Source organism: Chanos chanos, chromosome 2 (genome assembly GCF_902362185.1).
Source record: "Chanos chanos chromosome 2, fChaCha1.1, whole genome shotgun sequence".
In the NCBI taxonomy this organism is placed as follows: domain Eukaryota; kingdom Metazoa; phylum Chordata; class Actinopteri; order Gonorynchiformes; family Chanidae; genus Chanos; species Chanos chanos.
The window spans coordinates 42,698,440-42,759,387 of record NC_044496.1 but is presented as its reverse complement, the minus strand read 5'-3'; the positions used below and the strand labels follow the sequence as shown (position 1 = coordinate 42,759,387).

Here is a 60,948-nt window from a genome sequence, read left to right as displayed (position 1 = left end):
CAATTATAGGTTTGACTTAGCCCCCTAATTCTACACACCCCATAAAAACATACATACATACATACATACATACATTCATATGTACATATGTACATACATACATAAGTAATCCCACAGAAAACAAAATAAACTTGGAGAGGACATTTGCTCTGTGCATTTTATGTGAATCATGTTTAACAGAATACTACCTAAAATAAAAAACAACATAAAATAAATTTAAAAAAATAAATAAAGTGAAAAGGGGAATAATCCTGGCATACACTTTTGGTCCACATATCAACATTATCTTAGTCTCTGTTAGATCAGTTGGTTCATTACTATAATGACTAATGTATCATTTGCCTATGAAGTCAGTGCAGTGCCTGGTTTATCAGTCTCCCTCAACATTTTATCAGATAACTTCATACTTAGCAGTTTGAGCTGAGATATTCGTTATGTGTGTGTGTGTGTGTGTGTGTGTGTGTGTGTGTATTTGAACTAATTTAATATTCATTTAAACACACTTAATCCCAATCTTACCGATTTATCTCTGTGTTTAGACATCACCACCTGGGCACATAACGCCCCCCTCTGAGATACCTGAAACATGGCGCAGTAAGTAACATTAGCATCTAGTTTCTATTTTCTGTTTACATCAGAATAATCAACATATCAGAATTTTCTTAGAGTCCTTAAAGTTGTCTTGCAGGATTTTAGGATACACCAAAAAATACCAGTGTTTGAATTAATATTACAGCACACATACATACATGAGCACACATACATAATCTACCAAACATAATCTACCATACATGAAATCTATCAAAATGTCATAATAAATTTTTATTAAGGCCTAAGTATGTTGTTTTAATTTAACTTTACAATGTCTTACTGAGACTAACAAAGGCCGAGAGTCTGTTTCACATTCTTACAAAAAACTTCAGCAAATATCCTATCACTTCCTGATAATTTTGCAGTGAACTGCAAACCCCTTATTTTTCAGGGTCCAGAAGAAGACTGCCACTATGTCCCTGACCATCTCCTCGTGCTCCAGAGAGACCTACTCCTCGTCCTCGTCCTCCTCCTCCGCCACTGTGGTCCAGCAGAGGCACTCCACTCTGGTCCAGCCCCTCTGCATCAGTCCACAGAGAGTATGTACCATTAACAAACATACCCACAGAGAGACAGTGAGCACACACAGCAGTCAAGTGCCCTTTCTTCTAAAGCACACACAGGATAACATCTACAGACACACAAATCCCAAATATAATCTGTAATATAAATGTTAATTAATCAGAATCAGAATCAGATTTATTACACAAGGAATTTGGTTCCGGCCACTGGTGTCTCTCTAGTACTACAGGCAATATACAGACAATGTACATATTATTTACAGACCAGAGTACACACGGGTATGTAATTAGCAAAAATGTCCAAATACATTGGATTGCTGCAAAATCCATATATGCATATTCACATGAAGCAACATGAGGTTACATCAAATTTAGTTACAGTGTTATATGGCACATTGAGATTCAGCGGGCCTTTTTGTTTATTTAAAGTTAAATTGTCCAAAAGAATTCAAGGTCCATTGTTTATAAGTACAATACTATTTAATGACCCATCACCAACATTTCCTAAATGGACATATTAAATGAAACTAATGTTCACTGGTATGCTTTATTCGATTTATGGATCTTTTGTTTCTAGACACAGAGCCCATCACAGTACTCTGGGAGTGGAGTGGCCCCGACATTTGTCAAGGTAATCGGAGAAGTGATATTCCTTTAGCGCCACCCAGTGGCACAATATGGATCTGCAAAGTGAAAGCTTTAACTCTCTGTCTGTACCAATAGCCTGTATCTACCTGTACATCATATGACATATCAATGTTTATTCAGTAAATCTCTTTTAATTACCCTGAACAGCAATCAATGGTTGAGGGCCAACCTGAATTTCACATTCTTGTTCGGTAAAATAGCAGTTTTCTTAAAATATAATTTGATTTGATCAAGGCCTGAGAATGTTTGGGGGAATATAAAGAATTACAGTTTCATCAGCAAATATTTTCCAGAGGATACTGCCATTTTATGAATAAAGCTAACTTTCCCAGATTTCATAACACTATGATGTCAGTGCAACTATATGCATTGATGTGAGGAGTCAGTTTTAAGCGGTCTTTCTGTGTTACAAAAAAAAAGTTCCCTTTTTTAGCCTAATATTATTTTCAAATTGTGAGTCTTTCCCATTTTTCCAAAACAGTGAGTGTGTGTGACCTTGCACAAATGCAGGATCAGTAAAGTTTTTTATGGTCTGTCACCCATCAGCATGGTTTTTAAGTAGAATAAAAGACGGTGAGAACCAAGATAAAGTTTGAATTCATTTGTCTGAGATCCTGTTTTGTTGGGACAGAGTCTTCATGACGTCTGTACGGTGAAAGGGCAGCTGGTGGTCCTGGAGTGTCGTATCAGGGGGACACCACCACTGCAGGTGACGTGGTACCGTGAGAACGAGCAGATTGTGGACTCGGCCGATTTTCGAATCCTTAGAAAGAGTGAGTAAGAGCTCATTCCACAAGATACATTATAGATTCCCATACTTTCGTAATGGTACATGAAAGCATACAACAAAACTGAAACTAAGAGAGATACTTACAGTATATCCCAAATTGTATCTAAGGCTTTGACTTTTTACTCTTTCAGAGGCTAGTTCTACATCTGTTCCTGGTAAGTGGATTTTGGTTTTACAGAGATAGCTTTAAAAATCGTTCCACGAAGAAAAATGGAGAACATTAAGCGAACCGAATTATGTTGGTGGGTTTTCAGGGTTTTAACAGTCAGTCAACCCATGATTTTGTCTCTCATCTGTATTTCTTCTCTTCATTTCACTGTAGAGGAGTTGTGCACCTTGGTCATCACAGAGGCCTACCCTGAGGATTCTGGAATCTTTAAATGCATAGCTTCAAACCAGTTTGGGACAGTGTCTTGCAGTGCTTTATTGGAGGTGTACACAGGTTAGCCCTAACTGCTCAGTCACACTCTTTTTCACCTTCTCTTTTTATTCATGGCCAATGCACTAAAACTACATGAAGGTGTTTGGGGGATATGAGCAGGGAAGCTTGTAGTTCATCCATCGTGTTCAGTCAAGTTTTCTATGCACAACACAGATTCAACAAACTTACGTATCTTTAGCATTTAAAAATTATATTTATCTTATTATGCATTTAGCTTGAGTGAGATCAGCTGTGATTGTCTTATCAGCATATTTATAGATTCCATCTGAAACAGGCAAAAACACCTAATTAAAAAAAGATGTTTAGTACTTGCCAGAAGCAGCGTGACACACTACCATTAACTGACAAATATCCACTGCTAAATGTCAAGGTTACATAGAACAGTTTTAGACATAAACATTGTCTATTTGCCCAGATATTGATGAAGTTTTGGGAGATGATGACATATCTGCCTCTGCTTCGGCCTCTGGAGGGTCAACAGAGCCAGGGCAGGATGATTTCCCATCTCTGCTGCAGGATGCAGCTGGGATTCCCCCTCCAGAGTGGCCAGACAGTCCTGAGGAGGAGACATCACCCACCTTGGAGGAGTGAGTTTCTCTTAGATAGATCAACTTTGTTCCAAGGTTTTGAGAGTACACTTAACCAGGCAACCAATGGCCACAAAAGAGAAATATCCTACTATACCAAAATCAGTAGAGATATGTTATCAAACAAAGTACACAGGTGCAACATATGTCATACAGTACTGTTTATCGTGCTATAATAGTGCTTCTAGCTCTACAGTACCACTAGAGGGAGTAATATTGACAACCTCATAAGAAGTTAATTTAGGAGAAAGTACCTTTTGTTAAGATTTTTGTTAAGATTAGGGTATTAATATTTGCATACTGAAAGTGAAGTCACAATATCCAGAAGAAGAAATGACCTTCTTTGCAAACTATCCTGGCTGAATGAATTGGAAGTTATGAGAAGTTACGTTTGAGAATGAGCATATGATCGTGCTTTCCACTACTGTAACGTCAACCAAGTATACTTAGCACCGGAACATAAGCGGTACGGACAGACAGCGTAATATGAATGAAAATAAAGGTTTCTCAAGTTACAGTTTCGGAATTAACTCTCTGAAGAGCAGAGCCCTTAGATCAGCTGGGACTCCCGGTCGCGTCATATTGCGACGTTCAGGAGGAATAAAGAGGCGTGGACGAGTTTATCAGTGTTCATTAGCAGTCAGTCGGTTTGACACGCGTATTGTGTACCGTTTAGGCTCGTATTTTAATTAAACACTATAACACGCCTAAACGAACGACACAGGAACGCAAGACAAGAGCAAGTGAACACAGGTGAGAGATATTAATATTAATGACTGATAATAACTGCCTCTTTCATTAATTGATTAGTAGTGTTTAATATTTAAAATAACGCGCAGAGCAAAAATGTGGGCTGTGGATGCACCTGTTAAATCGTTTTATACTCTTTGGTTGGTTGGCTGATGAATGTTTACAACTGTAGTTATTATATTTGTCGATGAGACTGATATTGGTTTAGAAAGTTTGTTTTGATTGCGTACAGCTTATATTTAAAGCCCTATCGTATGTTACCACTAGTGAAACTTTGAGGTCCTCCAAAGATGTTACCTCGCTATGGCACAAGTAAATGTTTCTCTAAACCAGAAAGTTTTAGACAGTATTGTCCTCTGAATATGACCTTCCCGCGTTTCTTTTCCGACGCCTGGCTATATCAGTCCTGTGGTGCAATGTTACTGGGGTCTGGAATGCGTGATGTCAGTGAAGTCTCATACACTGGTTTCTATATGCTGTGTGGATAAGAGTCGCAAAGGACTTTCTTTTTTTTTTTTTACCTGTTACCTCGAAACACTGGAGAAAAAAAAAGTTTCCATGGAGCAAGTCTTGCTGCAATGTTTTCTGTTTCTTTGAATTAATATTCAACCAGCAAGACGAGTTCTTTGGTTTCATTTTGGTCGTCGATTGGGGAATTCCTGTGTTTTAAATGTAAATTCCAGATCCATTCCTTGCCGTTGTGAATTGTAGGTACGCTACATGAATTATCCCTAGGTCTTCAGTTCTTAACGTAGTACACCTGGTATGCCATTTTCTGTGTGTGCGTGTATGCACGCGCATGAATTTATGTGTGTCTCGCTGAGAGACAGTGAAGCCCCCTTTCCATCTGTCACAGTAATGGAATGTTGGACACAAGACCTGGAGTGAAGAGATCATGTTCCATCCCCTTTTACCATTTCTCTGTCGCTGTTTTGTTGTATCAGAATTTAGGTAGTTAAGTGTTAGCAGGTGTGTCAATGGGTTTTATGTAGATGGACAGACTGCCTGTCCCCAGTGCCCCATTTTTAGAAATGTCAATACATCTTACTTTGTTGAGGCCCAGTTTTTCTTAGGGCTTGTAATGCTTTTGTGGGTTATCTGAAAGACTGAGGGCCCTTTAGTGGCGAGAGAGCCTTTAGCCATAACGCACTTCAAACAGTGTATGAGTTTCAGAGGAGCTGTAAATGAACTGCACCTGCCAACTGATGTCAGCCATTACTTCAAGCTCTGGTTTTAGCTGCTTGGACATTTAAAGGAAGCATGCATAAGTGTTCACTGACTGTTGTACACATTCTCTCCTTTACCCTTCATCATTTAAATGAAGTCTGTTTACTTTTTAAGTGTGAAGATAGTTAATAAAGTAACTATTTGAGGAAGCTCATCAATGCACCCTAGTAGCATGAATAATCCCCGTGTGCTGATAAGTAATGTTCAACACTTTTCGATCACATTGGATTGCACAGTTGACTTTTAGTAACACTCATTTCAGCATTACTTGTTTCTTTTGGAAGCTGACTCTATCTTTTCACCTTTGCTGTATAAAGTTGTTTACACTCATTTTTTAAAAAGAATGTAGCGAACTAGCCTCTGGATGTATCAAAAATATTATCTCCAGCAGTAAGTAAGCAGTTATCTTGAACAACTTTGACCCTTATCTCTACAAGTACTCTCAGTGGGTTGGTATTGACCATCATTTCATTTATTAATTGATTTCAGAGCTTGGCAAACCCTGACTGTTATCAAAGTATGAATTCAACCATATAATCATGTTTCCACAGCTCTCCTAAATTGGCACCAACCAGTGAAAAAGAGGAGAAACCAGAAAACGCTGCTATTGAGAGCAACTTCAGTTCTGAGCGTCAAAAGTCTCCAGAAGCCCCTCGCACCCCTCCTCTAAAGGAGATCAAAAACAGTGTGCCTAAACCGTTCACCCTCGCCAGCAAGCTGAGTAACCTAACACAACCCAGCAGCAGCAGCAGCATGAGTGTTGCTGACCTCCCCACCTTCTCGCCCTCACTCTACCCACCCAGTGCCTTCAACTACGAACGCCCCCGCCATTTCATCCAGTCCCAGCCCCACTTCAAGGCCCCAAGTTATGACAGTGTGCAGTCCAATGGAAACAGCAAACCCTCTTCCACCTCCTCCAACCTGAGCTCTCCCCTTTCTACCCCAGCGTCATCTGTGAGCCCATCTCAGCCAGTGCCCCCTCGTGCCCCTATGCGTTCCAGCGTCACTCTTATCCCCAGGGTTCCCAGTGCACAGTCCAATGACAAGCGATCATCGCCAGCAGCTTTTCTCTGTTCCGTCCTACCTTCACAACCAAGCTCCCAGGCTAAATGTATCTCTGTTCCTCTACCCCGGTCCCCGTCCCCTAGGTGCTCCCCAACACCCCCCAGCCCTTTGCCCAAGCCCTCAGAACCAGCTGTGCTACCAGCTCTGCTACCAACTATTCAGCCAGCAAATCATGCACCACCATCCCCAACTCCACCTCAGATGTCACCAAGGTCCCCGAAGACTCCGGTTCCCCCTCCACAGACCTCATTTGTCTCCATGCCTGTGAACTATAAGGGGGCTCCCAACACGTGAGTCCCGCTTTCATACAGTTTAAATGGCAATTAATGTTGTTTTGTATTGTTTCTTACTTGTCAGTGTCAGTAGTATGATTATATGGAAAATTAGAACAGACTTCATCAGTCTCTTGCCTATTAAGAAGCGTGAAGTTCAGAAATGTGACTAAAATACTGAAGTGTTACTAGCCACATGCTTATGGCATTTCCATATTACACAGCTTGCCAAAACCAATCTTGAAGAAGACTGTGTCCCGGCCAGTCTCACGCTCCACAGATGAGGAGATTCAGGGCTCAAAAGATGCCCTAATACAAGACCTCGAGAAGAAGCTACGCAGCAAAGAGGCTCGGCGGAGGAGTAGTCAGGTATTGTGTCTGTTTTTCTTTCCAGACTGTCAAAGATGTCTTTCCCTACAACGTTACCCAGATGTATTGCCTCTATTCTTTGATTTTAATTGTGCACCCTAAAGAATTTTGATGTAGAATGCTGAATTGAGTGTAGTTTGTACCATTATCATGATTTCTGCGAACACAGGGCTCTTATGACAATAGAACATGTGTGCTGTCACAGCAAGTTCCCGTCACTATTTGTCCTGTCAGAAAAAAAATTGTGTTGAGTTTTTGACTGTGGAATGTTGCATGCTCCTTTTTGAGTGCAATGTGCTCTAGCATGCTCTTGCAAGATCAAAATAGCTATGTTCATTTCCAAGCTCCTAAAATTCCTTTGTTGCCGTGGAGACCAGTGTCTCTTCACTGAGAGATTGTCCAGTTCAGAGTAGGTGGCACCAGTTAATGCAGGGTCTCGATCAGCTGTGGATTAACCACTCAGTACATGCAAAATGGACCATGCCCACAGGAGACTCATGAATGACAGCTGTTACCTTATCTCCTGTGACAGATGAACTTTCAGTTGTTCATTTGGCATTCAAAAACATGACAAGGAGAAGTTGCACCATAATGATGACCTAGGCTCAGGTTGCCCTCAACTGATCCTAATCTCATTCATCATGACATATGATGAAACTGACCGTAGAGCCTGTATCCTCACCCCTCTATACCTTACTCTAAGGCTGTATCTTCATCCCCCCGTAACTGACTCTAAGGCTGGTTCCCTGTCCCCTGACAGAAGCTGTCCTATGAGGAACGCATGGCTCGGAGGTTGCTGGGTCCAGATAATGCTGCCTCGGTCTTTGATCTTGAGAGTTCCTCCGACTCACAACCTGAGCAGGTATCACATATTTAAAAAAGCCTTCAAAATGATGTCAAGTATCTAAGTGGGGGCTTTATCTTTTGAGAAGAGCGAAGCATCATTTTTTCAGTTTAGATATATTTCCTTTGCTGATGATCAGAATGGTGTTAAATGTCAGTCAGGAGCAAAAAGCTAAAATGTCCCAGAGCGTCATTCTCCAAACGCCATGAGATCACTGATGAAGCTGGTTTTGTGAAGCTTTAAACTTGTGTTTGTGGCTGTGCTAAGATTTGTGTCCTTTGTACTGCATGTTCTGTGCCTAAGCCCCTGTCTTCACTTGTCAGTCTATCTTTGTACAACTGGAATTGTGTAAGAGATGCAGCCTCTCACAAAAGATACCAGCCAGTCCATGGGCCAGAAATAGCAAGCGTGAAGCCTGTGTGTGCTTGTGCTATTCTGATGCGGATCCGTCATGTGGGATGCCAAATTGTACACGTGTCCATTGTGGACTACACAAGTAAACAGTGACATTTTAACAATATGTCATTTTTAACATTCAGACACAATTCTGCAGGAAAAGCAATGAGATCTTCACAAAACTAGTCCATGTTAAGAACCTCAGAGACTTTACTAAATAGTTAGAGATTACTCATTTTAGACATGATGGCATACACAGATATCAGGCAACGGACAAACACAATTAAATGAAATCCGAGGGAAACCTATGCTTTAATTTGAATTGTTTGGTAATACGTGCATTGTTTTCTCTACTGTTTTAACAGCCAGATTCTCCTGAGGGACGCCACACAGGAGGAATATGGTAAATTCAAAAGAATTAAAATAAACTCCTCATTCAAAATCCTTTTCAAGTGTATCACATTTTACACATACCACATAATAATGGCTGTAGAGATGCCTTACGAGGCCTCCGGACCTCACCCGGGGGTACACGTGAGAAGGCTGGCATATGTGAATGAGCCAGGCAAAGGCTACATTGTCCTGTACAAGATTAGCTTCTTGGCATCAAAATTTGTTTGTTCATTGTTTATGGAGGGTTCTCCCGGGCACCATTTCCATACTGCTACCCCTTAACAGGGATAATTTTAGAAACAATACTTAGTAAGATTTTTATCATTGTAATGTCATTCCTCATTAGATGGATATCCCATTTGTTGCTGCTTGTTGCATATCCCAAGCAGGAATGTGAAACCCATTAGGTTACTCATTTTATTCAAGCATGTAATCAAATGGTTTAAAGGATTTAAGAAATCTTAATTATTTAACTGAAGGAAAGACTATGCTGAATACTTGCAGACTCTCCCTCCCTTTAACAACTATGTTAAATTGACCACTTCTGCCCCAGGAGTGTACTAGAGATGAATGATTCAGTGAGTAAACTCACCTTAAGTGCTCAGCCACTACCTCTGCATGTGAATGTCCCTGGTCTAATACTGTCTGATAGTAAATTGTGTACAGAGCAGTGTTTCAGTCATCAGTGAGATTTTGCCCGGTTCCTGAGTTTGAATAGGGTGCCTCTGAAAGCAGATGGAAGGGACCCCTATTTGCCTGTGTTTGCACTCAGTCATGTTAATGAGGAGAGAGGAGGGTTATTGAAGGGTGGGCTTTGTTCCATCCCTCTCTCTCTCACACGCTCACACAAACACACGCGCACACACACACACACACTCCTCTCATCCCCTCATGTCCGTTTCAAACTTTCTCTAAGGAGCAGCAAACATCTCTCTGGAGGAGACAGTAGTGAAGCGTCAACCATTCAGGAAAAGTGCTATGCCCCTCGGTTCCTCCAGGTGCCTGAGGATCTTACTGTGGAGGAGGGCCGTTTCTGCAGGATTGACTTTAAGGCATGTTGATCTCAGACTTACTAGGCAAATCAGTTAGACAGGAACTTCAGTTGTGCTGTATTGATTGCATATTGGGTTTTGTATTATTTTAAACTGTCCCTGGATTTTCCCAGGTTGGAGGTTTACCAACCCCAGATGTGTCCTGGTACCTGGATGGGAAAGCCATTCGCCCAGATGACTACCATAAGATGCTGGTGTCTGAGAAGGGTGTTCACTCTTTCATTATAGAGATTGTGACAGTGCACCATGCAGGCGTGTACGAGTGTGTAGCAAAGAACCGCGCTGGCGAGAGTCGATTCTCCTTGCGTCTGGATGTAATTGGTGAGTGCATTGTACATCATGTCCAGTCCATTCTGCAAGTCTCTAATGGTTTAATTGAGGAATTTAATAATATGCCTATGTAATGTTTGTTTACTATTTTGTGTAGTTCTAAAACAACTATTTAAATATTGTTCTCTAAGAGTGTGTTTCTGTGTGTGTGTGTGTGTGTGTGTTTCTGTGTGTGTGTGTGTGTGTGTGTGTGTGTGTGTGTGTGTGTGTGCTTGCGTTTGCACTCCCCCTTACTCAGCTCAGGAAGTGCTGCGTCCTCCTACCTTTGTGGTGAAGATGCAGAACTGTCGTGTGCTTGAGGGCGACACAGTGAGGTTAGAGTGTAAGGTGGCAGCGTCCCCACCTCCTCAACTCTACTGGAAGAAAGACAAGGAAATGCTGCGCATTGATCCTACCAGAATGAGGTCTGCTATTCATTATCATATTTGCTGTCAACAGGATTGGAGTCAAATATGAAATATTTTTTCTGCTGCGTTAGTATTAAATGATAAATATCAGTTCTATAGAGGATGTGATGTAATGCTTTGAGAGTTAGCTTATGAATTTAATATCCAAAATGCCATGCTCCATTTAAATGTGTTCACCCTTTGAAATCAGGTATACATAACACAAGCCAGATGACTTTCATATTTGGAATTCAGTCCTGTCACAAGGAATTATTTAAGTATATTTCACTTTAAGCTCTGTACATATTAATAGTAACAATGGATATTTAATGACTTTTGGGGGATGTTTGACTTCAAACACTCTTAGCCAAGCTTAGAAACTATATTGTTTGCATAGAGTAGATTGGTACATTTTTGTATGTTTAGCTTTCTTAAACTAATTCAACTCTATAACTCAAGTGAAAAACAAATTCCATTGTTATATGTGGATAAACTTACCTAATAGTCAGAAGTGAGTGCAGTAGGTACAACAGAAACAGTGGCTCTAATGGCTAAAGAACTGACTAAATAGTTTATGGTGCTGTTAATTCATTCCTCCTTTCTTGTACATAATTGTCTTGCTGTTCAGTCAGATTTGAACTGTAAAAAAAGAAAAATATATTCTTACTCCTTTTTTTTTTTTTAATTCAGGAATTTTACATTCTTTGACTTGTTTGGCCTCTCTCAGTCTGACACAGGATAGCTCTGGACGCCAGTGTCTGTTGATTGAAAGGGTGGTGAAATCAGACGCAGGCTGGTACACTGTGTCTGCCATCAATGAGGCTGGTATGTCCACCTGCAATGCCAGATTGGATGTCGGAAGTAAGTGAACATATTTTATATGTCAAAGCTTAATTATTATGTGTTTCCACTGTATGTGTAAATTGTGTTATGTCCAGAGATGAAAAGGATTTACACTGAAGAGTGTATGTCTATGTGAATGAGATATAGAGACAGAGCGAATGAAACTTTACTAAGATTCGCAGGTAACAGTCAGTCTAAAGCTGCATTTTATATTATACTGTCCCTTTTCCAAGTCTATAAATATTTTCCTTAACATGTCATTGAAAAGACATCTGGTAATAGTGTCAGGCATAGCAATAGCAATGGTTTAAATGGTTTATGTGTACCTAGACACTATATCAAAACACCGGTTATTTATAGCACTTTGGGGTCAATAAAAGGGGGCAATATCTTGTAATTTCCCCCCTTTCTCTGTGTTACCATGACAACAAGGCACTTAGGAGCTGTCAACTAGGCCTTATCAACTAGCACTCAAAAGACCTTACTTTGTTCTCAGCTAGCTTAAATATTTTCCCTCGATCGCATAACGTGCCATCTGGCTACCGGACCACGTACAAGGGTATTGAATTATACTCCTCCAGTTCTAAGCACTGAATACAAGCAGTCTGCAATGGACTGTTTAAGAGGAGTGTTGGTGAGTAACAGAAGGACAGTGGAGCAGACTTGCTCTCTCACGGAGCACGACCCTCCTCCTCCTTTCCCTGCCAGTTTTAGACTGTAACTTAATACAGCAGAGCTTAATACAGCACAAGTGGCAAGCAGCGCCGCTACAGTTTTTGACTGTTCCTACAAGTCATTTAGACAAAAGCGTTTTCACTTTACAAAGTTATATGATGTTGTTGTTTCCTTTTGAATTTTTTTGGTCATTCTAAAGTTCTTTGGGTGACTCGTACACAGTTTAGCTTTTCCATTTTAGATTCGGTGAAAGCTATTGTTATGTGATTAACAATAATAACCTTTCCAAATAGTCAACAAAAATAGTTTGACTTTTCATCACTGGGTATCTTATTTATCATCTGATCTTAAAGTCTTAGGCAAGTCCAAACATTATTGTGGGGTCATATTACGGGCAGTTTACATATAATCCATGTGTAGCCAAGAATTATCTCTACTATGACTGCATTAGCTGCTCTGTTCAGGCTCTAAATATAACCCTTCCTGATCCTCAGCTCGTTTGAACAAGACTACCCCTGCTGCCAAGCCACTGAAAATGCTGCCCATCATTAACCAGTTCTCTGCCCTTGGCTCTGACAGCAGTCCACGACACACTGCCCCTCTCTACGAGAGTGAAGAGTTATAGACTCAAACACCAACCATAGGTATATATCATTTATCTACAGACTAATCTGGTCTCTCTTCTGTTTTTTCTCTTTTCTTTTCTTTTTTTTTTTGTGAGGAATTGTGGGAGGGCTAAAGCTTGCTCTTTTCACTCCCACTGTTCTTCTTGGTCTTCCTGGACTTCTCTCTGTTCCCCTAGCTATTGTCATATGCACTTTATGTTGTGCCTTTTAATAGTTTTGGTTTCCCAAGGAATGTTTCGTGATGTGTTTACCATTCCGACGGAATCACCTGCCTCCCCACAAAGATGCCCCATGGCACGTTACACTGTCATAAAATAAAAGGGGTCCTGTTGGTTTGCTGTTGTAGTTAGAGAATGAACTGTGTATCTTTTGAGTACTGTGATATGAAAATTGAGAGAAAATGTTTTTATGATGAAACATAAAAGTGGGGATGTATGTCATAATATTTCTGATCATTCAGATTTACAGCTAATATATATATTATTATTTATTTGGGGATTTTAAAATTTATGACATCAAATTGCCATGACATTGTTGGTCAAAATCTGAAATGGCTGAGGACATACATAACACTGTTTTTATGTACTGTATATGATGTGAAATTGAATGAATGAGCAATAAAGTTTTTGTGACCATTCATTTTTTTCAGTTTTGTGAACTGTGAGTGATCTTTACTGTAGGCTTTTAAGATGTTGATTGAAATAATTTTACAGGTAATAAGACAAATTTGTAATTAGTGTTTAAAACATATGATTTTGCCAGGGTCATTACATTACATGGATTTTTTTTTTTTATTATCACAAAACAGCAACCCAAAGCAGAAGTGCAACATTGTGACATACCATCTGATACCAGTTCTGAAAGTGCACAGAGGAAAAAGCAAGGAAAAGACAAGATTTGAATATGATAGTCCATTATCTTCTACACCACAAGGCAACTGCATTATGTGTACATTAGAGATCAATACCAATATCTCAAATGACAATTTACTGACAGGTTGATATGTCCTTGTGTATGAAAAAAATAGGAAGGTCTCAGCCATTCAGATCGCACAATCATTCTTGATAAAGTAACTGCCCTCCCTGTCGCATCTCATCATTTATCTGCCAATACATGATTACGACGAGATTCACTGATCATCCAAAACATTCGAGTCTGTTGAGTTATATGTAATTGCCTCATTTAAGATGGAACACTATTAAGGCTAATGGCTGGGCTTCCACTGTGGAAAAAAACAGTATAATATGGAAATCCAACAGGGAGCTATTTTTTTTGTTTGTTTGGGAACAGTAGGTTTTCTTTAAAACTATAGACTAATACAGGTTGAGATGTATAGGAATACATAAAAAATTCAACATTAAGAAACTTAAATTTCCTGCTAATATTGTGTCAACAGAAAGATTTTACAGAATGCTGAGAAAGGAACCTTTCCTGTGAATTGTCAAATAATGACTCAAAAAACACAAAAACTCCAACAATTATAAATGTATTTAATTTCATATAAAAACAGCATGGTCAATATTGTCATTAGAAATAGACTGAACACAAACATACATTTGTACTTGATACATAAAGCTAGAACTTCAACTGAGCCTGCACCATGGGGGGTGAACACTGGCATTTCATGGCCAACAAAGATCTAAAGTCAAAAAGGGTTTATTTGAAGTGTTAAAATATGTCTGCCACCTTTCAAGATAAATTCTTAAGCTGCGTTTGCTAAGTGGTGCAACCAGAATCTGGTGTTAGAAATACACAAACTTCCCTGCCTGTTATCCTACACACAGGGTACACCCTGGTTTTGAGAATTAAAGGCAAAGTTGCTATTGAAAGTATTTCACCGAGGACCACTCTGAGATTCTTTATATTCATCTCAAACACCACAACCATATTGAAATTTCAGCCTGCAGATAATGGACGGGACGCACGGATCTACAATCACATTTCACTGACAATCCATACTCAGTACATGATTTTGTAGGGGGATCTGGCTTTGGAACCTCCGTTGAGATGAGGCATTGTTTGACCTGTCGACGCAAGACAAGTGCTTGGCAAATAATTACTCATTTAGGGGATGTCCTAAATATTAAAAACTATACATTTACAGTACAAGCAAAACGAACAAAAAACAGAGGATTTAAGTTGGTTGTTGCCCACTAAATACAATGAACTCAAATCCAAATGATCAAGAGAATTCTGAATTTCATTCTGAAGGGTAATGGACTCCTTCCATCTCAGATACCAAAAAGCTGCAAGCAGCTTTCAGAAAATGGTCATCCAGTTTCAAGATGCAACTAGAACAAGGACGCTTTTGGCAGGACTTGCCGTCAAATCTCTACATCACTCTCTTTGTCGTTGTCATGGTCACCATCATAAAATTCATTGGCAGCCTCTGGCCTGTTAAATCACATAGAGCACACTGATGTCAAAGAGGTATTCTTATAAATATTATGTCACATAGTAAGAGACAGCATTCATTCATTCTTCAGCCATTTCTGCCACTAAGTCAGCAAAATTTCTGTTTCTGATTTGTTTACTAAATTTTGGTTTATTTGTCAGGCTATCCTGTGAAACCCTGGCATAAGTCTGAAAGACCTACATTGATACAACCATACTAATAAATATCTAGAAAATCACACAGTGGCATATGTTTCTCAAAATCATCCAAACTGCTTTGTTTTGTATTACAAGTCAGGTAACACAGTACGTCAAACTTCAGTACAGGGCAGTAAAATCTCTGACCTGGAATAGTTGTCCTCAGAGCCTCTTTCGTCAGGGTCAGCCTCATCTGTTCGCTCGTAAGTCAACAAGTCGGAGGGGACGTCGTGGATCTGAACGCTCGGTGCATGATTCAGCATCTTCAAGTTCTCAAACACAGTCTGACGGATCTGCTCCAGATACTGTACCACAGGGCCAGAGGCAGGGAATGAGTGTCCAAATAATGCTAACCAACATTTCCAACTCAAACAAAGCACAAAAAAGCCACTCATGTCAAAATAAGCTTTACCTGTCTGGAGTTTTGGTTCTCTATCCTTGTGCTGACATCTGGGTGAAGTGTGAAATCGGGAGCAAAGTACTCAAAGTATTCTGTGAGAATAAACAGTAGACAAATATTCTACAACTGTATTGAAAAAGCAGATAAAGCTAATAGAATGCTAAAGATGAAAGACACACATAGAAAGGGTATGAGGTTGGAACATCTGCAAAGTATCCAATGCAGAGAAGAAATTTTCAATTCTTCAATGCTATTTATACGACCATAAATGTCTAATTATGACCACTTTTTACTGTTAGTAGTACAACTGCTTGTAGAGCTCTCTGTCAGATGCTATGTTTGTCCATTAGTTTGATACTACCAAGAAAAGACTTACCACTATAGGGCAGCTCATCACTAATGGACTCTTCAACTAGTAAAGATGTCTCATATGTCCTGAAATGAAATAAACATAATCTGTTTGAGGAGACACAGTCTGATAATCAGTCTTACAGTTTTTCATTTATCCCCAGTCATACTAGGAAAAAAAATAAATAAATAACCAGCTAAAAGTAATCAGACACTGTAGTGAAATGGCATTACCACTCACTCACTCCATAAGCCACTTATCCTAATTAGGGTCGCAGGGGGTGCTAGAGACTATCCCAGCATTCATTGGGCAAAAGGTGAGAAAACACCTTGGACAGGTCACCAGTTCATCACAGGGCAGACACACAGACAAACACATTTATGCACTCATTCACACCAAGTGGCAATTTAGTATCTCCAATTCACCTGACCTACATGTCTTTGGACTGTGGGAGGAAACAGGAGCTCCCAGAGGAAACCCACACAGTCATGGGAAGAACACGCAAACTCCATGTTACTATCAATATATTAAAAAATATTTTGATAACCAACGCACCAGCATCTAGCGACATTGCGCACAGTGTAGCCTCCTCCTCCCAACACCAGCAGAGGGATCTTGAAGCTCTTCACAAACTCCACACACTCACTAAAAAAAGGAATTTGTAACCAGTTTGTAAATGAAAACTGCTGTAAGGGTTACGGGATAATGTTTTGGAGTGGATTACCGTAACAAGTTAAATAAACTTTTCTTTTTTTGCCAAGGTCTCACCCATGGCCTCGTATGCTGAGGTTGAAGCATCCCAGTCTATCACAGCCCAGGGAATCTGCTCCACACTGCACAAACACAGCATGAATAAACATCAGGACTTTTGTCACATTACAAGATACCAATATTCACCAAGAAAAAAAAATGTTTTCACCTGAAGAACAATACAGGTTGGCTGATAGAAGTCAACTACTTGTTTGATCACTGGCTGAAACAGTTGCCTGTAGCCTAAGAACACAAACACATGCAGAGATCTTAGTATTTCCCCAAGAGCAACAACTCAGTATAAAACGTGAAAAAGTCTAAAAAAAAAGGTATAATATGACTGGAACTGAGTAGCAATGTAAAAGACATCACAGTCAAGGAAAAAATCACTCACTCTGGTCATCAATTCCATCACGCAATGGCACATTTAGACAGTAATAGCGGCCACTTTCTGCCCCAACTTCATACATGTCACCTGAGAGACAAAGAACACAACACTGCTGAGACAGCCCCCACACCACTCTGAGTTACAGAGTTCTCTGTCACTAAATCCTACCACCAACAGGTCATTTACAAAGGTGCAGTAGGCACAGGATTCAGATGAGCCGGTACTTGAAGATGTAGAAGATAACCTTCTGTAAAAAGCTTTTTATCTGTACTATTATGTGTTAGTCAAATTTTCTTTTGATTATCTTGATTACCTGTTCCAGGGAAAAAGTAGTTCCCGTATTTGTGGAAGGACACAGTCATGACCCGATCTGTGAGATAGAATGCTTCCTGTACTCCATCACCATGGTGAATGTCAATGTCAATATACAGTACCCGTGGATGGTACCTACAAGGTAGATATTGTATCACGAGTCAGCATATGTCCTCTAATTACATATCAATTACGCATCTACAACTACGTATCTGAGAGAGCATGTGTACAAAAGACGCTATGCCTTGGAAAGCTCATCTGAGACAATTCAGCACTCTCCAAATAGCATGAAAAAACTTTTCTTTCTACTCAAAGGGTGAAAGACAAAAAGGAAAACTGTGGATCACACAAGCTAGAAGGCCACATATAAAACAATGTAAAGAACTGGTTTTATACAGTGATTCTTTTTCCAGAAGATGTCCAAACATAATGGATGTTTGGCTGAAAATGGAGATATTATCTCCCTTATATTATGAAGGAGACATCTGGGCTCATTTAATGTGCCAAACACTGATGCACTGAAGAACTACTTCTGCAAGGACAATCTAGATAGATAACAATAATGATTTCTTACTTCAGTAGTTCGAGTATGCTGATGACAATGTCATTCACATAGCAAAATCCAGACGCCTGAAAACAATGCAAGTGAAAAAGATTAAAATATTGCTCACATCAACATTCAAAACAGTAAGACAAATGGAAATGTTTCCCTAGAATCCGGTAAAACTATCATTTATGTGAAATAAATAAAATCATTTAGGCTGTAATAAAAACAAGTACATTATAAAATGTTCAAATACAGATATATCAAATCAACATACAGCGTACGTCATCGGGTACTCACTTCAAATTTCTTGGCATGGTGCAGACCTCCAGCCCAGTTAATAGCAATGTCACAGATCTGAAGTGATGCAGACAAAAGCATAACATGTTAGAAAATAAGCCCCAAACAGAATGGTGCTAAGATGATTTATCAAAATGCATGCAGCAATCATAATACTCTCACAGGAAAACACAGCAGAGTCGGCTTTTTCATTGATAGGGACATTAAGCCGCTCTTCTCTATTTGACCTTTACAGTCTCCTCTGCCACAAGTGTCTGAATATTACCCATATATGATGTCAATGTAGACACACATGATTACGAATATGTGGTAACACTGCATATATTTGGCAACTATGTAAAATGGTACTGAATACAAACCAATAAAGCTTACCTTGTGATTAAGCTGTGTGGCTCCCTGTAAAGACGCCCCAGTGTATCTTGAGCAAAATTCAAACAGACCTGGAAAAACAGGGCTGACATACAAAAAAAAATTGGTTACATAAAGCCCTTAAACCAACTTCATTATATAAAAGTGCCAGACTATTTAACCACTGAGTGTTTTACAGATTACAAATTTAGTGAATGAGAGCTGTTTACCAATCATCTCCTACGTTGAAAGCATTAAGACTCTTGGTAAAGCCCTGCATATTGTTAGGGCTGACTTTTTGCAGAAAGTCAATGTAGTCCTCTGAATGGAATCTACACATATCATGTTGGGATGCCTTGTATGGTTTGAATACCTGCCAATGAATGTATTGTGTAATTAGTTAATTGTGTCTATTGACTTCAAAAATAAAAAACAACATAAAATACATGCCATTGAATTTAAAAAAAAACAGGTATATCATACCATCATCTTTTTATAAAGGCCGTAATGCAAAACAAGGCTGTGCGTGAGAGACAATCTGTGAGGTTTCATTGGATGACCCGCACCTCAAAAGTAAAACAAAGGGAGGACAGACAGCGAGAGAGAGAGAGAGAGAGAGAGAGAGAGAGAGAGAGAGAGAGAGAGAATAAAATGAAACCTCGCATGTAATATATCTTACGATGGCAACACTTCTTGAGTCTAAACTGAAATACATACTGTCGATTCATGTATTGCACGAGTTGTTAATCAGGTCACATTTTTAAGTTACCTCATAATGTCAGCATACTTTCCTGCTCTCTAATTTCTCGTGCATCTTAACAAATGTGGAGGTTAAAACTGAGCAGATGCATGCAGTAGGTGGGTAACCTGACTGAAAATTCACGGAAACTAAGCTTTATTACTAAGCCTGGAAGGAATGCTCCTCGACCATTCGTGATAAACCTGTCTTCTCTCAAAACTGCCTGTGAGAGTGAACGTGCTAGCTAACCAGAGGAGCTTGCTAGACTCTTACATTAAAGACCTAGCTAACCTAATAGCTAACCCGATGTCCCTGCTAACTGCTCTGAAACGTCGTCTGGGTGGATGATATACACTTTGATATATGGTCAAATGTAGCCAATGTGCTGATGATGAGATGGTATTCCATAAATTTGCAAGTGATCGTAGCTGCTTCAAAGATTGAACACCAAGCTAGCATCAAACCTTATAATCTATTTGAAATCAACTAACTTTAGCACTACAACCAGTTAGCTAGCTAGCTAACTGCGTTTTACAAGCTTCACATCTTACCATAATGAAAATTCCCAACATCTGGGTCGTAGAAATATGCCGTTCTGTTCGTCATCATAGCAAAGACTGTAGCTGATTTGATGCAGTTAAAAGATAATTTCACTTCAAGAATATAATTTTTAATGATTTTGCTTCATTCACTAAACCGTCGCCATTGTAAACACGAAATGAGAAATACGTCATCAGTTGGGGACTCGAGAAGCTGCGATGAAGGCGTGGCACATACGCTGTGATGTATATGTCATGAGTACTAGTAATTCCTTGTTGATAAATTGTTTAAAGATCTACAAATTTTCGCAGTTCTGCAGCAAATTTGTTTAACAATAAGGTATTCAATCCACAATCAATATCGGTTATCTCAGTGTGAAAGCAACTGGGGGGATTTTTCTTTCGGAAAATAAGTGGATAAAAATGTTCCCAATAGCACACGACAGTTAATATTAACATTTCTAGGAGTTATTGTATTTTTGGTATCGGAAAATAATTCAACAACTCAGTACAGGCTTATTGTTTAAATTATGGGATTTGGAACTGTGGATGTTTTACGGTTGTAAGTAGTGGGCTACATATGGTTCCATAAGCATTAAAGTTTAAAGATATTATAGATTAATAAAAATATATATATTTGCAGAGATTATTAGGCTACAGAATCGCTATAGAAACACAGACCATCCAAAGTGGAAAATTAAATGTACCCCGACTTTCAGTATACCGCAGTTTAATGATTACGAACTTATAGGTTACACCTTTAAACTCTGTGGTATTCCAGTTCAGGAAAGCTAGGTGGACAGATTATGAACTACATTGCAGAAAAAGATAGGACAAGACATGATTATAAAACTATAACAAGAAATAACATAGACCCAATTTATAGCCTACAGTAGGCCAATATATCAGTGCAAAAGCTTAATAGAATAATAATATAATTTAAAGTTGATATCATGATATAAATCGCGTCAATTTACCATATTAGCGTAAAACTGGCCTCTAGGGCCCTCAAGACTTTCAGAACTGTCATTTCTAAAGGATTAACTAAAGCCTTTAAAGTAAAAGTTCACTGAAGTCCGTGCCGGCGTAATGGGGAATCATAACTACATGGCAGACATGTGGACGCATGCACGCAGTCAGAGAGAGAGAGAGAGAGGGGGGGAGTAGAATGAAACCACACATCCGAAAAATTAAAGCCCTCTGGATCAGATCCCTTAAAAACAAGCCAGTTGTCGCTTACATCCCAAATCATCTTTGTTAATGCATGTGGTTATTTTCCCTTTAAGTGAGTTGCAGGATGCATCATACGGCCTCGGTTGACTTCAGTACAATCCCTGTTTAGGATTCAGAGATCAAGTGCATCTCAGTGGTTCGTCGAGGATCGGAGGAGAGGTTGGGGACACAACTTCCATGGTACAGAAATGTTACGGCAAAAACGTGAGTTGCAGCGAGGTCATTAACTGGCCGTTAAGACAGACGGGTGGTCCGTAGGTCCTGGCAATGTCTGAATTCTCCGTACAATTAAAACAATGCGGTACTGATGCAGGGCTGCGGAGTATATATTGACGTGATGGAATTGCATGATAACTATCGAAGAGTAAGATTTTGCTTTAAGGTTACAGATTAGACGGTTTGGCTGTTTGGTCAATGTGAAGCGCGCATATCGTAAATTTGCAATATTGAAAAATGTCCATCACTAAATCAACTTCCGAATGTACTCGCGCAATTATTTAATTATTTTAGGTGTGGTCGATAGCCTAATATATAAATGTCATTTTGTGCTGGTAAAGTAAATGAAATTAGCCGTGCAATGTACCAATGCTGCAGTGACAGTCAAGGACAGACGTGTCACGTATGGCTGACGCGACCACACTGATGAAAACTTAAGACATCATCAGATTGTTCAATACCGTGTGGTGTTATTACAGCACTGGGCTGGTTATGGCGACCACAGTAATTTTATACTGGTACGCAAGGGTTGGATGTGAACTGATTAAGATGTCAACAAGAGGCTGGTCTTTTCGTAATGTCGATTGTGACTGCGTAGAGACTAGAATATTATTAATTAACTTCATATCATTAAATGATGTAAGCTGGAGTGAACTATGTGTGTGAATTGTCATGGGGATTTGAGCCAGTTCAAAATGAAATATACCAGACTGATTTTTTGAAAATAGAAAATGGTAAGAAATTAAACAAAGCAGAATTCTGGTATGGTTAGCACAATATTTCACATTAATCAGAGCCAGTGAGCTTTGGTAAAATTTCCAGTATATAAAAATGCTGTGCCGAATCGGATTTCCTCGCGTGCTATTCGTCAGGCCACCACCCACCCACCTGAGGAGGTTTAATCCGTCCCGGTGGAGATGGTTTCCAAGGAATATGTAGTGCTGAGCTTGCTGTAAACAGTGAAGGGTGATATTTGGTCAACATTTGAACCATATTTGCGTACAAAAGGTTGCCTATTAGAACGTTAATTATATCAGATGCAGATATTAATTAATTTGGTTACAATGTTCAATCAGATGACCCCTCTGTTCTTAGAAATGTATCTTAAGCCCCTTGCTGGAGTCCTGTGGCTCAGAGTTGGGCTGGAGACTGAATAAGCTTTAGTGATGTGTGGGCTCTGAATGACAGTGACATCAAAGTCAGTGTCTGTGTGTGGTAGGCAACATAATTCTGCTGAGTCATTTGTCAAGACACTCTCTTTAGTTTGATCTCTATACTGAAAGATCAGTGCTCTTTCCTGTTTTTCTTGCGCAGTTTCTCTTTGTTAAAGTATTCGACAGTTTGACAATGCGTAGCTTGCTGACCTCTCAGTATAAGCCGAATACGTGGTCTAAGTATTGTTGCTCCTGTGTTGTACCACAGAAATATCTATTCATTGTTGGTGATACTCATTTTAAGCCTTTGTTGATCACATGTTCATGGCACATGCTTCTGTAGAAAGAATTTCAAATGTTTTTGTAATTAGGCTTTAAAACAACATGATTTATATGTTGTAGGTTAAAATTAGGGTTCTGCAAATTGAAATAGATGTCTTTCATCACAGCAGTAAATTATAACATTAGTCTGACACCTCAGCCATATATCAGTTGGCTTCCTTTGCTGAAGATCAACACAGAAAAAGTCAGTTTAACTAAGAATAAAACCAGGCCAATTATGTCTGTCTCTTCTACATAAACATGATAGCATTCAGGACTGGGAAGAGCAGCTTATTGGAGAGCATGGGAATCAAGCTGTTATTTACTTAAGGGGTCTTGCTGGAGATCACGTTTCCACATCCACTTTTCTCCTCTGGGCTGAAGATACAGGAAATGTAATTGTTCCATCACTGAGACCACAGGGCTGGGAATTTTTCAGAAGTCCACAGGGATAAATTAGCGGTTTGCGTTCATCAGGTTAGACCTTAGCCTTCTGGATTGCATCAGCATACCTTTTATTTAATTGTTTTTGTGCTAATACATATGTCTTATAGGATAGCTGCCGTTGTCAGTAGTTGTTTTTCTGCACTTCCAGAGGTCACTGTTGACATAACACAGAGTTATTTGGAATGTAGAACTATGAGTGTTCCTACGTGACCCAAAGTACAGTTAAATATGGTCAGAGAATAAGCAAAAAAAAACTGTGCAGCAGGCCCACTGTGCGATACGGATGTGGGTTTAGCTAAGGCACCCCAGTGAAAAACAGTACAGGGTGTGTACTGAGCTCTACCCTCCACTTGCCTGTATTGCAAGATAAACCAGGCTGATAGAAAGCAGCGTATACCGTAAGAGCTGGAAGGGAGGGTTATCTCTTTGAGCCAAGACATTCGGAGGGTCTGACAAGGAGGCACTTGCTCATCAACAGGGCGGAAAAGCTTGAGGGTTGACGTCAACCTCAAAGACGTTGCTACCTAAACTCAAGACAAAAGTACGATTACCCCAACTGACGAGTTAAGTTAGTCTCTCTGCTCTCTTCACAGGGTAGTGAAAGAGTGAGAAAGGAGACAAGGGGATGACTGACCAGGAAGTCACTGTGGGGGAGCCCCCTCCCCCATATATGATCTTCATCCTGGTCTTTTTCTTCTTCATCACCGGCCTGTTTGGATTCCTTGTCTGCCACACGCTTAAGAAGAGGGGATACCGCTGTCGAACAGGAGAGCCTGAGGATGACGATGACTGTGAGGACAAACTGGATCCAGAGAATGATGGTGGGTTCCAGAGTTAAAAACTATATCTGAGAAGCAGTAGCTCACAGCTCTACAGAGGGAGAGCCAGAGTTTTAAATCAAAATGTAAACATGTTATCCTCACTGACTGAAGGAATTAGTCAAATTTGGAGACTTTGCATCTTACTCACCAAGCCTATATTGCTGGATAGCTGCATGCATCAGTTTGAAATACTAACTCAACAGGACTAGTTTGCTACAACTCTGTTTCTGTGTCTGTGAATGTATTCGTTTTACAGATGGGTCAGAAGAAAATCAAGACACAGTTGAACAAATTCTGAAATGTATAATTGAGAATGAAGGTAAAATCTTCCCATTAAATATTACCTGCTTCAGAAAATTCATTGAAAATTATTGTTGTTATTGAGATTTTATAGTTATTGTCATCATTACATAATATTTCTGCCACAAAACATAAACATTCAACGTTTTCTTCCTTTGCTTTTATTTTTCTAGCTAATATGGAGGCATTCAAAGAGATGTTAGGAAACCAGAGTGTATGTGAACATCATGATCCAAGGTATAGTTTGGGAGTACACAGCAGCAGCTGTGTAACAGAATTTGTGTACGTAGTTTAGTAAATTAGTAAAAAAAAAAAAATCTTAGTAAACTTAGTATACTTAGTATGCTTAGTAAAAAGTTTGATATTGTAGTAAGTTCTTCAATTAAAAATGTGAAATATTTAGAACACATTTCATTCCAACCTTAAGCTTCTTCGAGCAATAGAAAAGTGATTTTGTGGTTCACCATTAATCTTGCTGGCAAAACTCCAAGGCAGTATTTTCTCACTGGGTGAGTATGCAAGGGCTTTTGTTCTTATCCCAAAGAGGCACTTTTCCCCACAGAACATGATTTTGTGTCTGTAAGGTTCGCTGCCTTATTATCCTCACTTCTGATAGTAACACTCTGAAGGAAAGATGCTGTAATATGTGGATGTATCAGTTCACATATTAGATGTTGTACTGCAGTTTTTCTTTGCTGACCAATGAAAAACAAAACAATAACTGATTTTGTTTTTTATTTAACCTGGGCTTCAGAGTTATAAAGTAAAACCCAAGGAATGCAGTTTATTAAACCCACAGATACAGTGAGAGAGATTTCAAAATTATCACCATGCTCAAATGATTAGTATCAGCATGCTTTGATACAAAAACTGTCTTCATTCTCTGTTTGAGTATTATGACATGTTCATTTTATGGAGAGAATTCCATGAGGTTTTAGGTTTTTTGTTTTATCACACAGGGAGAAGTCCACTTCTGCTTTGCACATACTATCAGCATACAGAGCATGAAGCTGTGACTGTCCTGACTCTTTATTTGTGTATTCCTTCCTTAATGAACTTTCTAGAGGCCTCCATGTTTTAATTCTGTCCTGCCTGTCAGTGATGAGATTCTCCCCCTTTTTTTTTTGCATCTGCAAAAATAAAAATCTTCCTGACAGGTCTTTTGAAAAAGAATGACTATATTTTGATCCTGTACATTATCTGAATTCTGTCCTCTTAAGAAAGACTTTTCCAAAAAAAAAAGTCACCGAACTGCCATAGTGATTTTGAAATGTTCAGTACTATACAACTGCACCCTGAAGAGGCAAACAGCTTTAGTTTCATTTATTTATTTTCGAATGACCAAGTATACAGACAATGCCGGTATAATTCCACATTTGCGACTGAACTGCAGGAACAGAATGATATTTTAAATGCTTGCCTGCCTTGCCCAGAGGTTTTCTGATTTTGTCTTTTTTTCATGACTGTAATAGTTGGTGCTTAAATAACTCATTGGCGGCAAAGCTTTGGCCTAATTCACATTCTACATATGCTTCCTCCACTCTGTAATTGTAGTGACTCCACACAGGATTCAGCCTTGGTGGGAGGTCTCAGGAAGAGGCTGCGCAAGTGACAACTAGATTAATAGATGATGCAAGCGACCGCTGTTTCAGATAGGACACAGCATGCAAGATGACTTGCAAGTCCCATGATTTTCAGTAATTGTCAGTTTAGAGGAAAGGAAAAGATTTCATTTTTAACTCACGCTGACCATTTCCAGTCATAGTACTACTTTAACTCTATCAGGTTTTCACAGTGAAAGAGCCAGCATATTAAAATATTTTTTTTGTTGTAGTTTTTGGTGTCATTTTATATTTAGGTTTGGCCAGTTAGATTACATCACCTTTTGAGGGTTGAAGAATGCTTTTATTAAGAAGTGTCTGAATGCGTCTTTTGTTCTTTTCTGAACAGATTGCTCCGCAAAGAGAGTTTGGGGGGCATTCCCCCTCATCACCACACTGTCCATTCTGGAATTGACCAGAACACTTGCCATCTCTGTGTCCAATCACGCTCCAAGAAAGGCAGGCGTAGGAGTCGTGTTGCTCGAGGCAAAACCAGGGCAGGCGAGCAGACGGTGTTTTCTGTTGGCAGGTGGGATGTCTTAGTGCAGCAAACATATCATACTGTTTTCAGATCAGTTATCCACACAATACATGTGCTATATTCCATGTCTATCAAGAATTAATGACTAGATTGAACTCTCTACAGCATTAATATGCAGATGCAAACCAAGAGGATGTATATTTTACATACAAGTTCCAATGCTTATTATTTGGCCGACAGGTTCAGAGTCACCCACATGGACAAGAAGAACAGTCTTCAGGGGTCCACTAATCTGCCAGTTGCAGAGTCAGCAGACCAATCAGAGCATACAGAACCACTAAACAGTGAGAAAGAGAATGAAGAGAACTCCCAAAAGCCTCGGGAAGGGTACGACATCCGCAACATGTTCAAAGATGTCACTCCGCAGGCAACCAATGGAATGGCCCCAAATGCAACCAAACGTAAGAAGAGTGTCACTCTCCTAGGATTTCGAAGATGCAGTGATCCAATAGGAACTAAGGGGAACTCACAAAAAGTCATTTTTAAGGAGGACGAGGCCTGTGAGACTCATGATCAGCTCCCTGAACCTCCTGAGGAGTCCTTAGCCACAGATGCTACTTGCCCCCCCAAAGAAACTGAGGTAGCTCCAGACATAAAGTCTCCAAAGACGGGGTCACTGAACAAGTTAGAGCTGGTAGAAACGCTTAACTTCCAGACCAGCCCAGACAATAAACAAGCTACCAAAGTGTTTTCAAGGGCCGGATCTCCAGACAGCAAGTTAGACATAGCAGATGTTCGAATAGTCAAGGCCAGCCCAGACAGCGTACGGGAGTTTGCTGTGGTACGTGCAGAGGAGATAGCCGACGTGACCACCACAGCCCCTACAGATGAAGGGAAAGATGACATGGTGGAGATGGAGGACATTAAGGACTGTAGAGTTAGTCAGGAGGAGGATGGTCTCTCTCTAGAAGAAAAGAGAAGGTCAGGGCACAACAAGCACAAATGGTGAAAAGCCCTGTTGGGTTTATTCTAGGGGACTGAAGCTCTATTGTGACACGATGAAACAGCTAGCAATACAAAATAATTGAGTTGCATTAATACTATGCCAGATGATGTTGCTTTCAGTTGTGTATGCCATGAGTGGTGTCATGGTTAATTCAGGACACGATTGTTCAACAGTGATGTCAAAAAGTTGTACTGGCCAAAGTAAGCCATAGCCCCTAACATCCACACATATTCACCTGATGCTTGCATTGACGCTTGCACAGCAGCTAGTCTCAGTGTGCAATAATAGTTGTGGAGAGCCCAAGTGTTTCTGAAAACAACATTCTGAAAACAATGCATGCTGATTGCATTGAGTATATATAAACCAGACTGATCAATTAATAACCAAATACCGCTGAGCTTTATGAATACTGTGGTCAGATTAGTCTACAACACTATTTATGTTTATATTCATATGTATCTGCGATGACACCAAACGTCTTCTGAAACTTTATTGAAATCAGATTAATGCAATCTGAGCAAATGGAATTTCAAGGAAAATAGACTGGGCCAAATCCAAAAGCAAAATATTGAGCTCCAATTGCAATCAAATGTTCCTTTGCATGACAGCATATGGAATCAGTCATTTAAATTAATAACATGTCCTTCGACATGAAAAAAGCTTTTTATTAAAAAAAACTATTTACAGTGCTGTTCCATGATGTTAATGAAGTACTTAATACTTTTTTAGTATTTAGAGACTTAGTACATGAATCACAATACAATATTGGAAAATTAAGTTCATCTAAAATGTTAAATCTTTGGCTAACAACATACTAGTCATAAATATATCCAAAACATTTAAACATAATAGCGCTAAATCTAAATTAATACATATATCATAGACGTGGCCAGATATTTGCCAAAAATGACATTTGTCCCCAGTTTTCTTTTTTGTTTTACAACCACTTTCTCTAAACAGACTGCAAATTACTGCTGTCTGAAGTACAAAATCACAAACTGAGAATATTTCCTGATTGCTTGTCACAGGATATAGTCTGATCACAAGCAGCATCTGTAAACCTTTGGCAAATAATCATGACAAGGCAGAAAGGTTATTACTGTGATATGTTATAAATATAAACTACCGTCCTGACTCATTTTGTGAAATATATGGAATGCATTTCTCAGTCATTCTTGGCTCAAGTCTTTTAGTGCTGTATGTCCACATTTCTACACATTACGGGGCTCAAAAAAGTGCTTTCATAGTTAATGTGGCCCAGGAGAAACAGCCAGTATAACTGTTCAAAGGACTAAGCATAGTCCCTTCACTGTGGATCTTTCTATATATAAATACACATACATACAGCTTATAAGAGGATAAATTTCAATATTTCTTGTAAAACATCAAAATTCATTTATTAAATGTTGCAGATGAGTTCCATCTTTAATGATGTATATGACAGTCGAAAATTTAGGAGAATTTCATGATATCATCAATGAGGCACAATTTCAATCCCTCTTCTGTTGATGGTCTGATTTTTCTCACGAATCCCCAAATAATTATGGCATTAATAATCATACGGTGTAGTGTATGTATTTTAAAGCAGGATGTATATGTAAGCAAGACGAGAAACCAAGAGCAGAACATAAACATTCCAAAGCCATATAGGAATCATGCTGCTAGCTTGAAATAGGATTGAATAAGGTTATAGGAGGAAGCCTGAGTGATCACTTGGACTCACACTTCAGTCTTTTATGCTTGTGTTTGAATGACATTCTCATGGAAGGTCGTGAGGGGACATAATTTATGTTTATAAATAGTATAATTATTTCATACGGTTGCATTATAATCTGGACTTAGGCAGAAATAAACAAGTTCAAATGTAGAAAAATGAGATTCACAGTCTTTGTATTGTCACAATCATATTTTAATTCACCAGCAGATATTTATTAACAGAACATAATGAATAGTGCCTGACTGCATTTTCACCTTAAAGCACATCTTCTTCTTCCTCAGTATAAAATGTTCACTATTCAATCATTTATTCAAAAGGAAAAAAAGTCAAGCACGTGAGGTGTATTTTTTACAAATGCAGTTTTATTATCATGGGATAATGAAAAATATTGTTGTGTAAAAAACAATTATCTTGATAGTCCTGTTGGAGCAATGGTAATGAATGGAACCTGCTAACAGCAGGGCTAAGCCTTTCTGCAGGGGTGTCCCGATATCTGTGTATTTTCATACTAAATATATATGTACATAGCATATATCTACATTTAGGCCTGTACTTCCTTGGTGTAGAATGCTGAATGATCATTCTTTACGGAGTTTGCAAGGATGGAACCACTTTGATGTAGTGTTACTTTGGCCCCTTCCACTATATAAAAAAGAACTGCACAGAGATTTTGAATGATTAGTTAAACACTGAATGATTTACTAATTATATGAGGTCTTTCTCTATGGGTGTATGATATTGCCATGTTTGCACGCTAAAAAAGTCAAGCCTACAAAAGCCAAGAGATCCCAGTCTCTTTAAATCCTAAAGCAATGGTTTTAAATCCTTGAGTTCATTGTGTCATTCCCTGTCAATTCAGTGTTATGTATTACTCAGATATGTTGGTTGGTATAGTGGCCTTAACAAATACTGCATGTTTTAGACTAAAATAGAAATGACTGTATAACCTTATATTTACTCAGTTGTTGAAATCACATCTGGACATTACTCTGGAGGAGACAAAAATAAAGCTATATATTTAACATTTTACTCATTCAAATTTATTTGTGTAGCTGATGTTCCATGTATTGTTCAACATTCACTTGAATGCCAACAATCAGTGCTATACTATTAAAAATATGTTCACTCAATCATCCAGTCAGTCATTGCTAAAATCATTCAGTCATCACTAAAACATGCTTTGGCAAGAAGGCTACACTGTCTGTGTCACAGTAATGAAAAGTATTACTGTGGGGCAAACAATGCTGAGCCCTGCACTCTAGGGGGCCCCCTGCTGATCTTGACTATTTTTTTTTTTAATATTTATATATTTTTTTTGTAACAAAACACATAGATCAAATGTCCATTCCAAACAATTTTACAACAAATTTGGTTAAAATGTTCTAATATCATTGTAAACTTTTCACTAAACGCGGGGGTATTCCAGAAAGCGGGGTATTTTTTTAGTTATCTATTTTAATTATTGGTAGCTGTAACACTGCACTGATGGGCGCTTTGGACTATGTCTATGCAAAAAGACAGTCTTTGGTAACTGATAGGCCGGTCCGTGACCAGACCTCTTTCCTTTTATTGTTGTGAACATTTGGCATTACGCCCCCCCCCAAAATAAAACCTTTGCTCCACCCCTGCTTTTGACCCTGTGGCAAGTGGATGAGCAGTCATCTCATACTTCATGCCTTGAAACTGGAAATTTCCAGTGAGCTTTGGTCAGCTCAGACCAACCCCAACAGGGACTACTGGGCAGGTCTCCCTGCCAATCAGGAGGACCTCCGACCAGTTGTCCTATAGAGGAACAGCAGTCAGAACAGTACAACCTCCAGTTTCACAAGCCCTCAGTTGTTCCTCTCTAGCTTGCGCAGTAACTACATACAACCTTTGGACTTATTGAATGCAAGCAGGCAAATATGAGTAATCTTGTGTAAGAACAGTACATTGTGTTTATATATGAGGAAGTACATGGCAGCTAATAAATAGAGCAAAGACTAACTGATCTTTGTTGCCACTCTTTCTGGAGATCCATGGCAATTGTCTCTCCTGAATGAGAACACACACGCATATACACGCAGCCAAATGTAAACGAGGACAAAGATTTTCAAATTCATAAAATGCATCTGATGAATTCACATTTCTACTATGGTATAATGACAAATAAAGCAACTACATGTTTCATAGTGTTTTCTTTTATAAATGTTCAAGAAGAGACACATCAGGTCTCACAAACAATAAGAAATGAGCTTGATTCACAGCTCGTGGAATTCCGACGCTTCAGAGTTTAATAATCAGCAACAGCCATAATCAGCCATAATGAGGTCACTGCATCATTCACTCTGAGAGACAAGAGAAAAGAAAGAATATGAGAGATTTGTCATTTGACAACAAGGATTCTTGAAGTTCGTTGAATTTTTGAACACAGCGAAGTTCTCTGAGGAGAAAGTTAAAAAACAATGAGCTCATTATTTCTCCTTCTGATCCTTTCCTCTAAGAAACACTCACCTCTGGATTTTAACAATGCAATGATGGAGCATATCAGATACATCAGACCAACAGCACCTTTCAGGGAAAACTGCAGAATTGTTCCATAGCTAGGAAAAAAAAGTGAAAAAAGTGTAAGGGGAGCTACTGCATTGACTGTTTGACTGCATATTAGTTTATTTGCACTTAAGTTTACAATGTGTGAATAAACTGGTGTACAAGGGAAGTTTAAAATAAAATACTACAAAAATAATGATCAGCATAATAATATAGTTCGTAATCTTTAAAGTTCAGTGTAAATGCTTCAACCCTGGTCAAACACAACAGACATGACAAATCCAGCAACAATGAAAACATTATATAATAATATAATAACAACCAGCATTGTTCCATGTTGTCTTCTTGAACTGTTGCATTTTTGGAGGATTCTGTAATTGAGATGAGAAAAATCATGTTAAACAGGCACAAAAAGATTTCATATGGATTACCTAGAGAAACTGCGCTGAGATAAGGTACTGCTAGCATGTTGTTGCATGCTTCGGGATATATGACCCTCTCACTAAAAGCATTAAATCACACCTGCATGAAACCATACCGTCACTTTTATTGAATTTTGGTATTCTTCTTTTCTCGCTGACATTAATGTACACAGGAAATCGTTCCTCGCCAGCAGTGCACCAATACAAGCCCGCATCATCCTTCTTCAGGTTGTTCATGGTGACATTGAACATGCCAGTGTTATCATCGCTTATCTGAATTAGTGCTGGATAGGGTTGACTAACTCTCTTTGGGCTCAGACAAGAAGTCCAGCTGTCTGCCCTACAAAAGTTTTTGTCACTTTCTGTTAGTCTCTCACTGTAGAAGCACTGAACAGTGACGTGGCTTCCTTCTTCACCAGATATAGAATTGTCCTCCACCATTATACCCACAAGAGCTGCATGCAAAAGCCAAAAACACATCATGAAAATGTTAATTGTTAAGGATTACGATTGTACCTTCATTTCTTCATTTTAACTGGTAAAATATTACCAGTAAACTCACCATTGATGAAGACAAGGCTTGTGAATTCACCATCATCTCCCCCACCATTAATCTGTACCGCGCACCAGTAAACATCTGTGTCATACTCCTGTATGTTTTTCATAGTTACCATAAAGACCTGTTGGCTCGGGTGATCAGTGATTGACACTTGTGCTGTAGACTGTTGAGAGTTAGTGCTCACCACTGTTTTGCACTTTCTCCACGAACTCCCTCTGCACCAGTATTTCACATTGTTTTTATATCTTTTATCATAAAAACATGGAATAGAGATAAAACCTCCCTTCCTCACAGGTAAGAATGGCACTGTCCTTACCAAAGTAACACCTAAAGAAAACAAAGATAGTTCAAATGTGGAACCATTTTAAAATGCTATAATGTAGTTCTTGTTGAGTGTATGTTTTTGTTTGTTTGTTTTTCTCTCTATCATGAGATTATAGTTGCATAATCTACTTACCATCATTGACAGAAAGGGACACCCAAGCTCCATCATCTCCCCCACCACTGATCTCCACAGCACACCAGTACTTATTAGAGTCAACCCCACGTAGGTTTTTCATTGTCACCGTGAAAACGTTTTGAAAAGGGTAATCTCTGATGATCACTTGTGAGATCTCTGGTGAACCAGTGCGTGCAAGGGTGGTGCAGTAATCCCAGTTAGATCCCTTGCACCAGTATTTCACATGGTCCTTATATTTATGTTCATAGAAGCAGGGAATGGTGAGTGTCTCTCCTGCATTTGCTTGGACCTTATCCAATGTCTTTACACTTTCCACATCTGTGATCAGAAAATGACAGTGGTGAGATGGTTAGCATGTCAGCACACAACAGTACTGGTCAGTCTGCCACTGCACTGGACTTGGCAATCAATATTATTACTTTTAACATACGGTTTGTAGGGTACACCTCTGAGTATTAAATACAATGTGTTAGACTTGGAGATAGGAATTGACATTATTGTTAATTATGTTGGAGTCCAATGTCTGTCAACCTGAAGTTATTCAGAAATCTATGTAATGGATTGAAAGTTGAGACTTTTTTTTAAGCAGGAAGACCTCAGTAGGGTTATTCCACAACCAGAACTACCAGTGATGAAAGACACATCTGTACATTCATTATTGCAGGTCACACAACTGTGGAACTCATTGTTAAATCAAAAAGTTGAACAGTTTAAATGTTGTCAGCATAATTTGCATGTATAAAAGACACAAACATCAGCATTACATTCTCACAAACATGCTTTCACTGCCTTTAACCAAAATGCAGATAAAACATCTTCCAGAAATTGAGTAATCAGTTGAGAATACTGCTAGAAGTGAAGCAATCATTCTGTTTCACACATTCTGACCAGAGGTCGTTCCAAAGAAAAACAAAAAAAGATTGTAGATATGAAAAATATTTGTAAAGTTTATGAGTACTAATGAAATATAAGAACTTTGGCACTGTTTTTTCTCTTTTTTTGCTATTCAGAATATTTTTTTAAGAATTTTTTTTTTAAATTTTTTAAGCATACAACAAAAATACTTCTAGAAGATAATTTATGGACAGGGCTTGAATCAGAGGTGTGTACACTCGTTCACTGAGTCTTAAATTTCTATTAATTTTGCCAGTTCTGTCATAGAGGAAAGAATTCAGTCAAGATGGTAATTAGACATTAACACAATTAATAGAAAACAGTTAAGCTGTTGGATAATGAAACACTGAAGAACTGAAAAGTGATAAATACTTAGCACAAATCCAGTGAGTCACAGTAATGACAAGGCCAGCACTTACTTGAAATCCCTCTGATGAAGAGGAGAAGGGCTGTGTAAAACAAAGCCATGAGTGTATCTGAGATCATAGCGCTGTGCCGTCTGACTCTTATTTCCCGTTTCTCAGGGACGACACAAACAAGACAAGACACAGTTCTTCCTCAATTGCTATGCAATAATCTTTAAGACTTATTGTAGGCGTAATACATATAACAAATGTCATCAACTATAAAGAACAAAATACTGGAGAGGCCACATGAGACTAGACTGAAGTATTTGTTGTAACTGTGTCACCATCACAAAGTCAGTATAGTTGAGTCATACTGAATACAAATGACCAATATGTTCCAGCCATTTGATGAGCCATTTGGATGCACCCTAGATTGCCAATACTGTTTCCTCAAGATGCTCCCATATTCCAAGACAATAATGGCCCCCATAAACATTATTATACCTTTTTTTAAAATGGTTTTGTGAACAACAGGATGTGTAGATATTGCCGTAGCAAATCATCACATCTACAGAAACATCATTGAACTTTTACGGGAGGGTATGAAACACACAGTGTCGAACAGATTTCCTTCTAAGTCATGTCTTCCTCATTGAAAAGAGGCAAAATCACAGCTCTGAATTTGTATTGCAGCATTCTAATAGGGACTGAAGTTCTGAACATGTCAGTGAACCATGAACCAGCTCCCTTATTCATACGTTGTTTGGGATTCCCATTATTTTATCTATTCACTGTTTCTGTTTCAAATTAACTTCAATATGCTGTTGCAGTTAATGTTGTCTTAAGTGGCAAGTATGTTACACTGAGCTAGATGTTACTGTTCATGCTGTGTGTTAATTAATATTCATGTAAAGACAACCTGAGCTTGCTTCAAAGATTTAAGGCATGTTTACTGAGAGGACCTTAAAACCTGGACTTTTCTTTTTCACATGACTTCATTACACAACCCAAGAGAGGTGGAGATACTCAAGCCCTTACTCAAGCTTTTAATCAAGGAAAAGTTCTTAATTTTGTAGAAATGGAAAGGCGTTACAACAGCATATGCATCACTGAAATACAATTACAGATATTCAAACCCTCCCATTTCTTCAGCTTTCAGTTAACTGTTTGTGGTGAATATTTGTGCAAAAAATACAATTAAATGTTTACATTCAGAACACTTTTGTACAAACATGAATTTTAGTGTTAGTAATGACAATCATTGGTGCTCCTATAATAATATCAGATGGTGTCCAAACTGATCATTAAATACAAAACCGTTGCATAATGTTGAGCCAAAGATGGACAAAGAATTCAAGAAACAGGATTCAAGATTTACAAACCACTGCCTCACACAAATGATCTCTCTGTGACCAAAACGCTTTAGAGGACAGACTTCTAAACGTAAGGAAAATACTTTAAATAGATTAGATACAAATAAATCAGATTACACTTTGGTAATCAATAAGTCTTTATAAAGCCTAAAAAAATAAACAGCCGTGAGAGTAAGTAGCACTCGGATATATTAACAACACTTCATCTTCTATAAATACAGAAACATCTATCTATCTATCTATCTATCTATCTATCTATCTATCTATCTATCTATCTATCTATCTATCTATCTATCTATCTATCTATCTATCTATCTATCTATCTATCTATCTATCTATCTGTCTGCTTGCCTGCCTGCCTACCTGTCTGCCTGCCAGCCTAGAGACACGCTCCATATGAGAACATTTAGATTTTTTGACTAAGTTAGAATTCTGCAAGCTTGCAACAGTTCTGATCAGTTTCCACTTTGATTTTTTTTTCAATACTGAATAAAAATTGCACTTATGACCTTTTAAATTCTACACTGGCAGCAGCTTTTTAAGATTCAGTGTGTCCCATTAGATTCTGTCTGAAGCTCTCTTGGTCGCTGGGGTACTGCAGTGCCCCTTGTCAGCTTTACTCACCAAGTCACTGCTTACCCCTTATCTTCCACTCATAGAGAAAATACAGCAACATGAATGTTGTTAAGATCATGTTAGCTAGTTTGAGTGGGAGGTGTTACTGCGGTCCAGCAGGTGAAAATTGTCAAAAATGGTCTTAAACATTCAATAAGTGATAAATTACACCACAAATCTCAAGCCTTACAGTATCCATTTGCTCTAAAACCTCATTTTCACCAAAAAGTCTCATTCAGGTCTATTTTGTGTTTTGCCAGAACTGAACACAAGCGACCTCCACAATGTTTCTCTGTGCTAACACACACAATATACAAAACACAAAAAGGTCTTCAGGACATGGGAGAGTGCCTGGGTGGAGGGGGAGCTGCCCTCGCCTGTAACAAAACAGAATACAACAAATATATGGAATCATATATGGAGTCATCATCCTTCCTGTGATGAAATGTTCAAAAAGAAAAAAAAACAAACAAATCCAATGTCATCTAAACTGCTCAGTTTAATAGCTAATACAATTTAAAATGAAACTGAATAATTATAAGAAACAGTTCAGAATAATTATCTGAATAATGAATAATAATTATCAGAATATTTAACTGAATACAGAATACATAAAATGCAGAATAAAGTAGCACAGAAAAGACACGTACTGGCCGTATCTTCCTTATTGACAGGCTGGGTGAACTGTGCGCACTACCACAACTGTCTGGGGAGGGAGAGAGAGAGAGAGAGAGAGATATTGTACATCTACAAGGAGCAATAAGAATTTGTGTGTATCCTTCTAATGACCTGAGAATCTTACCTGTCCTGCCCTCTGTTAGTTTTCCCATGTCTGGTGGCAGTGCCTGCAGTCTCTCCTCGGGGTCTCTAGGGGGTGTACTGTGGGCAGAGCAGGATCCCGGCCCTGGTGAGGGACAGAACACGGTGTTTTGCGCTCCAGGGATGAGGATGGGAGGTGAGAAAGGAGGAAGTGTAGGTGTTGGAAGACACTGTAAATACAAAAAAATGTTTTTCTTTCCATTTTCTTTTTTTATAAAACACAGTACAATGACAAACCAATATCAGAGTCAAAATTGAAACGAATATAGTCAACAGATGCCCATGCTAGATATCCATTTTCAGTCAAGATACAGAAGATTTAACTGAAACTGTCACCCTCGTCTGTCACCCTTATTTTTATACACTATTCCTATGGATGACTGCATGTATACAAATCAAGAGCATATTCTTTAGATTACTGCCTCTAACTTCCGCAAGCAACATGCACATGATAAAGTGATACCACTCACTTCTTCTTGCTCTCCCTCCCCCTCTTCTTCATCCTCTTTGAGAACTTCAACCACAAGAGAGGGAAAGACACCTACACGGCCTTCCAGCTCTCCCTCCCAAAACCCATCATCCACCTCACCATGGCGACAGCGCAGCAGTCTAATGAGCGCACCCTCTGGAAAAGACAGCTCCTCTGCACTCTGTCCTCTGTATTCATACAGGGCTCTGGCCATTCCTGAGGACAGAGAGAAATGCCACAGAGAAGGGTGAGCTACATAAAGCACTAAGAATTACTGCATAGATGTAAACATCTATATGGGGCCAAGGATTTATCAGTGTTATTACTCCGTAATGCCTATCAGTGGTACGACTTTTTTTTTTGGAAGGCATATGTTACTGAACACACCTTCAAACCGAGGAGTTCGCTCCTGCTCCTGTTCCATCTTTGACAGCCCAAACGAGGAACCAGAACTGTTCAGGGACCAATCAAGTTGGGTGCTTCCACGCTCAAAAAAGGCAATGCTGTCCTCTGCTGGTGACCAGAGGAACTGAACATATCTCTCAGGGACATAGCCAACCTGTCCTGCACCATTGCAAGCCTAGAAAATGAACACATGAAGTGTTTTCACTATTTATAGGCATGTGAAAAAATGAATGTATACATTCAGTACATGAAAACAAATTCATCTTCTGGTGCAGTCTTCTCTTGAATGACATATGACTCTGGAAATAGTTTAATTATTCTATATGCTCATGTTATGAATCAATACAGGAAGGTAAAGTCTTGCTGAGCTTAACGTACATACCAGTAAAGAGATTTTACATAACTGAATTCAAGAACAACTAAAAAACACTCACTGAGGAGAACATATATAGATCAGTTTGTATGCTTGTCATGCAAATCAAGTACTTAGAGTAGTAGACGCAGTGTTTTCTTTGACTGCACATGTGAGTATTTGTTGCCTTGTATAGCGACACAGCATGTATATTGAGTTCAGAAATACATTATCAGTTCTTAGACATGTCCAGTGTATATATGTTTAGCTGAAAGCAGTAAGGTTTGCCTTGTAAAGTGTGTCTGTTTCATAAGGCACCTGACATTTCAAAGCAGCTGAGGGCAGTGTTGTACAACAGTTGTCTACGACTTGTTGCATTTAAAAGGCACACAAAACGATTGTTGATGTGGGTGTTCCTCTTTAAAATGGAAAAAAAAAGCTTTTCCTGCTTAATGGTCAGTCATACTGCACAGCAAAAAGAACACGCAGGTTAAACCGCACTCGTCTAGCTGCTACCTCCAAAAGCTCCAAACAGACACAGGATTCTCTTAGCGTTCATTACATTAATGGTTTTAAATTATATAATGACAAAAATAGTGCTGGAGGCTTCATTAAAGAGTGATAGGCTTCATTAAATTCTAATAGCAGCATTAAAAAGATCTGCATTACCAATAGATGTATGAAATAACTTGTTACTGGGACTTATGGCAGGGTATTCCCTCCAGTGCTTACTGAAAAACCCTTTACGTGCACTACGGAGAAACTGTAACCCTTCAAGTTCTCAGCCTCGTCTGATTACTTGGAGCCATGTTGCGCTATGAACAGGAAGTGGCTAAACCACAATTTTAAGGAGGGAGATTGTAGTGTTTGCTCTACACTTGTGGGACTGAATGCTGTGTGTGTTTATAGCTTTAAGAAATGTCAAAATAATGAAAAGATGTACGCTTGTTAGTTAACATCTGAAAATTGCGCTGTTTCCATTTTGATGTGCGTAGAACACCGCAGGCTGTGTTGTTTAATGTCTTTGACTCCTCTTTTCATTTCTCATCAGAACGGTTCAGGAGCATTTTTCTTCTTAGTCTCTTTGATTATCATTATGGACAAGTAATCTTCAATTATTTGATCCAAGTTAAGCCTTTTTTTTGCTTGACTTTAAGAAACTCCTTTCAGCGGAAAGTTTCATGCTAGGTAAATCTCACATCTGATCTCTAACAAAGTCTCAAAAGCAAAAGATGGAAATGTCTCTATTCTCATTTTTACTAGTCTTTGATTCCTTGCATACTACGGTTTACGATAGGCAAAGTACGGTGAAGGATTGGAAATGCTGAGCACTAGTTAGCGTGCTACACTAGATGAATACAGAAATGGGGAAAAATAAAACTTGCATCAGGGAAAAAAGACAACTAACCTTTAACCAGTCTTCCATGTCACCATCCTCTATCACCTGCAGCTCCTCCCCCTCAGTAATAGACAACTCATCAGCTTGGCAACCCTGCAGGAAGTGCATCAAACCAAACAGAGCCATGAAGTAAGGCACTGTGTCATGACAGCACTGTAGTTTCAGAGAAAAGGCTATATTCATACTATATTCTTAAATATAGAAGATTTTACCTACTTGGGCAACCAATAAGACAGATGCTCTGTTCAAGCCAAAAAGTATCTTAGCAACAGCTGAGGAACAGCTGTATATAAGCCATTCTAACCCATTATGTTCATTACAAAGTAGAGCGTCAGCTAACAATAACAAAACTTAGGATGAACATAACTAAGAAAAACATGTAAGATATTTTTAGCTAACATTTGCTGTAACGAAAACCATGAACAGTAGTGTTCCAAAAATACTCTCGAAGTGACTAAACTGCATTTTCATTTCCAGTATTTGCAAATGCAGAAGAGACCACAGTATCTCACCTGATAGTTATAAAGCACTCGGCATGGCAGAGGATATCTGCACTGACCCTGGCATGAGCTGGAGTCGGTAAAAATGTCCCCGTCTTCAGAGTCCTCAAAATCTGTGAACTCAAACTCATCTTCCTGAAAATACACACACACGCACGCACGCACACAAGCACACACACACACATACACATACACATACACACACACACACACACGCACACGCACACGCACACGCACACAGGAAATGTATTGAAAACAGGTTCAGTAATCTTTTTCTATAAATCATTTTCACTATAACTTCAGATGAACAGAGTAAGAGTACTGGATATACGGTGAAGCAGATTTAACAGCCAATAAACAAGACTGTGCTATAGGAGTAAAAGCAAAAATTCAGCTAACAGAGAAATTCTGATTAACAATGTACCACTCAGGTTTATACAACCTGTGCAACAGACAAAGAACCAGTTTGGTTCAGTTAGGACTGGAATGAATGCTGAAGGAGACACGCACTACGTCAGGTACTTCCCCATTGGACATTCGGGCTTCACTGAGCCTTCTCTCCCTCTCCAGCTCCTCATTGGCCTGAGCCATAGCACTGTTAACCCAGGGCTCCACATCAACACCAGCCGAAGCCAGCAGGGCAAGTCGAGACTCAGCCTTCAGTCGGCTAACCTGGGCACGGTGTGTGTTAACACACACACAGACAAGCAGACACACAGACATACACACACACAGACACACACACACACACACACACACACACACACACACACAAACACACACACATACACACACACAAACACACACACACATACACACATACACACATACACACAGGAAAAAAACACACGTTTCTTGACAAATTAAATGAATTTAAAAAACACAAAACTATGTGGAGGGCTATAAATATATTTCAGCAGGAAGAAGAATAACACACAGTCCCCACAGAACACAAGAACGCAATTGTTCTAGTGCCATCTGGCACACGAGTACCTACAAAACTACTACTGCAGAATTTGTTACTCACTCTCCCCAAAATATAAATAATTTATACAGTGCTCAAGTATAACTAATGACTTTTGTACATAATGTCTGTGTTTTCTGAATTTAAGGAGAGTTTAAGTGTTTAAAAAATATCTCTGAGAACAAATCAAATCCTTGAAAGAGAACAAATAGAACTCTTGAAAGAGGACTTTAATTATAAGAGATGTCAAGAAGCTGAGCAGAACAAAGGAAACAGTTGAGAAAATTTGGGATATAAACTCAGGGGTGTGGCACCTGAAATTAACACTAAGTAATTAACATCCCTGCAGGCTCAGGGTCAAGTATAAACATGCTGAGGAAGCCTACTCACCACACATTTTATTCTTGCAGAACATCTGCAAAGGTTACTGTAATGGTCTGTGGTAGTTCAACATCCATTTAAAACTTTATGATGGTGTTTCCTTCATTTCAGTAAGTTTTTTTTTTAGCCATTGCTCTCTGCTATCAAAACCGTCTTTTCGAGCTAGGTACTCAAAAATACAGTTAAGCATATCAGTATCTAAGATCCATCAGTCAGACTTAGAGTTGCAGACAGAGCAGGCAAGGATATTTCCACCCCTGTTATCCTGCCCTGATTTGTATTTAGAACATGAAATTACTTTTAATAATGGTCTTTGAAATGTCGTGACATTTTATGAAAAAGTGATTCAGTTAAATGTCAATTGATAAAATGTAACGGAAAACATTTTATTCTTTACACTGGATAAATACTCCAAGATAAATGCATATGTTAGGAAGGGTATCAATCCTCCAGCTGGGTTTTTTTTTTCTTCCTCATCAAGCCTAAATCTATATCTTCAGAATCACTGCATGTCAATGCTTTATAAACCTACCACATCTTCCTGTAGCAGGCAACACAGGGGAAAACAGACACAGTGCTGAGGTTGTACAATAAGATCATTGTCATGGATGTCTCAGTTTAAATTTCCTACCCTACCTGGGCTTTCCTCATGCTCTCTTTAACCTCCAAAATTTTCTCTTCAACTCCCACGCTTGTTTCTTCAGACAGGAGCTTAAAGCGTCTCTCTAGTGTCTCAAGGGCCTACGGTGGGAAATGTGTGAGAATTATCAGAGTAACCAGAACACGAGATATGCACAGAAAATGCCTTCGTCACTGACAGCACTGCAGTCTCACCAAAGTCATAATGAATATTGATCATACAATACTAACATCCTAATGTAACATTCACACTAAGACTGGGAAATGGACTGAATTTTTATTTTGACTTTTGGTTTTTTTTGCCCCGAGTAGCCTCATATGGCTGTATCTCCACATTCATTTCATTTCAAAATCTCTTATAAGATTTGTACACAGTGTAGAGGACAATGTAATATCACATCACCTGTTTGGATGATGTGAAGAGAATATTTGTTGGTGTTCATCGGGTTTATAAAATCAACATTTTTAAGTAGTATCAACAACCAAAAAGTGAATTCAGACCCTTATGACTAAGCAGTATGACGCAAACGGTAACTGACGACCACAAACTAAAACTATGACTCATCATGACACATCATCTTACAGATGCTGATTCGTGAATAATCTTATGTGTGTCAAAACAAGGCCTTATCACCGATAACAGGGCATCCTCCTTGTTATGACTGCTGATCTGTAAGGTCCGCTTTGATTGAACTAGAGTTCGACAGGGCCATATTGCTTTCATTTAACTCATCCCTTCCAGTCAAGAAATATTGTTCGATTACTGTGTCAAGATCGGCACTTTTTTAACCACACTTATGCTCACCCTTTGTCCATGACTGATGATTTTGTAGTCCTTGGCTGCCTTTGTAGACCACTTTCGTGCCTCTTTGTCCAAGGAGCTCTCCCCATCGGAACTGATGCTTTGCTGCTGTAGACTGCATACCTTCATGGAAATCATATCACAGAGATGATTTATTGATACATTTTAATTCCGTCCTTGAATCATGGTACACGTGAAACTAACCAAGCCAGTATCAGTTTGAAGCCATTCATCGAAGTGATGTCATTCTGCACTATGGAACACACGCATAGCATTCAAAATGAAGGTAAATTTACATGACAGTACTGCCATGCATCTCACAAATTTAACTTTTAAGTTGCACCATGATGTGGTTGTGGTTACACTTCATGATGATTTTGGCAGCACGGTGACATAGGAATTTATCGAATTGTCAGTGAGTAATGCAGGAGTGGTCCTGTAGTGCTATATAATATAACTGAGGGTATACAGTTCAATTGACGCTCCTAAAGTTCTGTGTTACCCCATGTCCTTTGCCAGTTCTTTTGCAGTTTGTTTGAATGACAGGTCAAAATCATCAGAATCATAAAAGGTACAGTCTTGTCAAGACACCTCCGGTATAAATCATACCCTGTCATCTGGAGACATCTGGAAATGAAAAGTGGATGTGTTGGTGAAGGCCGGACATTCCTGCAGGAAAAGCTGGACGTTGTGTTCTCTGGTTACCTGCCATTGAACAACAGGGCTGATGTTAACATTTTGCATTCCAGCAGTGGTTTCCCCTCACCAGTGAAGCATTGGTGAGGAATGTCTCAGTTGTGTGTATCAGAGAAGGGTCACGTTACATAAGAAACAAACAGTGGCTGGACATGGAAAGGGAGGAGAGACTTCATAAAGATTAAGCAAAGGATTTGGGACTTTCCTGCCTGTACTAACTGGCTGTTTTTAATTATAAACCGAGTCACGCGAACAACAACAGAATAGAACAACATTTTAAAGCAGCAACAGATAACTTAAGGTCTGATATTTACCTTGCTGGAGTCCTCTGATATGCTGCCAAACTCACTCTGCATATACTGACATGTATCCATTTCTGTACGACACAAGAGGGTGAAGTGTTCTCGAAGCAGATCATACAGATCGCCATCCATAGTCTGAGGTCAGAGACAGGTCAGGGACAGGTTAGGGCATGTATGTCCCTTTCATGAGCATTTAACAATTTTGAGAGCTTCCTGCACCAGACTACATTCTGTATCTTCAAGTATAAACTGTATGCGGATACCTAAGTAATTTTTTTCAGAACATTTTCAAAAGTTTTTAAGGCAATAATTAATAGTGCACTGATACATTTAACCACAGTTCTGATGTGATGGATGTTTACTGCATTGGAGAGATTGTTTGTTTTTAAGTATTATCAATAACCAGAAAGTGAGTTCAGACCCTTATGACTGAGCAGCTGGCTTTGCTAAAGTATGAAGCAAATGGTAACTGATGACCACAGACTAAAACTGTGACTCATCACGACACATCAGTGGGTGTTACATCAATACCACAAGACACTCTATTTAGCATTACCTCACCACCCACAAGTTGCTTTTTATTGTAGTATACTTTCCTACACTACAATAAATCAATAAAAAATATTTAATCCAAGGTAAAATACTGACTGAATATGACCAGAGGTATATTCAGGATATGAGAAATGTACAAAAAAAAATCAGTAACCGTTGAAGTGCATAAAATAAGCAGGTACTTTCTACTTAAATCTTTGTCCAACCCACAAGGATTCTAAATGGACTTTATTCTACCTGCCCCCTAGTACAAACTTTGTTTCTTCATCATTTGGGTCCAAGTGCGAATAGAGCGGATTATTGTCCAGAGAATCCACAGCGAGCAAGTGGGCGTGTCGATGCGGTTTCTAACATGCCACTGCCGCAAAACCGGAAGAGTACGAACATCCAAGGGTGAAGAAGAAGGGTCATTTACACGAAGACGGCAACGAAAATGTCTAACCGGAGAGACAATGAGATCCGCTCAAAGAGCACTGGGCTCTTTATAGTCTTATGTCTGTAATTGTTTATTCCAGGAGCATACTAAAGAGAAATGTTGTCATAGACTGCCTGTATTTATGAGCCAGCATTTGTGTTTCTTCACAAATCAGCTTCCATACCTTCATAATGACTGGCAGCTCTGCTGAGTGGTAGTATTGGTGATGGGCGTTGACGGCAGAGAGAGCCAGCAGGTACTCGTTACGCACCTCAGTGAGTCGGTCTTCACATTCTGCCAAGCGAGCATTCAGCTGCTCAGAGCCATAAGAACACAAGACAGTGAGACCGCATAATGAGAGTGGTGTATCACTGAATATATCAACAAGAGCAAAACTTTTTACTATCTTCTTGGTCATTATTAGGCCCCTTATACCTCCCTACATTATGCTGTGTTTTGTTTGGGATATGAACTTACAGACCTGGTTCTGAACAGCTTACCTTTGCAGTCATCTTTTGCACACCTGATCTGAAGTGGAAAATTCCATGGTCACCTTTTCTGGATCTGAAAAATTCAAAGAGGACAGAAGGGGAAATCACTAGAGGAGATCATATTCAGTTTTACACACTGTCCTTTGTTTATTCACAGCATAGCCACATATCCAGGTTTTGAGGTATTATGTGAGAAAAAAAATGAGAAGAATTAACTTTTAAAAATGTAAAGGATCAATTCCTGCCGACTTTAATATGAACAACTGGACGCTCTGAACTCTGAACCACTGAACTCACTTGGCCTGAGCATCAGCAGCTTTCTCCCGGGCAACGCTGGCGATGTGACTGAGCTGGTAGTATCTCTTCTTCACTTTATGCAGCTCCCTCAGAGCATCCACCACCTCCGCCTGAACCTTCTGCAGCTGCTCCAAACCCTTCACAGAGAGGGAAAGAGAGAGAGAAAGAGAGAGCGCAATCACCGCTCTCCGTTGAATTCTGCTGTTACACAGATTTCAATACATGCCACCATGTATAATTAATGCTGAAGTATCGCTATTCGAAAACATCAACATACAAAATTGGAAACGATATGTCAGTCATTATTCTATTCGCGGTAGAATTTATTTGTCTACGCGTTGCATGCCCACCTTCTTGGCCCGCTGTTCCTTAGCAGCCCGCGCAGTCTTTAGAGGATCAGCAGCGAGTGAGCGGTAGCTCTCAGCGGCACTGATGCGCAACGCTCCACTCTGTGATGTGGCATCAATCAGAGACCTCCACACTGCAAACACACTCCAGCTGTGGAACAGACAGTGTCTTAATTCTGAGGTCATGAAGACTCTGTTTTACACAGATCCAAATAGCAGCAGGAAGAAATCCTCCTAAAGCGTTTCATTTTTATTACAGTGGAGATCCTAAGCGAACTGTGAAATAAAATGACGCGGCTGGGTTATATGAAAGTTCCAAAAAGCACAAACAGCCAAATACACCATCTAATACTGCACTGTATTATATTCTGAATGTACAATCACAAGTCCACAGTACACTCTGTACTCTAAACATATGACAACAGGAAGTAATGTTCTATTGATCACAGAAGGACGCAATATTTATTTAATTAAGTCAAGAGAAAATATCCACAGCAAAAACTAAAACAACTCCAACATGAATTTCACCGTGAGTTCTGTGGGTCCCCCTTGCCCCTGTGCCAATCTTTCTTCTGGTACTGCATGGCAAGCCTCTGCAGAGCCTACAGTACAAAGATAACTATTACACTTACAGTAAAGGCATTGAAACATGACACAATGTCAGTCATAATAAGATTGCAAAGATATTCCTGACGCACATTTCACATTCAGGTTTTCAAGTAACTGAAAAATAAAACTGATTAGTTTCTCATTTTCATGAAAAACTACTTACACATCCAAAAACATAAACGCCATTAAATAAGGCTTTTAATCGTCATTTCAACGTTAACGAATACATGCAGACAGAGAAGGTGAAGCTAATTTTAACCAATGAAATAAAGAATTACAAACTAACTTGGAGAGGTGTTCGTTTGAAGGGTAGATTTCAGCTTAAAAAAAAAAAAAAACAGAAAAAATGCTGCTATGTGAGGACCTTGTCTCAACATTCAACGCAGTGGTGAAAACATCTTTACACACCTCCTGTATACCTCAGACGCTCTTTCCTCACACCAATACTTCAGATACTTACTCCATAGAGTACTACAGGAGCTTCAGATGTCTAAATGTCACCACAGATTTGAGATATGGAGAATCTACATGTCTGACCTTTCATCTTTCTAACATACTCATGTTATATTTCTCATGGAGAAAACATGTATACTAGAAATGATCACTACATAGGCATGTCTAAAAGATAAGAGAGGGAAAAGAAATACAGTCAATTTATGCCTAGCCAAAAAGTAAAAATATTTTGTTTCACATTAAGATTACATTCATGATCTTTTCATAGACAAAAAATAGGTAAACAAACAGGAAGACAAATAAAACAACAAAAGCATGTAAAAGTAAACATGTACAGTAAAACAGTGTTTGAAATGGTGACAAGTTCATTTTTTGGCTTGGTTTATCATACTGACAACAATATTTATGGCACAAAAATGTACTAACAGAAACGACGATTGATTTGGCTCTGGAGAAAATCCTTTGCATTAGGAAACTGGAGACAGGTGAATTAATTTGACAGGTCAGTGCCCTGCCAAAAACTCTACTTCTAAAAATGTAGGCATCAGGGAGCTTCCAGGAAGAGCACTATCGTGAGCTTTTTTTATTTGTCAAATAATGCTACTAAAAGCATTATTGTAAGCAGCCAGTTAAGTGGATGTGGCCATAATACATACCCTACAAGACAAGAATGGTATTGTGTGGTTGACAGTGCCCCTGGATTGTCTCACCTACCAAATCTTATCAATAAACGTAAAAAAAAATCACAGATGATAACTGGGTTTACTGAGGACAATGGAAATTTTCTCACCTGACCATACTCTCTGTCAATAGAAGCTCGTTGCTTACTAAAGGACCTATAGAGAGAAAAACGTGAGCACAGTTATGATGTCAGGGCATTGAAAACACTTTGAGGAAACCAACACCCAGACAAGAAGGACTAAAATATACTGTGACATACAACTGTCATTAAATTTATCCTTTTAACCTTTCAATTCATTCATCAGTGCAATTCAAGAGCTTGGAGGATGAATGGTATTCTAAACAATACAAAAAACACTTTGGTAACATGCACTGTGTCCAATGTCAGGGCTCACATTCAAGTGCAACTCGCAAGTTATTAAGACTGAAATGTTAGGTGTGAGGGGATAAAGAGAAACCCTCTACTCGGGTCAAAACATTGATATTATGATGCTTACTCATAAGTTTTACTGTAAATATTAGGACAATTAAAAAACATCAAAACACCACTGACTTCTGACCTTATTTCGTCATCCATTTTGTCATGGGAATAGGTATAAGGCAGAGACAGAGACAAGGTGTTTGGCTGCTCTGTCTTTTCCAGCTAAAATCTCAGGCAAAAACATGCAGCAGCTCAGATCAGACATGATACAGAAAAGCCAAATACAGGGTCACTAATCACCGATTCATCTCCACATTCAGTATCCTGCCATAAGTGACCTGGACCAGTTTGGCATTTAACACATAATAATAGTACTGCGACCCCAGAAACCTGCTTTAGAGCCCCAGTTTCCCCAGTTTCTCTTTCTAATTTATACCTAATGTCCTCTAGAAGCTCACTCTCCTGTTGCTGCTTGCTCTGAAGACGGACCAACTGCTCCGAGAAAGCCAGTTTCACTTCCTGCGTTTCCTTCACCTATGAATTACAAGCACAAAAGGCTTCTCAAAAAAAAATTCAGAGAAATACCTTTGCACAGACTTCACTGAAACATAACTGGAGACTGAACAATGCCATGGTGATGCACAGTCCTTAAATGAGCAATGATGAAGCTATTCGTCAGTCTGTGATTGAGACTCTGAAAAATTTCCTAAATGGCATTGTACTAATAAATTGTTTTTATGTGGGGCTACGGGTTTGGGGAACGTTTGCAGGTTTTGCAGTCTGATCATTTAAATATGATAATAGTCGTAATTATTCCATCCAGGCCAGAAGTGCATGCTGTATTCCAGAGTTATTCGGCGGCACCCGCCTGTTCTGCGCTTGAGCACAAAATTCGCCCCTTCCGCATACAAGCATCCTAGCAAAATAATTGATTTTTAAACAGATTCTACATCGAAAACAAAATAGCGGATTACAGTCCAGTAAAAACTAGTTGCGTGTGTGAAATAGCATATATCAAATACTGACAAATGTAACTTGGGTAGAATACGATTATTACCATTTATACAAACCAGAGTTTATTCAGAACGGAAAAAAATACTTAAACCATTGCAACTTCAAAATTTGTTTCAATGCTGCATTACTTCTAAATCTTGAAAATTGCGGACGACCTGTGTTCAGCGTTGTAACCAAAGTGCACAATGTCCTGGGATTTCTGGTTTGACATCTACGTAAATTCCGTTACTGTCGACTTGTAGACACGGAAATTTCGGCGAGTGTTAATTTTGACAAGCGCACTATATTTTGCTAAAGGTGTAAACCCGACAAGTTAAAACTGAAAAGCTGATGCTAATTGGTCGACTGCATTACTGCACATGAATTTCAGGTCATTTCAGGAAATTAGTTTGAAGTAGCCTAGATACCACCATCGTGGTCTCACGACCTGTTAGATTTTGCAATTTAGAGTATGGTCAGGAGGCAAATAAGTAAATATATTTGGCTAAATAGTGCTCACAGCATCGTTGATGGCTAGACTAGACAGTTTTTGCATTGTTATATTTTCAAAATATGCCTACCTTTCTAGGTGGAGGCTGCATTTTCAGTTCCGCTCAAACTTCAGATACTCTTCTTTTCACTGACAGCTTAAGCGTTTTGCAGCGTACACAACTAGCTGTCGTAAGACAGCCTATATATTCCTGCTCTAAAAAGTGAGATGGTGTAGTGCCCCCTGGCGAAGAAACGGGCAAATAGTGGTGCCGCGTGTGATGGTGCAACATCACTCCAGGTAATGAGTTTTGTAAGCGAGTTCTGAGGGAAAGGACTTCAGTAACAATAGACACATAGCGTATTGGATTTTGGAATGGAAAATGTAGAGTAAATAAGTCGGCTGTGGTTTTCAACCATTTATTGAATGCTCTTTTACAAACAAATTAAATAATAAATGTATATATATATATGTATGTATATATATGTGTGTATATATAAACACTGTTTAAAGTTAATAAATAAAGTAGATCATGCAAGTCATATAATAGCAGTAGTTCATCTCCTCGAATCACATTTTTTCCCCATTGAATGACATTGTTGAAACGTTGCTATCAGTTTATCCAGGAAATGTTTCGGGTTCACCTGTTCTTCACAAATCGTCGCGATCGGCGCTGTCTGAAGAAACTGGAACAGAAACAATACAGAAATCACTGACAACGGGCAAGAAATTTGGCAAAGCTGCCTTGCAATGATGAGTGAGTAGTAATCTGTTAGTAGCCTATGTTCATTTAGTTTTTTAAATCCATTTAAATAATATCTACGAAAATTCTCCAAAATCTGGTACTTTATTTGGTTGACTATCACATTTTCTCGTATTATGAATGCGTCTGGATTATTTTAATTGTTCCTTTCTGAATACAGTAGACTCGCTCTAGCACAAACACGTATTAATCATTTCATCCGCTGCATTTGGAATGCTATGTTCTTGAATCATATTGCCAGTCATACGTTTCCTTTCAGGTTAAAGTTGATGATAAAAGTTCAGTAATGAAAAGGAGAGGGGAACGAGGCAGTTGTCAGTGCTACTAAACAAGCATAGCTTGCAGAAGTGTTAGAATTTGAACATCAAACAAATTAGAAGCGACTGACAACATGAATCATTTAACTCACGTCCTTATTCATCCTCCTCAGTCTCTCTTTGGTTTGCCATATACATGGCATTTTCCCACAAGTCAAGTCCAGTTTTTTCAGTCCGTCCTCTACAGTCCAAGGCAAGCCAGCACCACAGCCCTGTAAAATGTAGTTGCACTGATATGAACTGAGCAGTTTTTGACGTGTTACTACTGTGTATATTGACATAAAAGCTCAGTGGTCTTCATTCCGTCCTAACTCACCTGTGTGATGTTCAGCTTAAGGCACTGACAGTTCAGGTCCTAGAATGAAGGAATTAAGTCTCCTCAGTTACTGTTCACTTAATAAATATTGAAAGCATTGCCCACTGATCAGTTCTCTTGACTTTCATCTATCAACTGATAACAGCAGTATTAAAAGACTACATGTATTTTTGGGCACTGTAGTATCCACAAAGCCATTTTAATAAATCATAATAAGCCTTCGTAATTGGAAGACGAAAGTTTTGACATAGAACTCATTTAACAAGCTCTAAAATCACTGCGCCTGAGTTCTGTGTCTGCTTTTGAGGTAAAAGATCCTTAACGGTTTCTGCACAGAGTCGGAAGGAAGTTGCTGCAGCACTGGAGTGTGATAGAGTCGCGTTTAGATAAGAATAATTAGCAGCTTGTTTGAGACAGTAACATGATGCATTTCTGACTTTTGTTAAGAGGTATTGATTGCTTAGACACAGTTTGATGGTCCCTCTCATGCTGTGTCATTGTTTAAGCTTAGACACTTGTGTAACTCCTTTGAATTTACTGAAGAAATTTTTTAAAATAAACATAAAAGCACATCTAGGACTTACTGTTGCAGTCGAACATTCTCCTGTACAGCTCTGTGAGACAAAGAAAATTTGATCAGACACCTAACTTTGAAAGTACAACTATTTCTGACTTGCGTATCTCAGATTTTGACTATTTTATGCATAACTTACCGGGAGTTGACGCATTTTCTCCTTTATTGGCTTAATGTCACGTTCATACTCAGCAGACTGACCAGATGCCATCACTGAGAGTACGAGGGTAAAGACTAAAATAGCGTTCATGGTGCAGTGTGTGTGTTGATAACTCCGCCAATTGTCTAAGATGTTAATGGATTTGGTGTTTAATGAGTTTCGTGCAGCAGCTTTTAAGACTCCAGAATAAGAATTTCCAGGGAACTGGGAAATCCCTTATTCCAACTTGGGTGCTATTGTTATTTGTCATACTATGCCCGCAACAGAGGCAAATACAACAATAAGCAAAATATACCATACCTAATCCCTCATATCTCATCTCTTATTGTCTTGAATTACTCAACATTCTGAATTGAGCATTTTCTATGCCCTCTTGGGTTTTTTTTGCCCAATCTTCTATAGGCATCTCTTTGAACTTCATAGTTGCCACTGATAAATGATGCTGCTCTCGGTTTAAGATACACGGGGATTTTCTGGCTTCATACTCAGTCTTCACCTACACCACATGATCCCCTTTCTCCTTGGGCATTATGCAAAGAAGCCAGCAGCACAAGTGTCCTTATCGCCACAGAGAGATTGAGGTATACTGCCGGTGTAAAATTATACTGTTCATGCCATATAATGTTATATCTGGATTCAGTCATCAGAAGACAATTATATGGCAGGTACATTTAAAAATGAAAAAGACATCTTTGTTAAGTAGCATACCGATCATGGAAGATGTACTCAACAAAAAACAAGAAAAGGTCACACACTCTTTTCCAAAATGTTGGTGCTATTTTTTTTTTTTTTGTATGTTTATGTGTTTGTTTTTTTATGCCTCAGATTGAAGATCCTGACAAGGGTAACTTGCTGCTGAAACAATTTAAAAAAAAATGAGTTCTCTCACTTGACGTCAGAATCATTCAAAGCATGTTCGTGAAAATGTATCTCCTCTAACAAAAGCACTACTGTAGTAGTGGATTTTTTCAACTCTTGTTTAACAGATTTCTGGACATATTGCTTGTGTCACCTCTCAGGACTCTTTCCTGTTTTAGTTGTGAGTCAAACACAGTGCCAGTGTTAAATTAAATAACTAGAGAGCAGGATTCAGAAGTCTTACAAAGATTCACAGTGGTGAATGTGAGTTGCTCTGATTTGTAATTTCTTCCTGTTCTGCGTTGAACTGCCACAAACAGACAGCATAGACAAGCAGCTGAGACACCACTCTTCCAAGTCAAGAGCTCTTTGATGCCCATTTAGACAGCTCAACAAAGATTACTGTTCAAACCAACTGTGCTCTGAAGAAGCAAAAATATTTAACCATTACCTTCTTTTTGCAGCCAATTGTGAAGCTCCTCCATTTAGGATGATGTGCAGTGACAGTACTTTCTCGCCATTTGCAGTTGTCCACACACAAGAGCAAAAGTCTAGGAGAAAGACCTCTTTGAAAGATTGGGAGAAGAGTAGAAAGAAGACAAGTTAGACCCACATGGGGCTGTGTACCAGTAAATCCACAGTGTCTCTGGTCCCTAGTGCCCAGGTGTTGAGTGCAGATGCAGGCAGTCAAACAGCTGAAGGCAGAAGTTCTGGAACCCCTGTCTGGGAAGAGCGGGATTCCGTGACCGAGAGCACCAAGCCCAAGACAGATACCAGCGCAAGAGGTGGGGGTCCCAACCTCCCTCCAAAGGGCTATCTGGAACTGGGTGGGAAAGGTGAGGGGGAACTCAAGACATCTAGGGAGGCAGAAGAAGAACAGGATACAGATGGAGACGAACTGGAGGAGCTACTTAACTTTTCAGACAGTGACGGCAGCCTAAGGAGCGAATTTATGGAATGAGTTATTGAGATGTGAGAGAGTAAATGTGTCCTCCTTATGCAGTAACACAGAGACCTTATGCATTTATGCACTCTTTAGGGAATAACGTTCTCACTTGGAATAAGGAGAAAAAGACAAGAGGATGATATAGCCCACTGATGATTTTGTCATGTGTTGGATAGCATTGGAAGATATAAGGATTGCCGCACGTGATGTCTCTGCAATATAGTCGTCATATGATGTGTTTGAAAGGTTTGGTTGTCATTAAAAAAAAAAAAAAAGTTTCCCATAGAAATATTCGTGAAGAGACGCAGTTTAACAGTTTTATCTGATTTTATCTGACATAAATAAACTGAGTAAATAAAGATGTTTATGCCCTGCCCAGAGTCTGATATATACCCCTAAATACTCTTAGATAAAAATGTTGGATATGAATTCACCTTTTAAAATTGTCAATTGTGTAATTATTGCTCTGATTATCTAGAATTTTTATCTAGAAATCACATAGAAGGCTATTTATATATTTATTTGTGCACTCAGTTGTTTAATTTTTTTTTATTGTTTGTGTATTTCTTACATTTTTGTTGAGCAGGACAACCTGAAACACTGGAACTCCCCTTTGAAACCTGTAAATGTAGATGCAGTTGGAATGTTGTAGTGTAAGATGGACCTCATTAACTGAATTGTGAGCTTTTGTGTGCTTTATATGTCTGATTTAATTGAATATAGCACAATGTACAAGTAATAAGGAAATTTCATAGGTCCAAATAAGTTATTCAGGCAAAAAAAAGATAAGGATGTTGAGAAATGATATCATTGCGTTCAAACTGATGAGAATATCCCATCATGGTGACATATCTGCTTTGTCATTTTTCTTCAATTAATCTTCTCAGAAATTATGATCCTATCTCAGCCATTGTGCAAAGGAGGAAAAGAGTACCCTCTGACATAAAGGACACTCACACCCATAGTTACACATATACAGATAAACTGACCACATCAGTGTGGTTGTCTGTTGGCTCAGAACTGAAGAAAGTCACTAAGGTCAGGGTTTACCTTCTGACATCACATCAAAAGGAGTTTTCTGTGACAGGTTGATCGCTTAGTGTTCCTAGAAAGGATGGGGAAACCCACTCAGAATATTGCCATTTCTGTAATCGAAGATCTCTCCAATGATTAGGCAGTCAAAAGATGCTCTTTCCCCAACCTTTCAAGGTATGAAAATACCAGAGATAGACCGATTTGGAAACTGTTGTCATTTTTAGGAAATTAAAACAAAAAAGAAAGAGAAACTAAATTCTATGGACGTAATGAATAACAAAATATGTAAATACTATGGTCACTTTCCAATTACGATAAAAGCGCTTACTTGCGGGAAAAACAACACAAATCTTACATGTCATGGAAAGTTTGCCTCTGCCCTGATGATTTGCGGAAAAAGACACAATGTTATCTCATATTTGTCACAAGTTTCAAAAGCAGGCTTACCACATGTTTAACATGACGATTAAACGCCTGTCTGGGTCTGCAATACTCATACCACACAGTAATAGTCACCAAAAGTCCTGAATCAAATATCACTAGATCCACAAAACAATATGAAACCTGCAATCACAATCACAAAAAGCTTATTTAATACCTGTTTTGAAATGTTGAGCTTTTTCGTCCGAATAAAATACAGTATACAGTACAAATGCACATTGTGTTTTTAACAGTGAAGTGGACAATAATAACAACAAAACATGTTGGAATTGAAAATTTTATTATAAAAGACTGCAACTCAATTTCATTATTCGGTGTTCTTCAATATTTCTCTAAACCACCCATAGGTTACTCAAACGTTCAACATTCAACAATGTCACCAAATACCAGTCTTTTCATCACTACACCAGTCCAAACAATTCTGATTTGTGAGCATAATGACACATACTTCAGAGGAACGTAAAGGGGGGGGAAAAAAGGGGTTAAGATCAATTTGCAATTTTGATTTCCTGTATGTAGCTGTAACACCGAGCTAAACTACAGCACAGAATACCTGACGTAGTTAGTCAGCATACCCAAAGATCTGATAAATATCTTTAGTGCTGATATAGATTTAGTTAGCTTCATCTTCAGATTCATATCTCACATTGAGGTGCATCTAGAAGCATCCGAGGTCCTGAGAACACTAGTGATCTACATGGCGCCTCGCGAGCGCAATGAAGCTCAGCTTGCCAGTTCTTTGACGAGAACCTCTCTTAACTACAATTACTGCATTAATATGCATGATGACAAATCAAGCCACTGAGGGAAGTACATCTCCAGATTCAAATTTCAATCTCTAAACATCCTTTGTCAGCACATAAGTTTGGGCCACTGGTATATGGAAATGATGACCAATAAAACTCAGTATTGGAGAAAATGTGTTTGTTAGGTCTCATATATGGCCATTTTCATTTACTGCGTGTTTGTTTAGAGAGGATGGAGGAAGATATCAAGAATCAGACAACAAATAATTACTAGACACTGTACTACTTTACTACTGATGCAGACAAACTTATTTTGTTTTTTTTATATCTGACACAATATATGGTTTGGAGCTATTAAATTACAAAGAGGAGGGGAGAAAAACATACAATGATAAAGGTAATGTATACTTTACTGCCAAAACACAGTATGTGAGAATAACTTGAATGTAATTGCCGCTCAGGATAACAAGTCTCAGTTCCCAAGCCCCAAAGTCCCACAGACTCCACATAAATCCTAAGTGCAACGGCTCTACTGCTGTCCCTCCTTCTTCTCCCCAGACTCTCCTCCAGCACTCGAGCTGCTGCTGCCTTCTCTCTCTGACGCCATCTGCAGGACACACATCGCAAATCACAATGAGCTTTTATCATGGTGTCTATTCACTGAAAGCTTAAAGTATACATTAAGACGTTTTTTTTTTGTGGGGGGGGGGGGGGGGGGGGGGGGGGGTGGAAATGCTTTTAAACAACTCTACTGATGAAGGTTTTAACACGCTTGGTTAAACACAGTGACAGTGTGGGGTCAGTCTGGTTGTTCAGATTTTAGTTTCACTGCAAAATTTGTTTCCATTTATGGGGCAGCTAATGGTAGCATCGTTAAACTCAATTGTCACGGTCATTCAAATGTATAAAAATCTTCAACAGAGCTGTTATGATGTATGAACACTACAATCGGGAAAGAGCAAAAAAAAAAAAAAAGAAAAAAAGGAAGTAGGCAAACTGTTCTTTTACATGAAATTCTAAGAGTATTTACGAATGTAGCTACAGATAATAACTGGTTGGAGGAGGAGAAAAAAAAAAAAGAGCTATATTCGTTTTCCCCCTACTGAAATCACTCAAACTGGAGGAGGTGCAGTAACCTCCCTGAGGCTATGGGACGCTAAAGCAGACCACTGCCCAAGTTAGAGGTGCACATTTTCTGTCTTTGATTATACCTTCTTGTAGGCCATCTCAAACAGTTTAAGGGATGCCTGCTGCAGACTAGTGGCGGCCTGCTTGATGTTCTCTCCAGTCTCTGTGTCTTTCCGTGCCAGCAGCTCTCGCACTTTAGCAACCTCCTCCTTCAGCTTGTTGCACTAGAACAGGAAATTACACAAGGAACGGGTCAACAATCAGAATTCACCATCTTTGTGTGCGGCCAAGTCTGAAAAATATAAGCTCATAAATTCAGTTTAAAAGCTACGTACTTCTTCAGCTGGCAGCTGATCTTTGAATTCCTCCATCTTAGACTCCGTGTCGTGGACAATGCCCTCAGCCATGTTCACAGCCTCCACGCGGTCCTATGAGAGAATACAGCACAATTTAAGTTGGCAAATAAAAAAAAAAATCACAGTACAAGAAAAACAACAAAAACATAGGAACAACAACAGCAAAAAAAAAAAAAAAAAAAAAACACTGTTGGGAGTAATACTTTGGTCCTCCTCCAATTATTTCCCAATTCTCCAGATTTGTCAGTTAAAATGCATCTTTTTTAAAGACTGCTATAATTCCTCATTGCTCTGAAGTCTCTTTTGCATGAGAACACAGTTACTTCACTTAATAATAAAATGAAACACGTTTCCGTTCCATTTTATTATTTGCACTTTGCTCCTTATTTGAATAATGAAACCTGCTTATGACACTGAACGTGTAAGTGAAATGGAAATAAAGAATGAAAAGAAGGAGAGTCTACAGCACCTTTCTCCTCCTGTCCTCTTCAGCATACTTCTCCGCATTCTTAATCATGTTCTCAATGTCATCCTTGCTGAGGCCACCAGAAGACTGGATGACAACTGGAGAAATGCAGAGATGAAATCAATATTACACTTACCAAATGAGCTCAACTACTATGTGTGCCAAGGTAGGAAGGTGAGCTTACTTTGCTGTTCGCGACCCGTGCCCTTATCTTTGGCAGAGACGTGCACAATTCCATTGGCGTCAATATCAAAAGTGACCTCAATCTGGGGCACTCCACGGGGAGCAGGAGGAATACCAACCTAAAAGTCAAACGCACCATTAAACTCTGAAAAGCGATCATGATTGAGCAGAGCTGCAGATCTCCACAGGGCATTCACATTGGTTTGTGTATTAGACAAAGCACTGTGATATTTACCAAAGTGAACTGTCCCAGGACTTTGTTGTCAGCGGCCATCTCACGCTCACCCTGACACACTTTAATCTCCACCTGAGTCTGTCCATCAGCAGCTGTAGAGAACACCTGAGCACCAAAAAGAGAGAACAACTCATCAGGTAAGCAAAATAAAACATCAGTCAAGGTTACAGCACTCCATCACAACTAACTAACCGAGTTGTAGAAGAGATTTGATTAATGCCACCCATTCTGCCTCATTCAAAGAGGAAAAGGTAGCCCTCTGTTAAGTTGGACCAATAAACACCAGAAAACCCTTTTAATATCTAGAAATTACTACAGTATTACAGTAAATCTTGTTTATTGTGTACATATTGCTTATCAAAGGTGACTCTCATTCCACCAACTCTTCAGAACCTAACTCTGTCTTTCGCAAACTTTAAGACTGTTGCTTTGATTTGTTTCTTATAAGTTAATGATTAAAACAACACTACAATACAAACAATACTCATGTCACGATTCATGTTAGTATTGTTCCATAACAACAGCTTAGAATGACCCTGACTATATTCATGCTTCTATAAAAAGAAATTTTGCATAGCATTCCAAAAAAAACCCCACTGAAATAACTGATGTTTAATTTGGAGCAACACAAAGCTTTGTCAAGCTTTCTAAGCTGTAAATTAGTTATCACATGACTATCACAGATAATGCAATGATATAAAGCACTAGATTGCCATACTAGCATGCTTTAGTAAAGCTGCAGTCCACCTATTTTATAATTCACCCTTCTTAAGTCTGTACCACTTTCCTACAGTTTTAGTTGAAGTAGCTGCTTACCTGGCTCTTCTTGGTGGGAATGGTTGTGTTTCTGTTAATGAGTTTAGTGAAGACGCCACCAAGAGTCTCAATACCCAGAGACAATGGCGTGACATCCAGCAGGAGAACATCAGTCACGTCACCAGCCAAAACACCGCCCTGGATGGCTGCTCCAATGGCCACAGCCTCATCAGGGTTGACAGATTTGCTGGGAGCACGGCCAAAAACATCCTGCACTGTCTGCTGAACCTGCCATTGGAAACAAGGCCCCGAGTTACCTTCAGGCCATAAAGCCACTGTGGATTGTCTACACAACTTAATCTTACCGAAGAATCGTTTCCATTGTGTCATACATAGAAAAGGTTGTATCAGTGGATTAACAGGGTTTATACACATTGTAGCGAGGCTGTTTAGAAGGCTAATGAGATGTTTGCCTTGCCCATAGCCATACTATTTGTTACACTTCATTTTGCCATCTTCTCAAAGAGTACCTTTAGGGCACTTGTACAGAGATAGATATATTTATTCTATGTATCTATATCTATATATATATCTATATCTCTATATATCTATATAGGTATGTGTGTGTGTGTGTGTGTGTGTGTATCTATCTATCTATCTATCTATATAAACAAATAATTCAATAATTATTCCATCAACAGAAGACAACAAAAACTTGCCCAAAAGTTTAACATGACTGAAGTTCAAACACTAACCAGAGTCCAGTGGGCCCACATGCCTTACTTGAAATTTAACACGACAGAAAAATAGTTCCATTCTTAATGGCTAATAAGCAATCAAACTTTTTTTTTTTTCTTTTGTTCAGTTCTTCATCCAAATTCAGTGTTGCCAAGTCCCAAACAGGTTACACAACCACAGGGCTGGCCAGGAAGGGTCACAAACTAACACGTCTGATACAAGGAGTTGCCGACCACTCCTTTTCACCGGGAGGCTGTAACACACTCAGAGATCTATGCTAGAACTTCCCAGATCCACCTACTACCAATCCAGCGGCCCAAATAACCAATGGAGTCTCTGTCACAGTGACAGGGGTTCAACCGTCTACAGCTTGTCACCCACAAATGCCACCAATGGTGTTCATATGGATACCCAGTCATGCCTAGGTTTGAATCTAAGTCTCTACCATGATAGACTAGCATCTTTCTGCTGCACCACCCAAGCACCCAGCCATCAAACATTCAACACTTAAGGATATATCCCTTACCTTTGGCATACGGGTCATGCCACCGACCAGCAGCACCTCTCCGATGTCACTCTTGCTGACCTCTCCATCCTGCATAGCCTTCTGACAGGGGGCAATAGTCCGGCGGATCAGGTCAGCCACGATGCCTTCAAACTGAGCACGGGTCAGCTTCATGTTCAAGTGCTTGGGACCAGATGCATCCATGGTCAGGTAAGGGAGGTTGATGTCAGTCTATATGAGAGAGGATAAGAGCTTTAATACGTTGACTATATGCCTATTCAAGTGGGGAACCTTTTTCATTTAGAGAGATAAGTCTGACATATTGAAAGATCTGTCACTCCACCAGTGCAACTCACTAGGACAATCACCATATCAAATTCCTTA

At 39.1% G+C, this 60,948-nt stretch overlaps 6 protein-coding genes across 6 annotated transcripts in view; 2 read left to right on the top strand and 4 right to left on the bottom strand.

Moving 5' to 3' along the window:
• The first annotated feature begins 586 nt into the window (after positions 1–586).
• Positions 587–12,806, top strand: myot (myotilin). The gene is made up of 17 exons (XM_030765361.1): positions 587–594; positions 983–1,130; positions 1,690–1,743; positions 2,392–2,533; positions 2,682–2,705; positions 2,873–2,992; positions 3,408–3,579; positions 6,108–6,911; positions 7,118–7,262; positions 8,023–8,124; positions 8,868–8,905; positions 9,501–9,515; positions 9,815–9,947; positions 10,061–10,268; positions 10,516–10,681; positions 11,391–11,524; positions 12,676–12,806. Exons 1-17 carry the CDS (start codon positions 587–589, stop codon positions 12,804–12,806), a joined length of 2,544 nt encoding a protein of 847 aa, XP_030621221.1.
• Positions 12,807–14,313: 1,507 nt separating this feature from the next.
• On the bottom strand, positions 14,314–20,236 carry hdac3 (histone deacetylase 3). Its single transcript, XM_030794273.1, has 15 exons — positions 20,081–20,236; positions 19,274–19,356; positions 19,021–19,163; positions 18,815–18,896; positions 18,443–18,499; positions 18,173–18,228; positions 17,600–17,733; positions 17,293–17,373; positions 17,068–17,141; positions 16,917–16,981; positions 16,704–16,793; positions 16,176–16,234; positions 15,812–15,891; positions 15,547–15,704; positions 14,314–15,201 (listed from the first exon to the last, which is right to left on the bottom strand). Exons 1-15 carry the CDS (start codon positions 20,136–20,138, stop codon positions 15,132–15,134), a joined length of 1,290 nt encoding a protein of 429 aa, XP_030650133.1. The 5' UTR covers positions 20,139–20,236; the 3' UTR covers positions 14,314–15,131.
• Positions 20,237–21,433: 1,197 nt separating this feature from the next.
• rell2 (RELT like 2) lies at positions 21,434–28,225 on the top strand. Its single transcript, XM_030765952.1, has 6 exons — positions 21,434–21,505; positions 24,033–24,260; positions 24,517–24,579; positions 24,734–24,797; positions 26,511–26,690; positions 26,883–28,225. Exons 2-6 carry the CDS (start codon positions 24,065–24,067, stop codon positions 27,649–27,651), a joined length of 1,272 nt encoding a protein of 423 aa, XP_030621812.1. The 5' UTR covers positions 21,434–21,505; positions 24,033–24,064; the 3' UTR covers positions 27,652–28,225.
• A 2,803-nt stretch (positions 28,226–31,028) lies between these two features.
• On the bottom strand, positions 31,029–34,715 carry LOC115804870 (polymeric immunoglobulin receptor-like). Its single transcript, XM_030765360.1, has 5 exons — positions 34,649–34,715; positions 33,333–33,653; positions 32,879–33,031; positions 32,433–32,771; positions 31,029–31,147 (listed from the first exon to the last, which is right to left on the bottom strand). Exons 1-5 carry the CDS (start codon positions 34,713–34,715, stop codon positions 31,029–31,031), a joined length of 999 nt encoding a protein of 332 aa, XP_030621220.1.
• A 1,933-nt stretch (positions 34,716–36,648) lies between these two features.
• LOC115804869 (F-BAR and double SH3 domains protein 1-like) lies at positions 36,649–50,172 on the bottom strand. Its single transcript, XM_030765359.1, is given in 20 exon segments — positions 36,649–36,705; positions 36,880–36,941; positions 37,367–37,468; positions 37,847–38,068; positions 38,240–38,432; positions 40,018–40,101; positions 40,521–40,651; positions 41,033–41,180; positions 42,490–42,594; positions 43,298–43,394; positions 43,884–43,999; positions 44,305–44,427; positions 45,444–45,575; positions 45,766–45,823; positions 46,048–46,184; positions 46,398–46,545; positions 46,923–46,996; positions 48,247–48,292; positions 48,995–49,092; positions 50,133–50,172. Coding segments are annotated over 20 exon segments (2,154 nt in total). The 5' UTR covers positions 50,154–50,172.
• A 5,538-nt stretch (positions 50,173–55,710) lies between these two features.
• Positions 55,711–60,948, bottom strand: part of hspa9 (heat shock protein 9) — a 9,467-nt gene continuing 4,229 nt past the window's right edge. Inside the window, exons 10-17 of the mRNA XM_030765046.1 lie at positions 60,586–60,795; positions 59,382–59,609; positions 58,566–58,670; positions 58,332–58,449; positions 58,151–58,245; positions 57,661–57,753; positions 57,409–57,549; positions 55,711–56,804 (exon numbers count right to left, since the gene is read on the bottom strand). Of these exons, the coding sequence (XP_030620906.1) occupies positions 56,727–56,804; positions 57,409–57,549; positions 57,661–57,753; positions 58,151–58,245; positions 58,332–58,449; positions 58,566–58,670; positions 59,382–59,609; positions 60,586–60,795 (1,068 nt within the window). The 3' untranslated portion in view covers positions 55,711–56,726. The remainder of the gene's footprint in view (positions 56,805–57,408; positions 57,550–57,660; positions 57,754–58,150; positions 58,246–58,331; positions 58,450–58,565; positions 58,671–59,381; positions 59,610–60,585; positions 60,796–60,948) is intronic.

Bases quoted from the DNA above. Each gene is read 5' to 3' on its own strand.
- myot (XM_030765361.1), top strand. The intron at 7,263-8,022 runs GTATTGTGTCTG...GTCCCCTGACAG, and splicing joins CTCGGCGGAGGAGTAGTCAG to AAGCTGTCCTATGAGGAACG. The intron at 10,269-10,515 runs GTGAGTGCATTG...CCCCTTACTCAG, and splicing joins CTTGCGTCTGGATGTAATTG to CTCAGGAAGTGCTGCGTCCT.
- hdac3 (XM_030794273.1), bottom strand. From the start codon at position 20,138: ATGATGACGAACAGAACGGCATATTTCTACGACCCAGATGTTGGGAAT. The intron at 17,734-18,172 runs GTAAGAAATCAT...TCTACCTTGTAG, and splicing joins AGCATACTCGAACTACTGAA to GTACCATCCACGGGTACTGT. The intron at 17,142-17,292 runs GTGAGTGATTTT...TTGTGTTCTTAG, and splicing joins TGATGGAATTGATGACCAGA to GCTACAGGCAACTGTTTCAG.
- rell2 (XM_030765952.1), top strand. From the start codon at position 24,065: ATGACTGACCAGGAAGTCACTGTGGGGGAGCCCCCTCCCCCATATATG. The intron at 24,261-24,516 runs GTGGGTTCCAGA...TTCGTTTTACAG, and splicing joins ACTGGATCCAGAGAATGATG to ATGGGTCAGAAGAAAATCAA. The intron at 24,580-24,733 runs GTAAAATCTTCC...TTATTTTTCTAG, and splicing joins ATGTATAATTGAGAATGAAG to CTAATATGGAGGCATTCAAA.
- LOC115804870 (XM_030765360.1), bottom strand. From the start codon at position 34,715: ATGATCTCAGATACACTCATGGCTTTGTTTTACACAGCCCTTCTCCTC. The intron at 33,654-34,648 runs GTAAGTGCTGGC...TTCTGATCACAG, and splicing joins CTTCATCAGAGGGATTTCAA to ATGTGGAAAGTGTAAAGACA. The intron at 31,148-32,432 runs GTATGGTTTCAT...GTTCCTCTATAG, and splicing joins AAAATTCAATAAAAGTGACG to GACAACTGGTCGGAGGTCCT.